Genomic DNA, 60,948 nt, shown 5'->3' on the forward strand with positions numbered 1-60,948 from the left:
GAGCACGTATTAAAGAGTACGTGTTTTGTATGAAATCGTCACGTATTTACGTAGTCGCCTGTAACATCATAAAAAATTGAGAATGTCATTTATTTGTTTAATATTTTCGATTCGTTGACGTAAGTAATATTTAAAAAATACTTTTCGTATCGACCGAGTCGGTGGTGCAGAGGTTAGAGCACGTGGACTGTTGCGCCGATGGTCGCGGGTTCGATTCTCACCTCAAGCACTACCTTTACTTATACCCTCCGTAGTTCTATCTATATCTATTTATATGAAAAGTAAAGGTAAGAATCACAATTTTTTTCATCTTCTTTATCTCCACCTTATCTCTCTAGATGGGGTCGGGACAGCAATTTTTTCTCTTTCATTCTCTTCTATCAGCCGTCATTTCAACACTCCTCTCTCTCTCTCTCTCTCTCTCATATCGTCATTCGTGTGAATGAAGAAGATGGATGGAGTGTGTACCCATGTCTTCTTCGGTCGACCTCTTCCCCCTCTACCTTGCACTACGATTTCCACACATCTTCTAGTCACATGCATCTTCTCTCGAAATAAGGAGCACCATCTCAATATATTAAAAAGTGTAGGCTGAAAGGAAGCCAATTATGATGGCGCCACAGTAGCGAAAGGAAAGATTTTAAAAACAATTTCATAAAGGGCCACACTTCACTTCATCCCGGCTCACTTCATTTTGTTTAAAACTGCTATATTCATATCAATTCCACTTCCTACACTAGCGCTATGTCGGTGAGTCTTTCAACAACAACTTGCTATTTACAGGTGGACACTTTTTCAACTTGTCCCCTATACAAGACGGTGCTCTTTACCTCTAATCGTAATTACTATTTACGATTCTTTTAATTTTGTAAGAAAAAATATTTGTACAGGTTTCATTTTCTTTCCAGCTTATTTCGGCTACGGAACCTTCGTCAAGGGCATAAATGTTTCACCTAAACTAGGCCCTTAGCGGAATTCACGACGAAACAATGAATAATGAAGCGAGCTTTTAAATCAATAATTGAACTAATTTTAGTTAATTGTTGTATAATATCCGGTATAGATGACAAATAGGATTCTCACTTCAGTCTTCTTTTTTTCCCTACCTATGCTGATAGCCTTGAGGAGGCTATTTCAGCTTCACCCTAACGTGTAGGTGAGCTCACGGGGCTCAAACCGGAGTATTGCTAACACTGACCCTAGCAAGAGCCGTGCTTCGCAGAATCTACCATCGGATCGGAAACGCGACCCACTGAGAAGATCACAGGCAGCGCAGGGTCGTCGTAGCGAGTAGACCTCTGTGGGCTGATAGATATAGAATGTGTGTTATTTTGAATTTCGTGTAACGCCTGTACTAATGGTTTGTCCAGAACATGATAATCCGAAACAACTCAATGGCTTTTTCGTTGTGGGAGCATCCGGTCGTCGAGCCAGTGATGAAGGTATACCTTTTTTTTATTGCCCTTGCAGGCAGACTTCATACGGCCCACCTAATGGTGAGTGGTTACCGTCGCCCCTGGACGTCAGCAATGCCAGGGGCAGAGCCAAGCCGCTGCCTACCTCTTCAACTATGGGTTAATTGGACGAGGACGGTGACCGGTGATTGTGGTACCTAAAAGCACCGCTAATGGATCGGGAGAATCCGAACAGACGTGTTTTGGGCGACGTCGACTGTTTACCATTCGGTTCAGTCTTGGCGGGTCATAGACATAACAAAACTACTTTTACGATTCAATTTTGTGTTTATTATCATTATTTATTGCTTAATAGTTAGCTGGCCCGGCAGACTTCGTAGTGCCTTAATCGATAAATAAAAAACCTAAGCTTTTATAAAATAAACTTAAAAGAAACAAAAAGAAACCGTCCGGAAAATTGTTATTTGTATTTAATTCCGAACATTTTCATATTTATATACCTTTTAAACCTTCTCTGGACTTCCACAAATAATTCAAGACCAAAATTAGCCAAATCGGTCCAGCCGTTCTCGAGTTTTAGCGAGACTAACGAACAGCAGTTAATTTTTATAAATAGAGATATGGGTGTACTAGCTTGCGGCCCAGCTGATGCTAAGACCGGAGCCTGTTCAACAACGCAAACGCGGCTTAACTGGAAGCATGAGTTCTAAGGTCTCAGTTCTTACAGTACAATGACGGCCGTCCCTTCAAACCGCAACGCATTACTGCTTCACGGTAGAAGTAGTCAGGATGGATAGAATGTCGTATAGAACAATTGTTTTAAAATCGTTGGACTATAAAATTTTATAGATATTTTGTTTGTTTGTGGCTTCAGCTACTGCAGTTACCAACAATGACAATAAATTCGTGGTTTACAATGAGTTTACGGTTATTGAATTTTGATTAGGTAGTTTCATCTGAAATTTGATGTCCTATATTTGATGTCCTAGAAGATTTATTTATTTATTTATCGTATGGCATTCGTTTACACTGCGTGGTTATAATTTAAATTTACAGTTTGTGAAATAATCTATAGTTTCTTCTGTTACATTTTTGAGATCTTCCACTTGGCCTGCGAATCTCGTTAGTGGGCATTCCATGACAATGTGGCGCATAATTTGCTCTGGGCATCCGCATTCACAGCTTTCGTTTTCCGTCCAGCCCCATCTCTTCCGCAGTTGGTTACAGTTACCAACTCCCGTTCTCAGGTGGTTAAGCATGCACCAGATTGGTCGTTTTTCTTTGAAACCAGGTGGGCGGGAGTGTGGATTCAGCTCGAACAGTTCAGGTGGGATACATCTGGCTGAATGATAATGAAGATAGATTCATATTCACTTATTATCAAAGACTCCACATTTTTACTATTCTTTTATTGCTTAAATGGATGAATGAGCTAACAGCCCACCTGGTGTTAAGTGGTCACCGGAGCCCATTGACATCTACAACGTAAATGTCGCAACCTACCTCGAGATATTAGTTCTAAGGTCTCCGTTTTTACAACGGCTGTCACAACCTTCAAACCGAAACGCATTACTGATTTACGACAGGGTGGTGCTACCTACCCGTGCGGACTCATAGACCTAACACCAGTAAATTTACTAAAAGATAATTCTATCAGCCCACAGATGTCCACTGCTGGACATATAAATTTATTTATTTATTTTTATTGCCTAGATATGTGGACGAGCTCACAGCCCACCTGGTGTTAAGTGGTTACTGGAACCCATAGACATCTACAACGGAAATGCGCCACCCACCTTGAGATGTAAGTTCTAAGGTCTCAGTATAGTTACAAAGGCTGCCTCACACTTCAAACCGAAACTCATTACTGCTTCACGGCAGAAACAGACAGAGTGGTGATACCTACCCGTGCGGACTCACAAAAGGTCCTACCACCAGTATAGGACATAATTTACTATTGTTTGACTAGCCGATGGCTATGCGCGCATTGCTGTTAGCGTGGACCTATATTATGTTACTTATGACGACTCTTGTAGCTAAAAGTAAGTATTGTACTTTTTGACGAAGCCTGTTGCTGATAACTCTATTTCTGTAATCTGACGAAGCGTGTTGCGGATAATGACATGTACTTTTAGGTTAGGAATATTATCTTTTTTTTTTTTTTATTGCTTAGATGGGTGGACGAGCTCACAGCCCACCTGGTATTAAGTGGTTACTGGAGCCCATAGACATCTACAACGTAAATGCGCCACCCACCTTGAGATATAAGTTCTAAGGTCTCAGTATAGTTACAACGGCTGCCCCACCCTTCAAACCGAAACGCATTACTGCTTCACGGCAGAAATAGGCAGGGCGGTGGTACCTACCCATGCGGACTCACAAGAGGTTCTACCACCAGTGAAAATGTTCTTTTTTTTTATAATAAACGATAGAAATTACACAAGAATGGAACCTTCCTTGTTAGGAGTTTTTCTCACACATTAGAATAAAAATTTACTATTAACAGTTTTTTATTTGGACTCCGGTATACTTTGTACTCAATTCTCTACCATACGTTTCCAATATTAATGACGTGGTCATAGCATTGTGAAGTCCAATGTTCTATTTTCAGTCGATGACGTCACACTTATTTGACATTTACGGAGTGACGTTTTTGTGCGAGCCGGACTTATCGTCACAGCTCGTGATTGTTATTATATTTTAAGTTTAAAACTAAATTTCTGGTTGTTAAGGAGAGGAGGTTCACGGAATTCTCTGACTTATTAGTTAGGTTTGTTTGGTAACCGGTAAAATCGAAGGAAAAAGGCCTAGGGGTAGAGACAGTGGTCGATTTACACTAGGGGTAGTCAGGGCAAGTGCCCAGGGCGGCAAATTTTCTTTTTAATTGATATTTGAAGAATTTTAATTCATCCATTATTTGTGAATTGGCAATTTTTGACACTTTTGGTAAAAATTAATAATCAAAATGATTTAATCAATTTATTTCCTTGGAGATTTAAAATAATAATCGATTATTCTATTTTCTGTATTTAAAGAAATTATACATATTTTTTTATGTAATATAATTATGAGTCACCCTTAGTGAAACATTTATAATTATTAGAAATATTTCTTTATGTTTTTGGAATATATGACATTATGATAAAGATTTCGCAATAAATTAATTATTTAAATTTGGAAAAATAAAATAAATTAACTTTAAGTGTATAATCTATGATATAAACTATAAAGTTTAGGTAAAATTCCAGTATTGGGGCTGATTTTTTTCCGGTGCCCAGGAGCGGCATTAAGTTTAAATCCGGCCCTGAGTAGAGGTCCCAAACGCCATCGCCACCACCAAGCTACATAACGGGATCGATGGAGACAGTTGGTTGACGGAATCAAACGGAGTCACGATCCTCAGCAATGAGGGACCGACTCAAGAGAGAGAGATAAGGAGACTAGGTTTTTATGGCCTTGGAAGGCATTGATGACGTTGAAGACTAGTCAAGTCCGTTTGAAAAAGAATGATTGATTGATTGAAAACTCTATAATACACTAAAACATTGTAGACAGACGAACTTTTTTTTTATTGCCCTTCTAGGCAGACGAGCATACGGCCCACCTGATGGTGAGTGGTTACCGTCGCCCATGGACTTCAGCAATGCCAGGGGCAGAGCGAAGCCGCTGCCTACCGATTGACTTAATGACATTCAGGCATTCTCTTCCAGTTAACCCTAGTTGATTCAAGAAGTGCGTAGCTGTAATAAAGTTAATAATAATAATTATTATTACGATAGTTTAAAGAATTTAAGTAGACATGAGTGAAAATAAAAACACTACGTTATAATTGGATTACCAAAATAAATAAATAAATACATAGATAAGAAATACATAACAAATAAAAAATAAATTATATAAACCTCAACAACATTACAAAACAATCAAGCAATCTGGGTTTTTGAAAGAGATCAGGTACTTTCTCTTTCAAAATATCAACTGAACGTGCTTCACAAAAACTCGGGGGAAAGCTATTCCAAAGAGGTGTTGCTGAGACAGTAAAGGAATTTGAGTATAATCAAGGAATAGCTTGGTGAGTAGTTTTATTTTTATTTTTTTATTATTGCTTTTATGAGTGGACGAGCTCACAGCCCATCTGATGTTAAGTGGTTACTGGAGCCCATAAACATCTACAACGTAAATGCGCCACCCGTCTTGAGATATGAGTTCTAAGGTCCCAAGTATAGTTACAACGGCTGCCCCACCCTTCAAACCGAAACGCATTACTGCTTCACGGCAGAAATAGGCGGGGTGGTGGTACCTACCCGTAACTAGATATCATTTATCTTAAAAAACAATTATTACAAAGATGTACTACTTATGTGATGCTTTTGAAAATTAAATTTATTAGATATTTGTTTGAAATGCAAATAAATATTAGTAATACAGTGTTCGGTAAATAGACCAGTGATTTCTCAAAGTTAAATTGCAACCTGATAATTTTTATTAGAGCCCCATGTATTTATTTATTCACCACAAATCTCTGATGGTATGTATATGAATACCAGTATTAACGTTAATAACCATTTAATATTATTAAATACTTTATTTATTTATTCAAAAAATGGAAACTTGGATTCGCGATTATTTTTTTTGATACAATTGTTTAATTTTGAATACATGTTTCAAAGTTCACACCAGCGAATTGGAAATAAAGCTTTCTTAAGATTTCGAGTCAGTATTGGGTTTGAAACTTCACAGAGAGGAACAGAAATTAATTTAACATTGTTGGTTAAAAAGTCTATTTCTAAATAATGGTAATCCCATCCATCAGATCGAAAATACAGTATCGCAACACCACCGATACTTTATGTACTTTTTATCGTACCTACTGCCAGTAGCCTTGAGAGGCTTTTCCGGCTTCGTTGAGTGTGTAGCCGAGCTCACAGGGTCAACCTGAGAGAATTTATTAAGACTAGCCTTGGCAAGAGCAGTTCTTCGGGGAATCCACTCACGGATCAGAATCGTGACCCACTGAGAAGATCCGACAGAAAACTCAGTGGGCTGTACATATCTGTGGGTTAAACTTATTTTTAACATCTTCTAAACACAGAAAAAAGTTTATTATCTGTATGACTTAAAAAAGAGAAAAATGTAACTACTCCACACTAGAGTGCACTGTTCAACAGCATACATTTCCAAAACTGATAGATTTTCTATAAAATTAGATTTTTTATAAACTTACATTTTTTGGTTAATATATTGTAATAACTTAATTTTATTAAAATTTCAGTATGTAGATACTTAACGTTGTTTCTTATTTTCTTATTTATGAACGACCAATTTTTCTGTGACGTTTGACAATTTGACATTTTCGGTACCTACCTACATACCTACGTTTCCGGTTTCAGTGATCTGTTCTTCTTTTCATCTTAATTAATACATATGTGAATTTAAGTGTGCTTAATAACTATGCCTGGGATATAGGGTTGTATTAAAATATACGATGTGACATGTACCTGAAACAGTAATATTAAACTCGTTAAGATATGGAAAAACTGCCACCAAAACAGAAGATTAACCGGAACGCAACAAGAGAGGAACTTTTAAAGTTGGACAAAAATGTAAAAAATATTAAAAACGTGAAATTCCTCTGCATGTAATAATCATTATTTACTAACACAAAAATTAATTACGGCAGGATCTCGTCGAGAAAATAATACAGTTGCAAGCCCATAATACACAGCTGAAAAATATCATAAATAAAACTACACCTTGCGATGGCCAAAAACAGAAAAAAGTAGACCAAAGAGAATTTATGTTTGAAAAGTAAGTTTATAAATTGAAATGCATGCATTTTTCAATAGGCTATAGTTTAGTCAGTGTCGAGTCATTGTACGTTAACCAGTTTGCAAACTGTCCTTTGTCATTATGACCCTACATAATACATAAACCCACTATATAAACACAAAGTCAATAGTAGTAAATGCATTTTTCAATAAAATATCTTACTTATAAAAAAAAAATCTTGAAAAAAATATTCGTTATAAATGTTCATTGTTTTTGTTCATGTTACGTGCATTTACATTCTCGTAATCATCATCAGCATATATCAGTCCACTGCTGGACATAGGTCACTCCAATTCCAAGGTGCTGATCACGATCCTTGGCTTCTCTCATCCAACTCTTGATCTTATCTCATCTGAATATTAATAAACTTAATGTTAGCACTCCATACAAGATTAGTTATATCATATTTTTAATAATATAAGAAAGGGAAAACTTCGAAAAGCATAGTTCAGTTTTATAAATAAGATTCAATATTAAAATTATGGAATATAATAGGCATATAGTACAATACATAAAATTGTTTTTGCCAGATGCCATTATCGTCATGTCCTCCTAAGGGTATCGTACCTTGGCTGGGAATACCAAGGTCTGGCTGTACAGGAGAATACAACACAAACAGTAGAATATCATCTTTTTGAAGCCTTGAAAAGGGCCTGTTTGATACAAAGCCGTGAAACCTCTAATTATCACCGATGTGGTCGTACGGACAAGGGAGTTAGCTCATTTGGGCAGGTAAATGTGTTGACATATGTGTTTGTCACAAAATCATCTATCATATGACAGTACCATTATTTCAAATAATTATAAAACTGGTTTCATTCAAATAATAAGACTACCTTTTTTTTTTTTTTCGGGCCGAGGGCCGTACCTCCTACTAGGTCCCCGCGCCTAGGGGGCGCGCGGGGTATGTGAGACTCAACGATCTGCAGGGCCCACCCACCAAACGACTCCCCTGCACTCTTACACCCGGCGTCCGATCTCCGTCCGGGGTCAAAATCCGGTCAGAGTAGGGGGGTTCCCGCGGTCAACACTACAACCAGTCCGCAGCCGCCGACGCGTCTTCCCGTCCTCCTGGTGCCAGCGCGCTAGAGTGACGGTAGCGTGCGGCGCAGTCTCAACCCCCTTAGGTCGCCCCGTGACCATTACCGGGAGGAGACTGCCTCCTCATAGGGGCCGGAGCTGGACAAACGCCCTCCTCCGACCCCCGGCTCGACGACGGCGGCACGGCGCCGAGAGGGAGGAAGAGTTCTCCCTCTCCCGTTCCGCCGCCTCCTTCTGCGAGATGGTGGACTCGCATCGCATCGAGCATCGCCTGCCAGGACTCATCGCAGCCACGACGGTCGGAAGCGACAAGTCCGGTCCTATTTTTGCAACGAGGACGCGGCGCTGCTCCGCGAAAGCGCGGCAGTACGCGAGCGTGTGCTCCGCCGTGTCCTCGTTGCAGCCACTGCAATGGTGGCACTTCGGCGTCGGCTCCCTCCGAGCGATGAGGTGCAGGTAGCGACCGAAACAGCCGTGTCCCGTGAGCACCTGCGTCGCTCGGAAGGTGAGACGTCCTCGGTCGCGATTCACCCAGTCCGAGAGGACCGGGCGGATCGCCTCGACGGTCCGTCGCCCGTAGGCGGGGTCCGCCAGGCGGCGAGACCACGCCTCGAGCACGGCACGCCAAGATTGAAGCTTCCGCGCTCGAACTTCTGCCGCGCCGTGACGCGGCTCCCCCCTGGAAAATAATAAGACTACCTGCGTCATTTATTCCAACTTGTATTCGAACTAGAATAAGAGACTTCAGGAGGTGAATGACAAATAGGAAGATCTTCCCACAAGTGTGTCATATTTCTGTGTAGGCAACAGTCTAAATGTTGTTGTTCGGAATTTATGTAACCAAAATCCAAGTTTAATTTGTAAATAAATTTCTTTAGTGCGATAGAGATTTTAGTTGACCATCTTCTATTCCATCACCTATTCTTCTAACCGTCTTCATTCTATTATAGCTAAGAGCACAAACATATAGTCAACTTGAAGAGTTGTTTCAACATTGTGAATCAATATTCTCAAACATTTCACAGACATATACAGGTCATTACTGGTTGCACTTGTCAGCTTTAGAATAAAGAACCATTGTGCTTGTTCTAGGTCATATCGATATGCCTAAGGAGTAAACATTCACCGGAGGAACAAAACAAACCGAGCTGCATTAGAAATGAGATTCCGTATAGTAAATTGTTGAATCGTCTGTTGCCCAAACATATAAAGGTTATTGCTTGGATGCCAATACCGCAGGACAGACCGGATTACAGTGCACGGTAAGTTAGTCTAATCATCATTGCACAAAGGGATGGTTGTAATGCAAAAATCTTTTATTTATGGCCAAAGCTGGAAGCTGTATTAATGGAGATCATTGTTTTAAGTATTTCATGAAGCGATCATGAATATCTGTATTTTTTGTCAGGTATATAGTTTTCCCTACCTTTTTATTGAACTTTGTAGCACTGACTACAAGGCGTTTTATGTTTTCAGATTCGATTGTAAAAAACGTTCCTACAAATATTATTTCCCGCACTCCGGGCTGAACCTGCCCGCCATGCTGGAAGCGTGCCGTCACATGATCGGGTCGCACGATTTCCGCCATCTCTGTAAAATGGACGTCGGTAATGGTGTATTGGAATTTATAAGAAGAATAATGAATGTTGACATCGTACCTGTCGATGTTAATGATGTTGACAAACGTGAGTTATTCTGATTGTTTTATAGTATCTTTTTAGGCATCCGTAGAGAGTAGGCAGCATCTTGGCTATGCTCCAGCATTGTTGATATCCATGAGTGACAGTAACTACTCTTACCATCAGGTGGTATAAAGGCAATAAAAAGACAATGACAGAACATTATAATTACATTATTGCAATTATAAATATCGATTTATCCAATTTTTGGGATATTTGGGTAAGCGCAATTAATAGGGTAGATATCTTGTCGCAAGAGTCCGTTGACCTTGTGGGTCATCTGTGATACATTACGTGGTTTGGAACAAAAACATTTAATTCTAGTTTTTCGATTGCTATTAGCTGGTATTATGATATTACAGCTTAAGCTAAATAGAACTGTAATGCACTGGAGTTAGCTTAACAGCACTACGACATATCTCCTCAAGCCAAACTTGTAGGTTACCCCTAATTAAATCAGTCTCTAAAGACTGCAACTACCACTCACCCATCAGGTGGGCTGACGGCAAGGAAAATATCTGCTACCAGTAACGTAAAATTTATTTCAACTCGTGTTTTTCTTTCATGCATGGCTCCGGTGATGACTGGAAAAAAATAATCTAGCAACATCAATGTACTATCTGCTGATAGAAGGAAACGCATTTCTGTGGCATCAGATACGTTGCATTATGGGCGTCTTACTGCTGATAGGAGAAGAAAAAGAAAGACCTGACGTGGTGTTAGAATTGTTGGACGTTGAGAAGAATCGGGGGTGAGTGGTTTTTGTACTGTCATACGAGAAACGCCATCTGTTGACAAATAGCAAAAACAAAACGGAAATGCGAAAATTGATCAGTACTCCTGTCCTCAAAGCTAAATAGATAGGCACATATGGCATGTTCAAGAAGTGTCATATCAGTACGAGTAACGCAACCTGAGGTGGCAAAAAAAATTTTTTTTATTGCTTAGGTGGGTGGGCGAGTTCACAGGCCACCTGCTGTTAAGTGGTCACTGGAGCCCATAGACATCTACAACGTAAATGCGCCACCCACCTTGAGATATAAGTTCTAAGGTCTCAGTATAGTTACAATATAATTTTTATATTTGACCATTATGTCTCCAGGACGCGACGACTCTAGACTAAATTAACCACTGTGCTTAGTGCGAGTTTTTTTAACGTTCTCGATAGCGTAAAAGTTAACTCAAATTTTGTATGGAGTTGGAACGTTTGCCTACGTTTGCCGCTAGGGGCGCTGTTCCAACTGCATACTTTGAGTTGACTTTTACGCTATCGAGAACGTTAAAATACTCGCACTAAGCACACTGCGAACAATAGATTCACACGTCCGGTGACAAAAAATACAAAGACATCTTTAACGTCCACAGAAAACCGCAATACAGCATGGCGTCTGACCTCCCGTTGAATTTGTTCAAATGTGCGTACGAGATAGAAGATACTAATCGATGGGTGTACGAAAGAGAAGCACTGATCACTCTCATATCTGATCTGAGAACGGAATGGACTATGCACGCCGTCAAGTGAGTTTTCATCTACTAATAATATTTATCTTTATAATAGTTAGTCTAATATATTTGTTTGTGCTGTTCTTAAAATCACAGATTCGCGTATGGAAGAACTGATCAAATCTATTTGTATGTAGAATTTTTGTTTTCTCTAAGCACCTGTTATTTTTGTGCATACTGTGACATTGGCAAAATCAATGCATAAGGCGTTTGAGCCAATTTAAAAAAAAGTGAGTTTTAGTTTGTTAGTCGCCTGAGCTGTGTAGCGCGCTTCCCACAGGTGACGTCATAAGGGGCTAAAATAAGCAACGCTCCAACCGAAGAGAATGTTGAAATTGATTTAATGTATGGAAACATAAATCGGTAATAAAAAAAAGAAATTATAATATTGCGACATTTTTACAATCTTTAAAATGGTACTTAGCCCCTTCATCCTCTCACGTATTCAATTACAATGGCAAAGTGATTGCGAAGTGTGGTCAGGTACCCTCCACCAGGGAACCTTTCTGCGTGCCTCTAATCGCCGAAAGTAAACATAGGGTAAATTTATATATGGCATGAACAGTTCCTTTCTGCGTTAGATACGCTGACTGATAACTGATTCCATGTAGATAGCATCTAGAATGTTCAATTACCCTCGTAAACAAACGAACGCGCATAACAACCGTCGCCATGGCGACCGTTGCTATGCGACCGATAGTTAGACGTGACAATAACGACTCTTTAATTCCCGGGAAGAGGCAACATGTTCCATTTTTTTAATTTGATTAAATTGGGACCTGCCAGCGGAATTTGAACCGTATAGCATAGGGAGAATACTAGCGGTTCTATTTGACAGGACAACGATGATTCAAGATTACATACGCGAGCTAGAAAAGGTCCCTCTGGCGAGCGAGATGGAAGACAGGGCCCATGACGAGTGCGAGCGAGATGAAATCGCATCGTACGCGGCGTGCTTGCTGCAAGGGGTGAAACCGAAAAATTACACTCCATTGATGAAAAGACCCACATGTTGTAAGTGACAACGGTACAGCACCCGGCGGTGGATACTGCACATCGACAATTAGAAAGAGGCAGTCGGCTAATTTCGGCTTTGTAGAGCGTTGTCTCTGTCGCACTTATGTGACGTGTGCAGTATTTATCGCCGGGTACTGTAAATGAATTAATAGCTGATGAGGAATTTTGAATCCAATTAGGGTTGATTGAACGTCGTTTTAGTCTCTTCCTGACTCAGGGTGAGTTTCGCTAAGCGTTTAAAATAAATAAAACAAATTACATAGTAATTGTACTGGTTTTACGGCTATTGGCAAGTCGAGTTTTAAGCCAATCTTTCTTGATAATAATTTTCTCGGAGAAATGGTGAGAACTGATACTGGAGCCAAATGGGCTTTTTGGAAGAACTTTAGAAGCTTTTATAAGTGAATGTAACGTTTTTTTTTTCTATATTGAACCTAGTTAGGTAGATGGATAAAGGAATAAAAGATTGTGTATTAAAAATCGAACCCTCAAAAATACTAATTGGCGCAATTACTGGTGGTAAGAGTCTTATGAGCACGCACGGAAGGTTCCACCACCCCGAGAGTTCCAATTGAAACACAGATTTGCGATCGGCGCTGTGCGTGTGAATGGTCGCCATTGCCCGTGGACATCATCAGAACCAGTTGCTTAGAAGGCGTCTTTCAAATGTTTGCAGTGTAATAAATATGATTATAATTTTCAGCAACGCTACACGAAAAGATTGCGCATTACAAGAAGAGACGGAAGATAATAACAAGCTAATAATTTCAAGAGTCATTAACTTTAGAAGAGGCATTTTTTGCATTTTTATAATAAAAAATAATTTTGGTCAGAAATGATTTGTTTTTTTTTTTGTTTTTTTCTAAAAAAGGTTGAAATCTCGACTATCATCGGATAGGAGTTCTTAAACATTTTCGGGTCGACATCGCTTATCAGGTACCGAGACGATATTCCGATAAAATAAATATAGCAATAATCACTCTATTTATAATTCTCGACAACACAATAGATAATTTCAAAAAATAATTAGGGACCACCAAGATAAAATTGAATTAAATGTGCCGTCATAAAATGCGCACACAACCATGTGTTGACATTGACATTTGTATAAAGTGACAGTTGACGTATTGAGAAGTGGCCTTGGAAGACTGGAACTCCCGAAATGGGTATCTGGATTGGGAATATTAAATAGCGGTTTGTGGTTGAGTGCTTGAAGCAAGTGTTTTGGTTATTTATATAATTCTCGGGTGTTTTATTGGGTTTCATTCCCTGTTGATTAGCTAATTATTAGTTTTGTGTTTATATAAGTGTGTTGTCTTATTTGTAAGTATTATAATATAGTAGTTTAGTGTAAATAGTGTAATTATGAACGGTGTCGACCCCCCCGATCCCGGGGGAGGTTATATCCTTGACCCATCTAACTCTTCAATCCCAATGGACACGGAGTTAGTCCATCCTTCAAGAAAAATACAAACTCCCCCAAATTCTGATTATTCTTTACCTCAAAAAAAAAAATACAGTCGCGCAAGTTATCGGATCTGTTCAGTCTGTGTACACTCTACCAGAGTATGAGGGCAACAGAAAACGGTATTTGGATCAGGATGTTGCTCCTTTTTTAATCCACGTAAGCAAAGATTGTGAGATTTCGTCTAGTGTTTCGCTTCGTCCAATTAAGTTTGGTCACTTTTTACATCACAACAATATCAAGGACGTTGCTAAAGACGGTGTTAAACGTATCGGCCGTAACCGAGTCTCAGTCCAATTTAAAACTGCTGTTGCCGCAAATTCCTTCCTAGATCACCCAGGTCTTGCAGCAGCCAAATACAATGCCGTTATACCTTCTTATAATGTGACTCGCATGGGTATTGTTAGAGGCGTTCCCGTAGAGTGGACCTTAGAAGAATTAGTTTCTTCCATTGAAGTTCCTGATGGTTTTGGACGTGTCATCAGAGCCCGACGACTCAATAAAAAATCAATTGAAAACAACACTCCTATTTGGACTCCTACTCCGACAGTTGTCCTTACATTTATTGGCCAAAAGCTTCCTGATAGGGTTTACTGCTTTTTCAATTCCCTCCCAGTTCAGACATATATTTTACCAACTATTCAATGTAATAATTGCTGCAGGTTTGGACATGTTGCTACGCAATGCCGGTCAAATGCGCGTTGTTTTATCTGTGCGAAATCTCACTCTGGCATTGAATGTAATAGTTTATCTCCGATACCTACCTGTTTGTTTTGCTCTGGTAACCATAAAGCCATAGATACATCTTGCCCTGAATATTCTAGACAGAAATCTATCAAACTGGTGATGTCACAAGAGAATATTTCATACAACGAAGCAGCAGTCAGGTTCCCACAAGTTAGAAGATCTTTTGCAGACATTTCTCGTGCGCCTCCCCCCCTGTTTCCCACTCAATCTTCCCAAACCCTAACCCAATCTTCTCCACACACCCAAGCCATATCCAATTCAGTCTCGTACCGTCGCACTTACTGTACCCAAAAATCCCCTCCAGCTCCGGCATCCAGTCCAGGTTATGATAGGCAAGCTCATCAAGCAATCGTTATTACTCCCCCTTCTAGTCTCCCTAATGGGAGTGCCTATCCTTCAGATGATGTATCTCCCAATGATAATCTCCTGGAACTCTTACTGTCTACAATTTTGAATATATTTTCCCGTTTTGGGGACTTTGAACTACCGAACAATGTCATGTCTAAACTTACTGAGCTTAATAAAATTATTAAAAATGCCCAAATTCCTACAATGGAATTGTCACAGCATTCGTCACAAGAAGAATGATATCATCACTCTTATTAACAAATACAAACCTTCTATCTTTGCTGTCCAGGAGACATGGCTTAAGCCTGGATCCAACTTTAGGATCCCGGGTTTCTCATGTCTCCGGGACGATAGATCAGATGGTTATGCTGGTTCTGCTATTTTAGTATCCAGAAATGTGATATTTAAACAAATCTCCCTTCCTTCCCACAGTAATAGCATTTTTGCTGTTGCTGTTAGAGCTAATAATATTTCTTTCCTCTCCATCTACATCCCTGAACCTAACTTAGCTATTCTCTCTGAATTAAAAACTATTATTACAAGTCTTCCTCCACCTATCCTTATCCTTGGTGATTTTAATATTCACCATACATCTTGGGGTTGTTATTACTGTGATTCTATTTCTTTTCCTTTTCTTGATCTCTGTGATGAACTAGATTTGTGTTTACTAAATGACAGGTCCCCTACTCGCAGAGTTCCTCCATCTCAGAATCCAAATACTGCTGTGGACCTTTCCTTAACTTCTCCTTCCTTGGCTTCTAGCCTCTCCTGGTCTGTCCTTTCTTCCACTCACGGTAGTGATCACTTTACTATCATTCTGTCAATTCCTGATTCCCTTCATTCTATTCCTACTGCTTCCCTTCCACCTCTCTTAAAATTTAATATTCACAGAGCTGATTGGTCTCAATTCAGATCCCATTTAGATCAAGAGATAATGAATATTCCTTTGATTAACCCTGTCAATGTCCTTTCATCTTACGTATGTTTCAGAAACGCTCTTCTTTCTTCTGCTGCTAATTCTATACCTCTCAAAAACACTGTTAGATGTAAAATCCCTTCTCCTCCGTGGTGGGATTCGGAGTGCACTCAAGCTTGCCAGAGCAGATCAGAGGCAGAGAATGCTTATTCGGTTGCGATGAGTTCGGAAAATTTCATCTCTTACCAGAGAATTGCTGCCAAGACTGTAAGGCTTTTATCAGAAAAGAAAAGATCTGGTTGGTTGCGTTTTTGCGAGGAGCTTTCTCCTATTACTCCCCCTTCTAAAGTCTGGAAGAATATGAGACGATATCGCTGCTCTGTTCCTGCTCTTGTCATCTCATCTAACGATCCTTCTGACTGGATTGAACATTTTTCTTGTATGGCACTTTCCTTCTTGACCCTTGTAACAAATCTGCTATGAGTTCCCTTGACAAACTTCAATCTAAATGTCTGAGATTAATCTGTGGAGCTATGAAATCGTCACCTATTAATGCTCTTCAGGTAGAATGCAGCGATGCTCCCTTATTCCTTAGAAGACAATACTTATCTGACCGGTTCCTTTTTAAAGTCATTCAATCTCCTTATCATCCTCTTATCTCTAAACTCCATATCCTTTCTGATTTTATCTCTTCTAATAAATATTGGTACCACAAGGATTATCCCTGCCTTTTCAATAGTTTTGTCAGCTATCTCCGCCTTCCTTGTCCTGTATTTCAATATCAAAAATTTCCTCTTTTCGACATCTCTTTTAAGGCTCTTATCTTTCAGCCTCAAGTTCTTTTAGATCTCGGCATAGAAAAAAAATGTAATTCTGCAAATTACCAGTTAAATAGATACATCGCCAAGCATTGGCCCGATTGGCTCATCATTTACACTGATGCTTCTAAGTTGTCAGATCAGGGTTGTGTTGGCTCCGCTGTCTGGATTCCCAAATACAATATGATTCTCAATTTTAAATGCCCCCCTCAAGCTTCAGTCTTCTCTGGTGAGTCCATAGCTATTCTGGAAGCATTATCATTCATTGAGTCCCATAAACTAAATAAATCTGTTATTCTTACTGATTCTAAGAGTTGTTTACAGGCTATCGTTGCTAACCAATTTAAATCAAAATCTAAATTTCCTTACATACTAAAAATTAAAAATTTACTTTTCAGCTGTCATTCTAAAAACATTGAAGTTGTCCTTGCTTGGTTGCCTGGCCACAGTGGCATTTTAGGTAATGAAACTGCAGATCTTTGTGCCAAAGACGCCACAACAACTGGCTGTATGGATCATTACAGAGTTTATTCTAATGATTTACTCCCAATAGCTAAACAACGATTGCTTTCTTCTTGGAATTCTTGTTGGCAAAAGACTAGTTTTTCTAAAGGTAAACACTACGCTGATATTCAAGGCTTTATTCCTCCCCGACCTTGGTTCTGCAACTTCAAAGATTTACATAAACGCGTTACAAGTACGATCTGTAGATTAAGGCTAGGCCATACGTGTACCCCCGTCCACCTGGCTAAACTTCATATCAGGGATAGTTCTATTTGCGAATGTGGTCTTGACGAAGGTTCTCCAAATCACATGTTTTTCAGTTGTCCTCGTCTATCTTCATCCCTCTATGATCTCCTTCCTCCTGATATTCCTCGCCCCATTGATCTCAAATCTCTTCTTTCCCTTGTCAACTCCCCTTTCGTTTATATTCTTAGTTCATTCATTAACCAAAATAACATTAAGCTGTAGTTTGTCTGTCTTTTATCGAACTAACCCCTGTATATATATTGTGTGCGTCTTATTTGTTTTAGGTAAATCAACAGAGATCCTGTAATCAAACATTCTTAGCTACTCACTTAATTCTTAGTGAATATCTGTGACCTTGCTCGTTCACGAAGCCCGCTATAGAAAGCAGAGTATTAAATACACTTGACATTGGCGAAATCTAAAAGGAAACGCCATAAACCTAAGAGATAGATAGAATGGGTATCTGCCTAATTGTCTTGTTCTTGAAGATGGAGTTTGGTGGACTACGATCAGCAAATGTAACAAGGTCACGTCAGCATTTAGGTTGATATGGGTGAGCGATCCCGGTGATATGCTTACTGGGGCTCATAAACATTACTACGTGAATGTATCCACATTGGAACGTGAAGTCTAAATCTCAATTTTATAGCGGCTGCCCCTGCAAAATGGAATACGTTACTGCGTCACGGCAGAAACGGCTTGGCCGGTGTTTCCCAACGTGGGGCCCATGCTCCACAAGAGGGCAATTTGGTACCTAATTAAGGGGGCCAATCGCAATAAATTAATATAGAAAATCTGTATTAAAATTATTTTGAATTTGATTTTCAGTTTTTTATTGTATGTTTTAACTTATCCTTTATGCTATGACGACTTCAAATACTACGACTGTGCGCGGACATGACGGGAAGCCACTTATCTATTTTAATTCGGTTTCTAAATTTTTTGCACTATAAGAGATTGCTAAAAGGTTCATAATGCACTATTATTACACATTCAAACTGAATAGAAACTAAATTATTAATGAAATAAATTATTTTACATAAATTAATTTCTATCGGTCCCGTCAAAAATATTTCAACATCGCTAATCAACAATATAGGTATATATTTTTAAATGAGTACTTAGGAATGCAAAGATTTATACTGATTTACATTTTTCAGTTCCACCACATTACATAAATATTATAGTTGATTACATATATGAATTATTTCTATTTAATGCTATAGTAAGGTAATGGTTCAGTAGGTAAACCAACTAATTTTTTTATACTAGTCGTACATACTGATTTGTATTTTCTGTATTTTAAATATACATTTAATCATTCTTCTAAAAATAAATTAATTAAAATTATAAGTTATGAGTATCAAAAGACTTCCTCTGTTCATTTACTTTTTTTTTCGAAAGTGTTTTGGTTTTTTTTCCAAATATCTACAAAAAATTTAAATGGTTGAATTACGATCACTGTGCGAATATTGTTTTTTTTCGATGAGATTTTGTTCAATAAGTACTGCTACTAAACAGTAGATGGCACTGTCCATGGAAAATATGAAGGAAATCTTTTTTAAGTCGTTAATGTAACTTGTAATGCAACACGTACTTCACGTTACTTGAGCGGTAATTATTTGAATAGGGTCATTGAGCTAAAATAGCATGGTTGACACGCAACGGCAGAGTATTTTGTGAACGTAATTGTCCCTGTAATCATTATGGTATTGTAAGCGTAAAGTACATTATCCGGTCGAGTAAATCGACCGAGGTAAGGCGAACGGACAATATTTTAAAATCCCGCTTAGCAACTTGAACAGTATTACAAGGCCGTTACAGCTGAGTAGCGGTCTGCAAAGCAAAATTTGCCGCAAAATCACACAAATCGAACGCATCCAGAGAACACCTTTTTGCGGTATACTTTTTTAATCCGTCCAAATTAAAATGTTGATATGTGCTAGCAGCGGAATGTTAACTAGGGTGTCATTGTAATGTACGGTTCATACAATTTTTGACATTTCAATGAAAATATTTACCTAGTGACGTTTGCGAAAATCGTTCGTGTTTTCACGTGTAATTCGTTGCGGAAACTTATTTCGAAATAGTGAAAAAAAATTAGAAAATTTACCAAGTTTGTTTTTAATCTGTGATATGTGTGTTCGGTAACGGGAATTTGTGATATGAAGGCTGAAAACCTGCACAATTAGTTTAGGTAAAGAACTTTCAAAACTTTTGGCCCTTTTCATTGCAGTTTCAAGAAAACTGTAAGACAGCCTATTTGTCATTCAATCTAATTTAATAGTTCGTGTTTACTTTGTAAATTTAAATAATGAAGGTGGACAAGTTGTCTAAATGTACAAATTACAATTAAAGTAGATTTTTTTTGTTATTTTTAACAGACAAAACATGCTTTAAACTTTACATAAAAACTTTTTTAGAAGCTTAGAATATCAAAAGACAAAAGATGTTAATCATATAATATTATTTTCCATCTACATTAATTACGATTAGGAAGAATATTTTGACAATCCTTTGACTGTAACTTTTTAAATCTCATTTTTAGAGGGAATTGCTTCTAATTTTTTTTTTATGATTTTCATACTATTGAAAAAATGAGTTTTTCATAATAGTGTAATAAATTACTTTGGTGCTGTTAGAATTGTTAAGTTAAAAGTTAAGTTAATTAACTTCAAGATATAATCACTACATAGTATAAAACAAAGTCGCTTTCTCTGTCCCTATATCTGTCTGTCCCTATGTATGCTTAAATCTTTAAAACCACGCAACGGATTTTGATGCGTTTTTTTTAATAGATAGAGTGATTGAAGAGGAAGGTTTATGTGTATAATAACATCCAATAATTGTGGAGAAATCAATAATAAATTACAGTTTCCGAAACGAAGCGAGGACAGGTCGCTAGTCATCTATATTTGTGAAGATCTGAACAATCTCAAACTAATATCTGTCAATACATAGTATCTGCATAAAGCACACTTATTAGTTGAATTTGTAGGCATTTGCGTACATTACATCTAGTTTGGTATAATCTGAATGCTGCAGATATTCTAAGTTTGTCCAATGACTGTATTGTGAGTCCAATATTGTTTGTTGTATCAACGCTGCATAGAAACATTGCAATAGAACTTTTCGCCAAACTTTATCTACTATATCTTATATCATTTATTTACTAGGTACATCAATTAATAAGTTTATGTTTGTTTTATTCAGTTTTTTAAATAGATAAAATTTATTTTTTGTTTCAGATGTCAACAACGAACGAATTTATATAGATACGAAAAATGTGAAGAATTATTTAAAATACATATATTTATTTAAATATAAAAACAACGACCAGTATAATGTATTAGTAATCTAAATTTACAAATACAGTTTAAAAAATTTAAAATGTTATAAAAGTTTTTTTTGTACGATAAGGCCAGTATTAGATTTAATTTATGAATAATTATGCATAAATTTACTAACAAAAACAACAAAATGCGGTTTCTGCTTGCCACACTCAGTGAGTATATTTTTACTGTATTTTTATTGTTTATTAATGCACACGAACAGAGAATATGCAGGATTACATCAAACTGCTCTGTACTGGACTTGATTATATTATATTCACGTTTGAAATTGGCAGGAAACTAGTATCACCCTATACTGGCTCCCAATATGTCCATTTTTTTTTAATAGCCATTGTAGGCAGATACACCCTACAGTCCACCTGATGGTGAGACGTTACCATGTCCCTTGGACGTCTACAATGCCAGGGGTAGAGCTAAGCTGCCTACTGAGCCAGTCAGCCAGTTCCTGGTACTAAAGATAGGCCTTAGTGGGATAGCCATTTCTTCCAGCTCCAGCTTTCCGGCTTGAAGAGTAAGGAGACAGGGTATGACAATGATAGACACTTTGTCCTATGGGCCAAGGTGGATTGCAGCACTGCTGTGGGCTATATTGGCTCTGACAAACAACTAAACACTCAGTGGGACTATGGGCATCATATGAGTCGTCTATTATCAAAGGTGGCAATCTGTGCATTTGGACAAAAAAAATTATTGATATGTCAATACAGATTGATTTGAATATAATCATCTCCTTCAAAGAATACGGTTCAAAACCTCCATTAAATAAAGGTTAATACTTAACCTGTTATTTATCTAAGATGTCGTTCCGAAGAGTTTTGTGACTGCCAATGGAATACAAAGTCAATAATTCGTTTTTCTGATTTACCAATAATTGTCCAAAAGTCAGATTGCCGGCTTTGATAATAGTCGACTCATATAATGTATTTCGATCATTGGATATCTGTAATTTGTCTTATCTATATAAATTAAATTAATAAAAAAACTGCAGTGCATTCATGAGGTTACTGATTTGACTTTTCAATTAAATGTTGGACATATATGAAAAGGGTATAGTGATGTGTGTTCATATTTTTAAACACTTTTTAATCACTTTGTAGACCTTTCCATGGCAAAGTGACCTCATCACGGTACATGAACAATCTATATCTATACTAATCTATATCTATACTAATATTATAAAGAGGAAAGATTTGTTTGTTTGTTTGTTTCGAATAGGCTCCGAAACTACTGGACCGATTTGAAAAATTCTTTTTCCATTAGAAGCCGACATTGTCCCTGATGAACATAGGCTACTTGTTTTAATTTTTTTTTATTTTATTTTTTTGGTTTCATGTGTGTTTTAATGTTTCCGAAGCGAAGCGAGGGCGGGTCGCTATGTATGAATAACCATATCTTTTGTTCAATTAATAAAAGATTTGGATAGACTGTGTGAAAGAGAATTTGTGTGGAAATGTATGATGCATGGTAGACCTGAATGGAAAAGAGGACAGCGACCCTACATAGTGAGATAAGGGCATGAAGATGAAGAGGAAGTTTACGTTGGCTTCAATGGAATTGGCAACAAATAACAAAACAATTTCAAAGGCTTTAAAGGGTGTTGATTAAATCAAAACCAAGTTTTGTAAAACAACACGAGATCCGCTCGTATTTCTGAAATATAAGTTAAATTAATTAAGTTTTTTTTTATTGCCTTTGTAGGCAGATGAGCATACGGCCCACCTGATGGTGAGTGGTTACCGTCACCCATGGACTTCAGCAATGCTAGGGGCAGAGCCACGCCGCTGCCTACCGCTTAATACTCTCCACAAGCCTCGTTTGAAGAAGGACATGTCATAGCGCTCGGGAAACACCGTGGAGGGGAGCTCATTCCATAGCCGGATGGTACGTGGCAAAAAAAAACCTCTGGAAACGCACTGTGGATGACCGCAGTGGCTCCAGGTAGTATGGATGAACTCTACTCCGGTGGCGGGCGGTGCGATGGTAAAAACGAGATGCCGGTATCATCTCGAACAATTCCTCAGAGCACTAAGTTTAATATTTGCTATTTTTTCGCCAGGTAATTCCAAAAAGCTGTTATGAAGAAAAGCCTCCGAGCGCTTTATGGTTTACATGGTAAGTGATCGTATTCCTTATTAATATTCATTTATTTATATTATATATTTATAATAATATATGTAGCAGAATGGACCGATAACTTCATTATTTTATGGAATAGTAGGCGGGTATTCGTACAAAGAGATTGCGCAGCACAAAACGATGACAGTTCCGAGACTTCTTCACTCTTCCATATCTTGAAAATAACGTTAGTTAGTTATCCAGAAAACTGTAAAATTACTTCTGTGTGCTTAGTGCGAGTTTTTTAACGTTCTCGATCGCGTAAAAGTTAACTCAGATTTGTATGGAGTTGGAACAGCGACCCTAGCGGCAAACGAAAGGAAGCTGTTCCAACTCTATACAAATTCGAGTTAACTGGTGGTAGGACCCCTTGTGAGTCCGCGCGGGTAGGTACCACCACCCCACCTATTTCTGCCGTGAAGCCGTAATGTGTTTCGGTTTGAAGGGTGGGGCAGCCGTTGTAACTATACTGAGACCTTAGAACTTATCTCAAGGTGGGTGGCGCATTTACGTTATAGATGTCTATGGGCTCCAGTAACCACTTAACACCAGGTGGGCTGTGAGCTCGTCCACCCATCTAAGCAATAAAAAAAAAAAACTTTTACGCGATCGTAAAGTTAAAAAACTCGCACTAAGTACACTGTACTATGTGAGCTACGTCCCTACGGCTAAAATATTAAGTGCAAGGCTTTATTTACGAACAAACTCAAGCTTTCATTAATTTTCTTAACAGACGTACGACCTCTCCGTTTCATCCACTTTAAAGACAGATTTTGCATTTTCTCGCGATAAAGAGTTTGCTTGTGTCACTCTCTGGTCAATGAGCTGTAAGCCGACTTTTAGATCTCTTGGTAAATATACTTGGAGGAACTGAAAATACCTGTCAGCGACGCACTCCACCAAGCTACAGAATGGGATCGATGGAGACAGCTGATTGACGGAATCGGACAGAGTCACGATCCTCAGCAATGAGGGACCGATTGAAGAGATAGAGAGAGAGAGAAAGAGGGGGGGGGGTAAATATACGAACCAGCGAACAAAGCCGGCTTTTCCTCGTTCACGTCTTCTTCTTTTTTGTTCCCTCATTACTAAAGATCGTTTCCACACGTAAGCAAGTACTTCCATGAACATCGATACGCTGTGAGGTATACCGCCTGTTGAATGCTGCCTCCAAATGATCCTCCTCCAGATTTAGATAGACATTTATCCTGATAAAGAGCATAGGATCTGTTAGTCCAAGTTCCGTACAATTTCTCTTCGAAATCTCATAGAATTCGCTTAGTTATTTTGCGTGGTCGTACAACAAATATCTAAAGATACAAACTTTCAAATTTATATCACAAATATATAGGCCGTTGAGCTTTCGGTCTACCTGGGCTTAAGTTCGTATTGCAGACCACAGAAACCACGTGTATGCACGTCAAAGACTTGTGGTAAAAATTGCTTTAATTGTCGTTGTACCCAACAAAAAAGACAGACCTAGATCCAGGTACCCGAGGGGCCACTGTGCCCCATGCCCCCCAAATAATTTGATCACTACAACGATACGTGGATCGTGTTTTCTACGCAGTACTAACTCGAACACGGTATTATGATGCGCCTTGTTACTGGGTGAAGGCCTTAAGTAACCGTGTCAGCTCTGTCGGACGTAGGGCAGTGGAAAATTTTAAAATTCCGTATCGTGTGACTGTACACACGCTATTATTTAAGGGTTTTTAGCCACGATTTTGGCATTTAGTGGGTTGTCGATGTTTGGACATGTCAAAACCGCCGTGTTCAAGGCTGGAGACTCGGAGACTGGAGTCACTGAATCAGATGCGGTGGTAGATTCAGCTTTTTTTTTCTACCTATGCTGATAGCCTTGAGAGGCTATTTCAGCTTCGTCCTAACGTGTAGGTGAGTTCACGGGGCTTAAACCGGCGTGTTGCTAACACTGGCTCTAGCAAGAGTAGTTCTTCGCAGAATCTACCACCGGATCGGAAACGCGACCTACTGAGAAGATCCGGCGAGAAACTCAGTGAGCTCTGTCACACAATTCGAAGGGTTCGACGACCGTGACCGGTGCTTATGGTACCTAAAAGCACCAAAGGTTCAGCGAAGCACTGCTGTTAGTGTCAGCAAGTCCTCTCATGTTGAGCTACATAAGCTAACCTACCAGTTCGCACGTATTCAGAATAACCACTTAGCCACCAACGTATGGCGGAATCTCGCTTACGACATTTTCAAGATAAGCTCACATATTTACAAGCTCCGAACAACAACAATCGGGCCGTCGGTCTACCGAGCAATATCACCTGCTCGGTGGAAGACCTTCCATTTTTCGTTTTTCATTTAGGAAGGTATCTCCCACAAACGAATTGGCAGGAGAACTGGATATTGGACCGGACTGAGACTAGAGGATGTTAAAGAGGATAGATGACTGCGAAAATTTTATTTTATCGGTTTGCTTCTGTATGCGCCGTTCTGAAGTTTTGTTTATCATGAACCAGTCCTCCCGAGACCGGTACAGGATCCGTTGATATCGCCTGGAATCGTTGCGCTGGTGAATCCATTTTCGAAACCTATCGGCTCTGGAATCAGCTCTCCCTCTTTCTCTCTCCACGGTATTCATGGAGCCACACGGCTTTGAGTGTTTGAGAAAAGCGGTGTTAGGCGGCATAGCTTTTCTTGATGTCCGTTAGTATTGTCGGCCACTAGCTATAAGGCGGACTTCGAAAGATACAACTAAGCTATAGAACGACACTTCTATCTATATCTATGGGTGAGTTGCGCCGTGATCACGTCTGCCCAAGTATAGTAATAAAAAAATTTGACCAATATTCGTTGTCGATGGATTCTTCAAAGAGGAACCATTGCTACAAACGTAGTTTATACCACGTTTAAAGTCTGGGCGCACGTACCTTAAATCCCGGAACAAACCAAAGCACGGAACGGGGATGACGGAAAATCAGCGCTATTCGATGCATCCAACATCACTGGTGGTAGGATCTCTTGCGAGTCCGCACGGGTAAGTACCACCACCCTGCCTATTTCTGCCGTGAAGCAGTAACGCGCTTCGGTTTGAAGGGCGGGGCAGTCGTTGTAACTATACTGAGACTTTGGAACTCATAGCTCAAGGTGGGTGGCGCATTTACGTTGTAGATGTTTATGGGCTCCAGTAACCACTTAACACCAGGTGTACTGTGAGCTCGGCCACCCATCCAAGCAACAAAAAAAAAGAACACCATCAGCTGAGCCATCTCCTTTTGCCTTTTCTTTTCTTTATCTACCTATAATAATTTAAATCTGTGTGGAAGGCAATAAATGATTTTATTATTATCATTTTATTATAAACGTATCATGTCTGCATTCTAATCTTGAATGTGAGTGTTACTCATCTTTAGACGCAAAGCATTCGCAACCTTCGTTGGATGTTGTTCGAAGGCGGCCTTGCATTGATGTAATACACACGGCCGGCAAGCGCGGGCAACTTGTACGAGTGGTAGGACCTGTAGTACTTGTACTGGTGGTAGGACATCTTGTGAGTCCGCACGGGTAGGTACCACCGCCCTGCTTATTTCTGCCGTGAAGCAGTAATGCGTTTCAGTTTGAAGGGCTGGGCAGCCGTTGTAACCATACTGAGACCTTAGAACTTATATCTCAAGGTGGGTGGCGCATTTACGTTGTAAATGTCTATGGGCTCCAGTATCCACTTAATAACAGGTGGGCTGTGAGCTCGTCCACCCATCTAATGAATAAAAAAAATATAAAAAAAATATTGCTCATACTAAGCTTAGTCTTACCAATTTCTCTCATGTAGAGCCCCTACTAAACCTTGTGTAACTAGAATAGCCCCTTAGGATTGTGTAGGAAAAAAAAAATTTGTTCCTCTAATGGTTATTGACTCGTGGATGTCTAGATGATATCGGTATTAAAGATAAGATTGCCCATTCTACTTTTATATGTATATAATGTTTTTATTGAAATTGGTTTATAAAAAACATACGTAGTCTACAAAATACATGTAACACAAAGTCTAGCCACCCGCTCTTGTTCGCTTCGGGAACTGTGAAGGGTTTTTTGTAGGACTATTGAAGATAAACTTTTCCATTTTACATTATATACGTGTAACTCCAACGGTTTTTGCGGCGCACGTCAGAATAGATGGCAAAGGGTATTTTTTTTCTCTCTTTTACTTGACGCTTATCGTAATATTTTTTGTAATTCACACTATCACTACATCGTATAAAACAAAGTTGCTTTCTCTGTCCCTATATCCCTATGCGTGCTTAAATCTTTAAAACTACGCAACGGATTTTGATGCGGTTTTTTAATAGATAGAGTGATTGGAGATGAAGGTTTATATGTATAACTAGCGACCCGCCCTCGCTTCGCTTCGGAAACATTAAAACACACATGAAACCAAAAAAAAAAAATAAAAAAAAATTAAAACAAGTAGCCTATGTTCATCAGGGACAATGTCGGCTTCTAATGGAAAAAGAATTTTTCAAATCGGTCCAGTAGTTTCGGAGCCTATTCGAAACAAACAAACAAACAAATCTTTCCTCTTTATAATATTAGTATAGATAACATCTATTAAATAGTGGAGAAATCAATAATAAATTACAGTTTCCGAAGCGAAGCTAGGGTGGGTCGATAGTATCTTTATAAATTATAGCCTATATGTTATTCTGAAGTGTAAGCTGTATTGTTGTAAAGTTTCATCAAAATCCATTCAATAGTTTTTGTCTAAAAGAATAAAAAACATACATCCATACGTTCTTACAAACTTTCGCGCTTATAATATCAAGTAGAATAGTTTGCAGAGAGCGTTCAAATCATATATCATGATTATGTAGGTATAATAATTGACAAGCAAGCGATAAACTAGGCAGCGGCTTGGCTCTGCCCCTGGCATTGCTGACGTCCATGAGCGACGGTGACCACTTACCATCAGGTGGGCCGTATGCTCGTCTGCCTACAAAGGCAATAAAAAAAAAAAAAAACTAATTTCTTTGCGTCGATAGATCCCATAAATTCACAATAAGTATCATTGTCATGCGTTTAGAAAGGTTTCCCTTAGATAATCAGTCGCGGATCATTTCCCAATTAAATATAAATTAATCTTAAGCAATCAATCCAATGTAATCAAATCTTAGTTATATAATTTTTATTATTTTTGTTGTTAATGCACTGTCGATTGCACCTATAATAGAGGTGACATTTGCCATGAATTTTTGTCAGTTTCTCAATGATTTGTATTGAAGATCACTTTGTTGGTGCAAAATTTTTTTTTATAGCTATTTGGGTGGACGAGCTCACAGCCCACCTGGTGTTAAGTGGTTACTGGAGCCCATAGACATCTACGACATAAATGCGCCACCCACCTTTAGATATAAGTTTTAAGGTCTCAAGTGTAGATACAACGGCTGCCCTTCAAACCGAAATGCATTACTGCTTCACGACAGAAATAGGCAGGGCGGTGGTACCTACCCGCGCAGACTCACAAGAGGTCCTACTACCAGTAATTACGCAAATTATAATTTTGCGGGTTTCATTTTTATTACACGATGTTATTCCTTCACCGTGGAAGTCAATCGTGAACATTTGTTGAGTACGTACATTAGAAAATTTGGTACCCGCCTGGAACTCGAACACCGGTGCATCGCTCAACACGAATGCACCGGACGTCTTATCCCTTAGGCCACGACGACTTCAAAATATATTATCTTTATCTATCTTCTATCTTCTTCTTCTATATATATATATAAATGAATTGCTGTTCGTTAGTCTCGCTAAAACTCGAGAACGGCTGGACCGACTTGGCTAATTTTCGTCTTGAATTATTTGTGGAAGTCCAGAGAAGGTTTAAAAGGTTTAGATAAATATGAAAATGCTCGGAATTAAATAAAAATCTCCCGTCGGACGGATTCCTTTTGTTTGTTTTAAGTGTATTTTATACAAAAGTTTAGGTCTTTTATTTATCGATTGAGGCAATACGAAGTCTGCCGGGTCAGCTAGTAATAAATAAATAAGATAAAATAAAATAAAGGCATTCAAATTTATGTTTAACTAACAAGCTTGACAACATGCTGTACGTTCTTAAAGTGAGTGCGTATCGTTTCGAAGGTGCAACGCGTGCGAATCACACGGCCGTAACTGTATCGTGGGAACCTAACATTTCGTGCTTTCACCGGACCATCGGCCGGCCACCATAACCGTTCACCGTCGCCCGGCTTGTCCTTAAACGTTTACGAAATACGCATTCGTTTTAGTAAATCAAAGCTGGATAAGCGCGAAAGCTATGTGTCACGGTGCTTTCGGTTTAGCGGCGGCTGCGCGATGTGAATTTTGTTATGTCATTGGGATTTTGTTGAGAGCTTTGCTACGGCGCGCCGCGGGCCTTTTTTTATTTTATTTTTTATTGCTAGATGAGTAGACGAGCTCACAGCCCACCTGGTGTTAAGTGGTTACTGGAGCCCATAGACATTTACGACGTAAATGCGCCACCCACCTTGAGATATAAGTTCTAAGGTCTCAAGTATAGTTACAACGGCTGCCCCACCCTTCAAACCGAAACGCATTACTGCTTCACGGCAGAAATAGGCAGGGTGGTGGTACCTACCCGTGCGGACTCACAAGAGGTCCTACCACCAGTGATGTTGGATGCATCGAATAGCGCTGATTTTCCGTCATCCCCGTTGCATTGCAATAGTAAAAATAGCAATCCACGCAAATAGACTTCGCATTAAAAGTGTACAATTTCTAAAAATATTCGAAATTGAGTTAGTATGCGGAATAATTTGGTATCACCAGTATTTTTCTCATAAATACTGTCTAAAGAGCGTAGTTAAGTTTTAATTTTTTTTTAATTTACCCATTTTTTTAATACAATTATCAAAATTAATACATAATTTTATCTTACTTTCAAAGACAGATAATGTAACTGGTAAATAAAATGTTGCAAAGATGATTAATATTAAAAATATCACATGTTAAACCTTTAAAACACTCTCCTGTAAAATTAGTAAGTTTTGAGATTATACAGTTTTAAGGCGAGAAGACGATATATTGGACCTGCATTTAGGTGAGGATGTTATAAAATCCCTCAAACATTGAGTTAAGATAGTTCTCGATGGTTTTGCTACAACGGTTGTAACGGCTCTTGAATCGACTCTGCTCTCGAATTACTGACGTCAATGAGCGACGGTAACCACTTACCATCAGGGCCGTACGCTGGTCTGTCTACAAGAGCAATAAAAAAATTAAACAATGGTTGGACGTAACGTCAAAGGAGGCAGTTCTTCCACCGAGTGGGTTGTTCGATGTACCAGCGCTCTGAAAGTTTATTGATATGCTTTTTTTAGCTTCAGACGTATGTATGTTTGTAACGGAATCTTTGAACATGATTTTGACTCCCTTCAAAACGTCGGATTAACTCGAAATTTGGTATACTTAGGACCGATGATAACTCAATATTAAAAAAAATATTGAAATTCAACTAAAACATGAAAAATAAATAATAGTTTAAAAAAACTAACCAAATACGCTTTTATCGAAAATTCAACTAATAAATAACGCTTTTTTACAATAAAATCATTTTTCTTACACTAGTTTTAATTCAAATTTATTAAAATTTATTTTCTTTGTCGTTTTTGTCGGATTTTCTATAAAAGCGTATTTTGTTAGTTTTTTTAAACTATTGTTTATTATCCGGAACTTGTGAATACGCAAACATAATATCTTGACAATGACTATAGCGTTATTGCGACACCTGTCGAATATCTTCTGTTCTATGACAGCTGAAAACAATAGAAAATCAACTTTGAGTCTAATAGAGAATTTTCAAAATCGGTCCAGTAATAACAGAGATATGGGCGAAGATATAAGTTCAATAAAAAATAGTTTTAAAAAAGTAACAAAATACGCTTTTATAGAACATCCAACTAAAAATTAGAAAATAAATTTTAATAAATATGAATTAAAAATAGTGTAAGAAAAAATTTATTTATTGTAATAAAGCATGGGGTGCATGGTATAAGTAGTTATAATATCATTTATTTTTCATTTTTTAGTTGAATTTCAATTTTTTCAATATTTTTTTTTCAGTTTTTGTTTTAAATATTGAATTGTCATCGGTCCTTAATAAGTATACCAAATTTCGAGTTAATCCGACGTTTTGAAGGGGGTCAAAATCATGATCAAAGATTCCGTTGCAAACATACATACATACGTCTGAAGTTAATAAAAGCGTATTAAAAAGGAAAACAATCGAACCGAATTAGGCGACGAATATCGGCCTTTTTTTAAATTTATTGCTTAGTTGGGTGGATTTTGAAGTCTTCGTGGCCTAAAGGATAAGTCGTCTGGTGCATTCGTATCTAGCAATGCAACGGTGTTAAAATCCCGCAGCCGGGATACCAATTTTGCTAATGAAATACGTGCTTAACAAATGTTCGCGATCGACTTCCACGGTGAAGGAATAACATCGGGTAGTAAAAATGAAAAACGCAAAATTATAATTTGCCGTTACCGGAGCCTATAGACATTAACAATGTAAATGCCATCACCCGCCTTAAAACGTAAGTTCTAAGGTCTTAGTTTTTACAGTGGCTGCCCCACCATTCAAACTAAAGCAAAGTGCATTACTGCTAAATGGAAGAAATAGGCCGTTGTAACTATACTTAATACCTTAGAACTTATATCTCAAGGTGGGCAGCGCATTTACGTTGTAGTTGTCTATGGGCTCCAGTAACCACTTAACACCAGGTGGGTCGTGAGCTCGTCCGTCCACTCATCTAAGCAGTAAAAAAAATAGGGTGGCATCTCCCATGCGGACTCAAAAGGCGTCCTACCTCCAGTAAAAGGACCACCTGTTTGGAGGTCGACTAAAAACGCTTAGAAATCGATGTTTCTTTTTGTTTCAGGGTGACAGAGGGGGCGTGGGGCGTCAAGCCACCGTGCCGCCTGCGACCGAGGTGAGACTTTGATATTTCGTAATGTTTATTAAATAAAATTACTTAGTTATACTTGTGTAAGTTATCCCATCGGGTGGGTTCGATGCGATACAACGTGTCCTAGTTTGTTTTAGCTTACATTTTTTCTAATTTTTTTTTCTTTGTCTATCTACTGCCAGTATACTCAAGACGTTATGCTAGCTTCACCGTGTATAGGCGAGCTCACGGGGCTCAGTCTGAGAGATTTTTTTAAGGTTTGCCCTAGCAAGAGCAGCGCTTAGGATTCATTCGCGAAGCAGCTGCTCTTGAGTTGTTGAAAAAGAAGGAGTAGTACTTCGCTGAATTTACCACCGCATAAGAATCGTATACTATAGGTCCCTTCGTATTAAGTTTTTAGTATGGCAATCGGCTTCGTGTGATGCCATTGTTGCCAGTGTCGAATTTATAAAAACCTTTAGTTTGTTGTGTAGGTATATACCTATTACGAGTATATGGGGCGGAATGTGTTGAAGTTATTTGAGAATATATATATATATATAGTTATTTTTTTATTTTTTATTTTATTTATTTTATTTGTTTTATTTGAGACTTGAATCTATTCGGATAAAATAGAAATAGTCGGAATTTACTAAGACTTCAGCCGGGTTTTTCGAAATAACTCAAAAGAACCCCAAAAAAACCCGCTAAAAACTGACTTTCTTCTCTAAGCTACTTGGTAACAGTATATATTGGACGTCAAAATCGCAACCTGTATGATTTATTTAGGAATACAAGAGACTTTTAATAAGTATTATAAATCAGGCCCAATTCAGGCAGTGTGGTGGTGGTACCAATTGTCCGGAGAGAGCGTTTAAATGCCTTCTATTTCCGTGTTATGTTATACCAATTCGTGAACGCTTGCACCACACTTTCGTGGCCCTGTTTAAGGTAATATACTCGCCATTGATATTCGCCACACTAAATCAGATAAACGACAAATCAATGGATCAATTAGGCGCGATACGCCATCTTTGCGCGGGAATCGTGTTCTGTATTCGAACGTACATCAAATTAGAGCGTTTGAGAATTCGAAATTTGAATATCGGATCTTATATTACGTCACCGGAGGAATACTGTTTTTTTTAATTAACTATTTCGCCTCAAAAGTTTAGTCGTGTTTCGATTTCCTCCCTCTTTCTCTAACCCACAAAGGGGTGCGTCAAGTGATTGTTCAACGAATCAAAAAAATATTTATCAATCAGCTTTTTTCCGCTACCTATTCGCTGGTAGCCTAAAGTGGCTATTCCGGCTAAGCCTGGACGGATAGGTGAGGTCACGGGTTCAACCTGAGAGAATTTGCTAATACTAACCCTAACAAGAGCAGTGCTTCGCAGAATCTACCGCCGGATCTGAATCGCGACCCACTGAGAAGAACGTCAGTGAGCATTTACACCTACACGGCACACTCTTAAATGAACAATATTGAAAACAAAACTATTGTTATCAATCTTGCCCTATTATTCATGCTAAATAGCCAAGGTAAAATCGACCTAATCTTCAAAATATACAGGTGGTTTTGCTTGAACGAACCACTTCAAATGCACGCAAAGGGCCCAGCGCAACTGGAACCCTCCCAATCGTTCACTCGTTATCGACCACCGTGTCAACGTTAACCGCCATTTCTAGAACGCTTTCGATATTGAAGGACCTTTTCAAGATGCAGAATATGAGAGGCTTATAAAAATCGACCCTTGAAAACTTAAGACATCGTTGCAAATACTTCAATGTTCAATGCTCTTAGCGTTCGCACGGAAACAGGGTGTGGCTTGTTGCAATGCTGTTAATTATATATCGCGCTCATCTGATGAGCCGCTAATGGGGTCAAGTGAAGGTCCCTCGGCTTGGCGTTAAGTACTTTTAAAGTATGAACGGGCTGTATTTAAGAATCGAGTTATAAGTTTTTTATTTAGACCTTGAGGGGCGCTTAAGTCATGTATTAACACCGATTCGGATTGGAGTTTCGTAGTTGAAGGCACTGGGCAGGAAACTAATGGGTTAGGCCTTTATCTTTTGCCCAGATTTGGACAGAATTGTAATACTTTGATATAGGGGGCGCTTAAGTCTTTGTGAATTAACACCGATTTGGTTTGTAATTTCGGCGTTGAAAGCATTTGGCAAGAAGCTAATGGGTTAGGTCTTTTATCTTTGTGCCAGATTTGGACAGAATTGTGATAACAACGGCATACAACATGTCCTATTCGGTGGACGTAGTCACGGCCCGCTCAGTATTAAGAAATCACCTGAGCCCTAAGACATTAATAATGTACATGTCGTTACCAATCTTGAGACGTGAGTTCTAAGTCTCAGTTTTATAATACAACCAGCTGCCACATTCGTCCAAAAGCGTAACGCTATTTTAGCATCATGACATATTTTTCAGCAAACGAGTTTTTGTAGATTTTAACAGGCATCCCTATTCCTCTTCTCTTACCGTGTCTTCTTAGTGATGATGCATTCCGAGTGCTTGAAGCGAGGCGATTTAAAATCCTCTTCCGTTAAAAGTTAGGGGGCCTAGTGCACACCCGAGCGTCACTTGGATCGTGGTGTCGTTCATCAATGTAGTCCAAAGACTCTTTCCACGGCCATCCTGTTGTATCAAACCCTAAGATTTCCTTCCAATAACTAAATACGAAGAAAAGTGCATAATCATCAACGACCTATGTCTAGACATGTCTAGTTTTCTGTATTTATCCTGCCTAATAACTTATAATTGCGTATAGTCAAAGAACGAGTTAGCCATCTTTAGTTTCGTATTTATCTAATCTAAGTTCTACTAGATCTACTGTAAATTAATTTATATGGACATGTCAATGGACATGCATGCACTGCCTAAGAAATTGTTTTTCTCAAAACTACGGTTGAATGTCTTAAGACAGCTCCCTGTATAAAATTAATAAATAAAATAAAAAAAGTAATCTTATGCCGAGGACATGTAAGTTTATCGGATATAATATGTTGATGGTCTAAAATGGATCCGGGTTTTAAAATAGAATGCAACTAAACTTTGTTGTGCTTTGGTGGTTGGTTGTATTGTGGTTACCACTGCTATTTATACGAAATATATACGAAATAAAAATAATTCCCTATTGGGCATGTTGTTATATTATTGTTTTTTTTTTATTGCTCTTGTAGGCAGACGACCATACGGCCCACCTGATGGTGAGTGGTTACCGTCTGAGCGAAGCCGCTGCCTACCAAATTCCTCAATATCCTCTATTCACCGTCACGACTAATCTATGGAGCCGCTATGGAGACCCAGGTCATACTATGTATTCCAAACATTGGTTTTAGGCAAGCTGTCCCCCAGTTCAAGTGGAGCCAGTGGACCTGTCCCTCAAGAGACAGCCCCCGACGCCGAGGAGACGACATCGAAACTTCGGTAAGCTGTTTTAGCTCTTTCCTTCTTTCCATTTCCTTTTGGTTTTGCTCTAGATTTTTAGTCATTAAGGAAGATTCATTGACTAAACAATGTGGATTTCTTTTCAACCATTCAACCCGGAAAGTACGACTGTTTCATAGCCTAAAATGGAGGACGGTGGTACTACGCTCTACCACAAGTAAAACTACACCTTTCTAATACGCCTAGGAGTCCTAGTCCAAAAACAAAGATTATTCGTTATGTTAGTGATTCTCGACAGGATCACAATCGAATATTTAAATTTAATAATATTTATGCTATCAATGTAACACGTACAAAAATCAGTTGGCCAAATCAATGGCCTACGACGTATCCATTGCTTGGGAAACAAAAATATTTCGTGTTCAAAAATCGGGATTCTTTATTGCTGCTACGGTTAAGTGAAGTCTAAATCGGTTTGAAGGTTGGAAGTGTTGGGACAGATGTCTAGAGGTGTGTAGTAGGGGCATTCCCGTCAATTATATCTATGTATTGTAGTGACCATTTAACTCATGAGCTTTTTTTTTCTACCTAATGTGATGGCCTTGAGAGGCCATTTCAGCGTAACCCTAACAAGTAGACGAGCTCGCGGAGCTCAAACCTGATGACGTTACTAACACTAACCCTAGCAAGAGCAGGGCTTCGCACAATCTACCACCGGATCGGAAGCGCGATCCACTGTGAAAATCCCGCGAGAAACTCAGTGGGCTGTGTCTGTGGGTTAATTTACTCGCCGAGCCCTTCGTCGCAAGCGACAGGTTTGACGAGAACGATGACCGGTGCTTGAGGTACCTAGAAGCACCGTTAGTGGATCGGGAGAATCCGAAATGACGTGTTTTGGGCGACGTCGACTGTTTACCATTCAGTCCGCAGGCTCGGGAATTACACATGACTGCGCACCCATCTAATTAGTACACTTTATGCCCGATAACGACATATAAGCACCGGAGGATCCTCTAAACTGAAAATCTACATGTACAGCGCTGTATGTAATATGAAGATTCGAGTGATGATTGAAAACCGGTTTTTATAAAGCAAACATCGATTTAGTAACGGGAGGCTGTGGCAAGGCCATGATCACACGGATGTATCAAACGGAACTGGTGGTGGCTACGTCACAAATGCGATCGCGAATGAATTTATAAAGTAGGAAGAAGGGTCTTTCGGTCGATATACTGCCGCTCATGTTTATATCTTCTAAACGACCGAATAGACCTGCAGAAATAAAAAACGGAGCCTTTCTCATTTAAAAGGAAATCTGTTTTTGTTTTCTTTCGAGCAGCAGTGGCAATCAAATTATATGCTAGCAAACCCTTCGATTCTCGTTTAGAATCACGGCAAAATCGTTTTGCCATCTCGCTCATGTGCTTTGAAACTTCCCGTAATATCGTTGATAGAGAAACATGTTGATCATAGCTTTTGCCTCAGAATTCAGTTGTATTCTGAGGTTTTTGCTAGCGTCATCTGCTTCGTGAACTTTTGAGCTTGAGAATCATTTAAGGGTTAATATTAATGGTCGCTACAGCAAACGGGCTTTTTAGTGAAGACGGCGGTATAGGCGAACGTAATGTAGAATGCTTCCGGGTTGGTAAAGCGATAACTTCCGAATGGTGGGCGGCAAGATATGGACAAGGAGAACTGAACACCGGGCTCGGTGGTGTAAATTAGGAGAGGCCTATGTCCAGCAGTAGATGGGTGAGCTGATGGCGATGGTGACGAAAGAAACATTATGTCACTCTTGTAGTCATGCCAGGTCGGTTTGAAGGGTGGGGTAGCCGTTGTACTTTGAAGTCGTTGTGGCCTAAAGGATAAGACGTGTGTTCGTGTTGAGCGATGCACCGGTGTTCGAATCCCAGGCGGGTACCAATTTTTCTAATGAAATACGTATTCGACAAATGTTCACGATTGACTTCCACGGTGAAGGAATAACGTCGTGTAATAAAAATCAAACCCGCAAAATTATAATTTGCGTAATTACTGGTGGTAGGACCTCTTCTGAGTCCGCTCGGATAGGTACCACCGCCCTGCCTATTTCTGTCGTGAAGCAGTAATGCGTTTCGGTTTAAGGGCGGGGCAGCCGTTGTAACTATACTGAGATCTTAGAATGTCTAAGGTCTCCGGTAACCACTTAACACCAGGTGGGCTGTAAGCTCGTTCACCCAACTAAGTAATCAAAAAAGGTCCTTGTTAAGTTTCATGATTTAAAAAAACAATTGAAAGTGTGTAAAAACTAGAACATGATTTAAATTTGAATACATGTCATGTTAAAGGATGAAAAATGTACTTACTTAACACGACCAAATAATTATTAAACATGATAATTTTTTATGCAATCTCACTTTATTTATCGATGTTAGATTGTATAACTGTTTCCTTGGTCAAATTAATGCGTATCTGTTCAATTTAAACTAAAGACGTGCCAGTGAAAGGGAAATAGAAGGTTTTGATCACAGAGCAACAGAACCGAAGGCTTTTTAGTGATTTGTGTGAAAACTGCTTCAGTTAATAATTGATTTCGGGCAAGTTAGAATAAGGATCAATGCATATTTCAACTGGCTTAATGAGTCGACGATACTCTAATTGCTACTTTTAGTGGCTATTTTATTGATGGATCTTAGAACTATGGCATCAAGCAATCATCTCGTCTCTCAGAGACAAAAATAGGCATTATTGAAAATAACGCATCTGCACATTGATATTATTCTACACTGCCCTAATAGTTGTAACTGTCTAGGCTAAAGCACACGATACACAGTTTCGGTTCGAGGTTTCTGTGTTTTGTGTTCTGCTGATTTATTTGCTGTGCATAATAATGTATGTATTGGAACATTACGATTTAATGTTATCTAAAATACGCAATGAATCTGACGATATGCACTTGGCCTACGAAATGCATTTCTGCGTTACAATCTTCTTTAGATATTCTTCCTGCTCCCCCGACCTTACTGGTGGAAACATAGATGAGTATCACTACCCTTAATCTTGATGATGAGCTGCGAAAATTTAAGACTGTTTTGAGGATGCGACAAAGGGATGATCTTACACCGGGCGGGGTGAAATTGCCCGGTAGACCGACTGTCCGGTTTTTTTTAGGATGGTAGTATCTGCTAGCCCAAAAGCCAGAACGGGCCCAGCCAGGAAGAGTAGGGTTTACTAACCGTTGCTTGAGTGCCTCCAAAAGCCTAAGAGCTCAAGGACAGATCGACCCCCTGAGATTGTCTCGCAAGAAACTTAGCTGATGTTATGGGCTAGTTTTCACGACGGTTACCGGGGTCTCTAATCTTGCTCCTAATGTTAGAGCTGCAGGCGACCCCATCATCCGTTTTCCCTCCAAGAGTCCGAGACAGAACTCTGAAAGGCAATGGAGGGTTGGTGTTGCGCTCATTTCACCACCTTGGCTGATTTTCAATGGTTCGTAATAGGGCCGCTGATCCTGTCTATTTTCAGGATTGGTGGTGGATGTCTTGTGGACATCCTACCACCTGGGTCCGCACAGGTATCTACGCACCATGCCTTTTTCTGCCGTGAAGCAGTAATGCGTTTTACAATCATCAATTATCAATCATTAATAAATATCGTGTAATAAAAATCGAACCCGCAAAATAATAATCTGCGTAATGACTGGTGGTAGGACGTGTTGTGAGTCCGCGCGGGTAGGTATCACCACCTTGCCTATTTCTGCCGTGAAGCCGTTTCTAATGCGTTTCGGTTTAAAGAGTGGGGCAGCCGTTGTATCTATACTTGAGACCTTAGAACTGATATCTCAAGGTGGGTGGCGGCTTTTACGTTGTAGATGTCTATGGGCTCCAGTAATCATTTAACACCAGTTTGGCCATGAGCTCGTCTACCCAACTAACCAAAACAAAAAGGTTTTACTTATAAATTGATCTGTCACGAATGTTATGTTAGTCTTCTGAGGCCGCAATTAGTGCAGAGGTCGCAAAGGAATTGTATTTTATCATAATATCGTCGTTTTTATGAAGAACCAGGTGGAAAGTTGCATTCGCGTTTGCCTCTAGGGCCTCGCAAGCTCCGACCGTGAGCTCATCTGCCTTCCAAGTAAATAAATTATTTCTTGTAGTAGCAGGGAACAGTCTTGAGTTGCGACATATCCGTACCATTTGCTAACATCGTTTAATAATATGTAGGCCAAAGCGATGCGACTCTCACGACCGCTAGTGATGTGCAGAGTTAGTTTATCGATAATTGACTTATCGCGAATTGTGATTCTGTTGTTTGTTTGTCGGGCAATGTCGGGATAGTTCATTACTACCAGTAACGGATTTTATATTATTCGAATAACAAAGCGGATATCGTAACAGGTGGAACGTCGCTTGAATGTTCCAGGAGTTTTCTTCAATCTCCCAGTTGTACCAAAAGTGTTCGAATGACCCCGAAAATGTTCCCGACATAGCCAAAACGAGTTTAGAAAATTTCTTGAAGGTTCTAGTTATATCAGAAAAGTTCTGGAAATAGACGACATATGGAGGACTACTATCCGAAGCGAAGCTACGAGCGGATCACTTAAAGAAAGCGAAGAAGTGAATTGTCATAGTGAAGTCTCTAGTTTTTACTGGTGGTAGGACCTCTTGTGAGACCGCGCGGGTGGGTACCACCACCCTGCCTATTTCTGCCGTGAAGCAGTAATGCGTTACGGTTTGAAAGGTGGGGCAGCCGTTGTAACTATACTTGAGACCTTAGAACTTGTATCTCAAGATAGGTGGCGCATTTACGTTGTGGATGTCTATGGGCTCCAGTAACCACTTAACACCAGGTGGGCTGTGAGCTCGTCCACCCATCTAAGCAAAAAAAAAAAAAAACAACATAATAGCTTAAATAAGTTTTAATTAATATTTCCGTAATGACTTTTCATTTATTCGATTATTTAGCTAGAGTTCGTTAAAATTTCAGTCAATTTACGAACTATTTTTGAATATCGCTTATCGATTTTTTTCATTCAATCACTAGTTGTATGCATCTGAGGTTAGCGAGGGGCGCGGCAGATGAAAAGCCGCGTTATAACAACACCGTAAACGCGTGTTTGTAACAACTACAGTTTGAAAGGTTCGCGTTGGATCCGATCCTGGACTAATTTCGTCCCGACCTGGCAGGCTGGTGCTGACTCACGGGGTAGTAGGGTAAGTCGGGCGAGAGAGGGTAAAGGGAGTCGTTTGGTGGGTAGGTCCCTAAACAAAACTTGCGCCCGCGATCCGCTATCAATATCTGTCGATATATTCTGTATCCTCAATCGTTAGTTCGTTGCTGAGGATTGAGGTTATTTTAGTAGAATAGATAGAAGTGTCTACTACGTCGGACGTTTGATTGCGAATGATAAAATTTAGGGTAGTTCGAGTTTTGCGCTGTTTTTTTTTCTTCCTACCTATTCTATTAACCTCGAGGAGTTATTCTAGATTCACCGAACTAGTAGGTGAGCTCACGGGGTTCAAACTTGCCGATATTGCTAACACGAACCCTAGCAAGAGCCGCGCTTCGTAGAATCTACCACCGAATTGGAAACGCGACCTACTGAGAAGATCCGGCGAGAAACTCAGTCAGTCCGCTGTGTCTGTAGGTTAATTTACTCTCCGAGCCCTTCATCCTAAGTGACGGGTTCGACGAGAACGATGCCCGGTGTTTGAGGTACCTAAAAGCACTGTTAGTGGATCCGGAGGATCTGAAATGACGTGTTTTGGGCGACGTCGACTTGCACTGAATATTGTCTGTTAGTCGTGATTTAGATCCTGTAGTAGATTCAGCGAAGCACTGCTCTTGCTAGGATAGATTTTAGCAAAAGCTCTTAGCCCCCCCCCCCCCTCTCAGGGAAACCCCATGAGCTCTCCCAACTGTCACGGTGAAGCCAGCATAACCCCTTGGGACTACTGGCTGATAGGAAAAATGCAGAAATAACAAGGAAATCTGTGCGCACGGAAAATTAAGATTAACATACTATAGAAACATCATTTGTTCGTTGTTTCGTATTTCAAGTACCGTAACTGACCTTTTAGTTAATTACGCGATTTAAAGTATATGGTTTGTAATAAAAATTAAAAGAAAAAAAAACAACTGATCGTTAAACGTTCCAATCTCGCTAATATGTGTGATAATACGGAGGGTATTTTTTTTATTTAACATTAAAATTAATTTGTAAAGTAATTTTTTTTTTTAATTTTACGATTTCCTGGACCTCCTTAGATCTGATTTCGATCTGATCACAATACAACTTCTCAGGAAATCTTCCGCGAAATCTGTCGAGGCGTTTCAGAAATCGTAGGGCACACACACACACACATCAACTATTCTTCATCTCAATCGTTTCACTGTTGATAGATCATTCATCTTTTTTTTTTTTTTTTTTTCTTTTTTTTTTATTGCCCTTGTAGGCAGACGAGCATACGGCCCACCTGATGGTGAGTGGTTACCGTCGCCCATGGACTTCAGCAATGCCAGGGGCAGAGCCAAGCCGCTGCCTACCGTTTAATACTCTCCACAAGCCTCGTTTGAAGAAGGACATGTCATAGCGCTCGGGAAACACCGTGGAGGGGAGCTCATTCCATAGCCGGATGGTACGTGGCAAAAAAGACCTCTGGAAACGCATTGTGGATGACCGCAGTTGCTCCAGGTAGTATGGGTGAACTCTACTTCGGTGGCGGGCGGTGCGATGGTAAAAACGTGATGCCGGTATCATCTCGAACAATTCCTCAGAGCACTCCCCATGGAACAAACGGTACAAAATACAGAGGGAACCGAAGTCCCTCCGCAGACCCAGAGGCTCCAAACGATCCGTGAGAATGGGATTATCGACAATCCGAACGGCCCTCCTCTGTATGGAGTCAAATGGAAGAAGCTGGTATTTGGGAGCCCCGGCCCAGAGATGGGAGCAGTACTCCACGCGAGGCCGGACTTGTGCTTTATAAATCAAAAGCCTTTGTCCAGGCGTGAAGTACCGCTTCGCTCTGTTGAGGACTCCCAGCATTTTGGACGCCAACTTGGCTTTGCCTTCCAAATGACTCCGAAACTGGACATCGCTCGAAATGTCGACCCCAAGTATCCCAATACTCTCGGAAGGTTGCAGGGATACTCCTTGGAATTGCGGCGCCATGACAAAGGGGTCCTTCTTCGCAGTGAACGCGCAAACTTGTGTCTTTAACGGGTTGAATTGAACCAAGTTCAATTCACCCCATTTGGAGACTCGCCCCAGAGAGTTCTCCACTTCAGACACAAGTTTTGATCGTCTCTCTTGCACCACGCTACGAGAGAGACTCTGATGGCCGATATATCGCGCATCCCCCGTGCTGTCATCCGCATAGCAATGCATGCCATCAATAGACAGCATGTCATTGATATATAGGATGAAAAGCGTGGGGGAGAGCACCGAACCTTGTGGAACGCCAGCGTTAATGGTCATGGTATCAGAACAATCACCGTCTACAACGACCGTGATGTTCCGCCCATCCAAAAAGCTAGCGATCCACTTGCAGAGACCCTCGGGGATTCCGTAAGATGGTAACTTCGACAGAAGTGCCCTATGCCAGACCCTGTCGAAGGCCTTCGCGATATCAAGGCTCACAGCAAGAGCCTCGCCCTTGCTCTCCAAGGCTTCAGCCCACCTGTGAGTAAGGTATACAAGAAGATCGCCAGCTCTTCCAGCGGTCACTGATCAGCTGGCGATCCTCCAGATACTTCAGGAGTTGTATATTAATTATTCGCTCCATCACCTTGGAAAGCAAGAAAGTTATCGCGATAGGCCTATAGCTCGATGGGTCCGACCGGTCACCCTTCTTGGGGATAGGGTGGACGTGGGCGGTCTTCCATGAAGACGGAACCCTGTTAGCGCAATAAGAGAGGCGATACAAACGCGTTAGCGCAGGCGTCAGCTCAGGGGCACACGTTTTTAGAACCACTGCAGGGATGCCGTCTGGCCCACTCGACTTATGGACGTCCAGGAGTCGGAGTTCCCGCCTGACTGCACACTGTGTAAAGCAGATCTCCGGCAGGAAACTATCACACCGGAGGATGTTCGGTGGTGTGGCACCCCCGTCATCCACAGTCGAGTTCGAGGCGAAGAGTTTGACCAGAAGGTCAGCCTTCTCTTTCGCACTATGGGCCAGACTGTCATCGGACTTGCGTAGTGGTGGGAGACTAGACCTGCAAAAGTTACCTTCTGCAGCTTTGGCGAGCGACCAAAAAGCACGGCTCCCAGAGGGATAGCTCTTCAGTCGCTCGCCAATTCTAGGCCCGCCAATATTCATCTATTTTTGGAGAGCCTCCTTAACGCGTCTCACGATGCCCTACATATCTCCTTCCCCTATACTTTTCATTTGGTCGGCCCACCGCACTGACCTGGAAAGTGTCTGGCGAAAGGAAGAGAGGTCGTCCCGAGACAACTTGGCGTCGTGGTGCAAGAGCTAGGCGTCTTGGGCATGACGTGGGAGGATCTAGAACAGACTGCCCAAGACCAATGTGAATAGAAGGATTTGATTCGAGCCCTACATCCCAGCAGAGGGTAATAGGAAATAAAGAAAAAGAAAACCGCACTGGCGACCTTCCGCCAGGTCTCGCGCGGTGATACCAAGTATTAACCGTTATATATTTGTCGGAATCAACAAATGATACGCAGCCAATACGTGATACGGGACTAAAGCACCGTCTGTCGGTGTTCGATGGGTCAACTATTCACTGGTCGAGTGAAGCACACGACCAACACTTATCGTGTGGCAGTCGGCTGGTGCGGTCGATATTAGACTGAAAGTTGTATAGCGTGTCATGTGGAATCCTTAGACATTATAATGTGACTGAGTGAACTAATTTCGTTTCTCCGACATTACCGAACGACGCCCACTGAAAGAAGACTAAGCAATACGGACCTAGCCTCTCGACGTTATATTTAACAGACATCATCATCCCAGCCCGTCCACTGTCCATTCCCAAACACAGGCCTCTACACAGCATAGAGAAACTTAATTTTTATTTCCATCACCACAAAACCGAAACCGAATTAATACAAGCTCCCTTCAAAGTAATTAACTTTGCAACAGACACCAAAGCGTGTAAGTACTCAGGTAATTACGTAAAGGCATCTGTCTAGTAATGTTTCATACGCGTATTATTTCTAATTACAATAAATTTTCACTTTGATTTGTGCGTTCGGCTTAACGAGACTAAGTTACGAATGGTACTTGGCACGAGTCATAAGAGGAAGCGTTTTAGATTAAATTTTCTCTATAATCTAGTGTATTTGAAGTTTTGTTAATAAGCGGTGCCTGTATACTTACAGCTCGCGATACTTACAAATAAATACAAATGGAATCGGATCTGAAAGATAATTAGTTCGTTTCAATTTTTATTTATTTTAAAATGCTTGAATGTATTCAAGGCAGTAATTTTAGACGAGACTTTAGCAACCTTACTCAATGAGTTTATTTTTAATATATAATAAATTAATGTATTTGGTAGTAAATATCAAGGGGCGAAAAACTATTTACTTTAAGCGACATTTTTGCAACTTTACGGGAAAGCCATTTAAAGTTTAAAATTTGGAAAAAATGTGGTAAAAAAAATCTTCTTCAGCTTCAGCTTTGATATGATATTTATTTCAAATTTTGTATTTTAATACGCTTTTATTAGGTTCAGACGTATGTATGTTTGTATGTAACGGAATCTTTGAACATGATTTTGACCCCCTTCAAAACGTCGGATTAACTCGAAATTTGGTATACGTATTAAGGACCGATGACAATTCAAAATTTAAAAATAATTGAAATTCAAATATAAAATGAAAAATAAATAATAGTATTAGAAATCAGAAGTGAAAGAGGGTTTTTTAAAAATAAGAAAATGATACTCTAAGGATGATTTATCAGAACGAAAAACAATTACGACAACTAGGAATTAATAAATCACGACACCACAATAATTAGCACTAGATTACACGTCCGTTGCATTCGAGCGCCCGCAGCCAAGTGACCGACGATCTAAACCGGCCGGCTAGCCTGGCGCGATGACGTGACTCTCGCCCCACCACCTGACGTCACTGAGTAGAGGGGCCGGGTAGTGACAAATTCTCTAACACGGCCTCTCCTGACAGCTGAACGGCCTCGTCAGCTTGGTTCCCCTCAGGCTGGTCTCCCTCGACCACCCCAACCTGGTCTTCCTGCTCCTCTTCAACACGATCACCATGGGACTCATTCTCATTGGATAAGTGCCCATCGTATTCATCATCATCTAAAACAGAAAACTCTTAGTAAGCTGCTCAATGTTTGTTCTTGCTATTATTAGTAGTCACCCACTCCAACCAGACCACAAGTGTGCACTTCAAGTGATCATATCAGAATAGGCGGCCACCAATATCCGTATACGTTAGGCACATACGGTATAGAAAAACGCTTAAAGTTAATTGTTTCGCCAATGAATGAGTCCGACTGAGTAAACAATCACTTGCGTCATTGTCAATTGCCAAATGCCAACAAACATTGAAACATAACCGTTAGCATTACCATCCAATAACCACTATCGGGGTTTTTAGAGGGCAATATCAACTACGAAGCGTTGCCACAATGTCGGGGCACTGCCACAATGTCGGGGCATTGCCACAATGTCGGGGCAAAACAACAGCCACAATGTCGGGGCAAAACAACAGCCACAATGTCGGGGCAAAACAACAGCCACAATGTCGGGGCATTGCCACAATGTCGGGGGCGACTAACGCCGGGTGCTGATCAGTAGGGGCGCCACCAGCAGGCACACCCACCAGGCAGCGGATCAGCGAGACGCCTCTGCGCGCCTCAGCCGGCACGCACCACCACTGCCTCTGGAGACCTCTTGCCACGCCAGGGCACCATGTGCAGTGCCGCAGCCTGCGTTGTCTTCCCGTAGTCCCCACTGAAATCATTGAACAGAGGCATCCCGCTCGGCCACACTGACCGGATCGTAGTAAACCGAAAAATTGAACCATAACAATCATTGACAACACAAGGTCAAAACACAATAATCAGAAACTATAACAACTCATATCGTATAAAACGTTCTTGGCCTGGCTGTCTGCGCAGCTAGTGTCATTTATGCCACTCATATTATCATTACTACAAATGATAAAACCAATACACATCACTTCACAATATAGAGTCAGCGACTCTCAGGTCATTACTAGACCAACACAACAATAGTCTCCTTTGAGACAAAGGTATCCGCTATACCACTCGATGGAGGTACTCTCACCTCACTCATCACAGTCTTCTACGTTTAACTCGTCAGTAGCATTACTTAGAGGCAACTTTTCTTTATGTAATCATGAGTGTTGTAGGTTCTACTATCAGATTCAACTACATCATCATCCAACATCATCATCATTATCATCAAATTTTACTAACTTAGCCACATTGCTTCTATCGGTGTCGAAATCATTCAAACTTCTGTGAAGTCTTGCTTTAATGTTACGGGACTGATCCAAATAAAAATAATTCGACTCACCAAATTGTTCTAATTTTCCCAAAAATTACCCGATATTACGCAGCTACCGGCACGTCGCTTGCGTGCTACTGCCGCAGGAACCATCGAGGGGCCCGAGCTGGCGGCAATGCTCGTGAGGCACCATCCTCACCATTCGGTAAGGTCCACGGATTCCCGGATATAGATTTCCTGTAGACTCGACCTAGTTCTCGAAACTTCACGGCTCCGAGACACCTCAGTCATGACATCACTAATTAGCGTCCTCACCACAGATGTGGTGGCGTCTGTTCCCACCAGAAGCTGCAGGGTAGATATCTGTTGTCTTGCGTTTTGTGATGTTCAGAATGAGCAACAATCCTGTCCGCCGTGCCAACGCTCTCATCACGCAGCGCCTGGGAAGCTTGGCCCGTTCCGTGCGTCTCCGCATCAGCCACGGACACCTCGTTGGCCCCCGAAGCCGACATCAGAGTGCGCCCTCCAGCGCTCGGATGCAGTAACGGAGTCGACGTTAATGGTGTCGTAACCAGCAACCGGCCCTCTAGTGCATTTAACCTCTCGAGTATTTGATTTAACGGATCGCACCGCACACTATCACGACGGCCAAATGAACTATCGCGGCGCCTGCGCCGAGTTTCTAAGTAAGGAGATCTACTGCGCGCATGGCGCGAATGGCTGCGTCTACTCGAACCATTATCATTACTACGCGATTCACCACGACGTTCACGTGAATTCCGTCGATTATCTTGTCGCCTGGGAGGAGTACGGCGACTCATAGATCTAAACTCGCGATCCGACATGATGATCACACCCGAAAACAAGCACTCATAGGAAAATAATTAATTTAACGGGTAGTTGCAACTTAAAATCACACGAAAACTATTTTCGATTATAAACGATGGCGAACGATAAAAAGAAAAGCGCGCGTACCGATCCCACTTCTGATATTAGAAATCAGAAGTGAAAGAGGGTTTTTTTAAAATAAGAAAATGATACCCTAAGGATGATTTATCAGAACGAAAAACAATTACGAAAACTAGGAATTAATAAATCACGACACCACAATAATTAGCACTAGATTACACGTCCGTTGCATCCGAGCGCACGCAGCCAAGTGACCGACGATCTAAACCGGCCGGCTAGCCTGGCGCGATGACGTGACTCTCGCCCCACCACCTGACGTCACTGAGTAGAGGGGCCGGGTAGTGACAAATTCTCTAACAATAGTTTAAAAAAATAACAGTTTAAAGAAACTAAAAAAATACGCTTTTATAGATAATCCCCCAAAAAAGTAGAAAATGGGTGCTTTTCAGGATATTATCAAAATAACCCTTCTACTCATATCAGTCTGTTCATAAAATATGTATAACTACTGAGACCATGCATCCCACCCGTTTTTACAATAAAATATTTTTTCTTACACAATTTTTAATTCAAATCTATTCAATTTTATTTTCTATTATTTAGCTGGATTTTCTATAAAAGCGTATTTTATTAGTTTTTTTTAAACTGTTAGTTTCAAATAGCTTTTCTGCAAAGTTGTAATAATCTCGCTTATACCAAATAGCGTTTCAACCCTCGATACGATGCCTTCGCTGTCAAGAAATAACGAAGGGATAATATTAAAGGAATCAAACGCAAATCAAGAAATTAATTGTCCACTCCGTAACGTAAACTTCGGATTTAAGCTTTAATTAAGCTATACATTCGCTAACAAGCCTATAACTTAGGTCTGACCGAGATAAGCTCGTTCAGCGACGTGAGCTTAAATGGTACAACAATGGAAACTTAGCCGCCTTTCAGATAAAGCTGTTGCGCAATTTAAAATCTGGATATGACGCGTTTTAGTCCGCGGAATGATGTTATGTCATTTTTGGTTGTTTATTTAGTAATTTGCAATCGAAGAACGCCAATTTCGAGACCATGATTTTTATAGAAAGAGAGGGAGAGTATTCTTTATTGTACCTACTCAAAAAAAAGCGAAACATTAAACACAAAAAATAAGTGCAATTGACGGTCTTATCGCTAAGAGCGATCTCTTCCAGAAAAGCATCAGATGAAAAAGAATCATTTAGAAACGAATTACACGCGGTGTACCAATCAATTGAAACACATGTCTCAAGGCGGGTTGCGGCTTTTACGTTGTAGATCTCTATGGGCTCCGGTAACCACTTAACACGAGTTTGGCCGTGAGCTCGTAAGCATTAAAAACAAATAAAGAAAAAATACCATCGACTTTTTTTTATAATTTCTTTACGATATTTTTTATTAAGTTCACGACCCGCGGAGACCGAAGAAAATACTACAAAGGTCCTAAATTAGCAGTACGCTAAAGATAAATTCGCTCGAGTCTATCTCGGAAAGGCGATGTCATCATTCCTATAGATTTTAGATAGTTTCAAATACGCCATCTAATTTATCAGATGAGAAATAATAGTGATAGCTATAAGCTATAAAGCGCGATGAAACGCTCGGATTTGTATCAGTCGAATTTATTAAGGATTGTGCCCACAAAATGCTAGGTAAAAATAAAAAAAACACGTGTGGCACTCGGGGACTGCCGCGGTAGAGCTATTGCATGGCATTTTTTATCAACTTATGCAATTATAATTAGATAATAATAATTTAAAATTAAAACAAAAAAAATAATACCACGCTATATTTATAAACATTAACAAAAGCAAAACATTAACTGTCCCCTTCACACTCATAAACTAAACCGCGCGAGATTGAGATGGGCAGACTTTTCATGATGCGCATGCAGTGCGACGTCACGCCGCGGGCTTATTCACAAACACTACAAGCGCAACGCAAAAGCGTGAATGTGTTGAACGCGAGCTACATAGTAGGCGGAGTGGGGGTGTTATGTTTTATTTTGTTACGGAATTTCTTGATTCGGTCGCCGCGTTCAAAGCCCGCGATAAAAGCTATGCAATAGCTTAATAATAATAACTAGAAACAAATGACGCATTGTCATCCTGGCCCAATTTAAGATTCCCTGATTTATACGTACCAGAGACTGGTAAACATACTGATATATGTTTAAATACATATATAGAAAATAGACGCCCAGGTAAAGAGTTTCATATGTGGATTAAAACACTTAATTAATTGATAAGCATTATTTAACATGAACACGCACTTGACCGAACACTATTAGAGACAAGAGAGAAGTTAAGTAAAGAGCGAGACAGCTATATTTTAGAATGACAGATGTCGAATGCGTTTAGGAATTGGTTTGATATCTCACAAAGAGCAAACAGTCCTTTTCATCATAGAATGTTTGCTCGATGTGAGAATCGAACCTACGACCCTCGGCGCAATAGATAATCTACTGACATAACTTTTGAAGGAACCGTGTCACAGATAATTTTTCTTTTGCTACTTAAATACCAGTAGCTTCGAAGGGCTATTCTGGTTGCAGCTTAACTGCTTAACAAACTCACGGAGCTCAGCCCGAGAGACGTTGTTAGCACTAGCTAAGCAAGGAATCCCGACTCACTGAGAAGATCCGGTGAGAAACTTAACAGGTCAGCTGATGCGATGCTCCAAGTGCCAGTGTTGATTTGACTGCGACCGTGTGACTAATCATGAAGCAGGTATAATTGATGGAGGAATAACGTACTTAATAACTGACTGACTTTTGTAACACAGGTTTTCCTAGCATAAAAGTCAGGGAATTTTGTTATTGTATACCTAATAAAAAAAGCCATGTATATTATTATACTAATGTTAAGAATTCTTATACGTGTTTGCATTTTAAGAGGCTTGAATATTATTATTATTATTATTAAAAAATAAACATTACGCTTTACAGTGCGATGAGTGGGTAGCCACAATTACAATGAACATCGAACTTAAGTGTCTCTGGGTGATTTTTTTTGCCATGAAGCAGTAATTTGTTCCGGCTGGGAGGTTGGGAGTGGGACAGCCTTTTTAATGTAAAACTGAGATCTTAGAACTCATATCTCAACGTGGGTGATGGCATTGAAGTTGTTTTTTACCTGTCTGAGACAAAATAATAATAATTCACGTATTTTGAATTGAAATTAAATAGCCAATGCGTTTAATCGCAACCTATATTATAGCTTTGAAATGTAAAATCATCTTTCTGTTTCACAAACGATAGACTCGCTTCGTAACTGGCTACCGCTGTATGTATAAATTCGCCAATATACGCGTACAGTACAACGTGAGAACCTACTGTCTTGTATGGTCCAAGTGATAAACTTAAAAAAAGTTTCTGAGATAGAACGTCACGATTGAAAACAGTCAAGGTAAAAACGCGATTTGCGCGCATAATACTGAGCTGTAATGACCATCCCCGAATCCACTTTCGGTGCTTTTAGGCTCTTCAAGAACCGGTCACCGTCCTCGTCGACTCCGAAGAGTTCGACGTGTGAACTATCCCATAGACACAACCCACTGAGTTTCTCGCCGGATCTTTTCAGTGGGTCGCGATTCCGATCCAGTGGTAGATTTAGCGAGGCACTGCTCTTGCTAGGGCTAGTGTTAGTCTATGGTTGAGCCGGTGAGCTCACCTTCCGGTTCGTGTGAAGTTGTAATAGCCTTAGGCTACCAACGATTAGGTAGGGAAAAAAATGACCCAAGTAAGTAATACTAGCATATGTAGTAAGTAGTACAAGCTATAATTTTTTTTCCTTTGGGGCGGGTCCCACCGTAATCAGGATGTGAAACTGCACTAAACTCGAGAAGTACTCGTATTAATTCCAGCTCCACAGTAGTGCTAGTCTCCTCCTTGTGTCGATAATCTTCAATGATGAGGGTCGTAGCCTCATGAGGCTTTCTTGTGAAAATACACATGTTGGGATCCTGCGTCCTTCCACGGCAGTGCTTTTGGAAGAGATTTAGTTCTTCGAGGCCGCTGAAGCCTTATTTGGGTCCGGCTAATTAACCGCCGCCCGACAAGCGGCGTTGACTGTTTTACGGTGGAAAGGTTGAACTCCAACTTAACCCTCTTTTCTGATCCGGACCGGCATTGGCAGAGTTAGCAGTGCTAGTAAATTTAATTTAAAAAAAAATTTAATCGCCCCGCCGATGATTTTGGACCATACAGGAAGTCAACTGAAACCAACCAATCAAAGCTACAAAGGAGGACTGCCAACCATATTGTCATGGAAATTGAAAGTTTTGGAATGGCCACGAAGCGTGTGATTTATTAATTTTGTGTGGCCACTAAACTAACTGTATTGAACGGGTTTGTACGAAGCCAACCAGGCTAAATATTTTTACGTTATTTGCTTGTGCAAGTGGCTTATCCGTTGTTAAGTGTTTATCGCACTAGGCCCCAATCTTTGAAATTGCAAGACGTGAATGCTTCACGATGCACATAGGCAGAGTTGTCGTAATTTTGTTTTTACGGGTGTGATTTTTATTAAACGCTGATATTCCTACATCGTTGGAGTCTTCGTAATCAAATATTTCCTTAGAAAACGTGGTGCTTGTCTGCGGAATTATAACTTTGTCCCGCTGATATACTGCAAAAAAATAATATCGAAAGACGACTCTATTAGCTGTTTTGTTCCGTAACTTATAAAGTGGAGCAATCAATGATTGTCGTTAGAAAGGATGGTTGGACAATGCTCGCGGCACACCGCCCTTCGTCCTAAGACAACTGTGCTACCGGTTCTGCAAAGGGCCGCATTAGAAGCTGCACTCCGGGAATCGTGATGCCTTAACATGTTGGACGCCACATGAAAAATCGAGTTTTTTTATTGCTTGGATGGGTGGACGAGCTCACAGCCCACCTAGTGTTAAGTGGTTACTGGAGCCCATAGACATCTATGACGTAAATGCGCCACCCACCTTCAGATATAAGATCTAAGATCTCAGTATAGTTACAACGGCTGCCCCACCCTTCAAAGCGAAACGCATTACTGCTTCACGGCTGAAATAGCCAGGGTGGTGGTACCTACCCTTGCGGACTCACAAAAGGTCCTACCACCAGTAAAAATGAATAAAAAAATATCTGCTTTGAAATGAGCCGAAAAGTCAACTAAGTTTTTTTTTTTCGGGCAGGGTTCGAACCTCCTACGAGGTATTCGCGCCTAGGGGTCACGCGGGGTATGTGAGACTTGAAGGTCTGCAGATGGTGGAAGCAGACCAAACAAAGATACATGAACAAACAGAACACAAACTAAATGCCGCTCTGTGTCTCCGGTCGTTGTAGGCTCTGCAGTTCACGATACAACATTCTCCAACATTTCAATGTATGCTAATTTAACTCGTGAGCAATCAAAGAACAATAAAACTAAGCAATTATGTTTAAGACTCGGAAAAACAAAGGTACGTACATAAAAACAGTTATGCAAATAATAACAATTAATGTTACATACCTTCGTTTTTTTTTAAATGTAAATCCGATACGGTCTTGGTGTAAATGATGGTCGTAAATAAACAGCTCGCGCTGATTTTCAGTCGAGATCCGGGACAAAGGCACAGTAAACATCTGGCGTTCAGAATTTCGGTTTTATTAGTTATGTTAAATTATACCGTCCGTTTAGTGCATTTTCATCTAACAATCGCCTTGAGTTGCATGAGAATTTTCTAGAATCGTTCGATTATTGAGTGTGCTTAGTGCGAGTTTTTTAACATTTTTTTACTACTTAAGCTGATAGCCTTTAGAGGCTATTTCAGCGTAACCTTAACTAGTAGATGGAGCTCACGGGGCTCAAACCGGAGTGATGCTAACACTGACCCTAGCAAGAGTAGTGCTTCGCAGAATCTACCACCGGATCGGAAACGCGACCCACTGAGAAGATCCGGCGAGAAACTCAGTGGGCTGTGTCTGTGGGTTAATTTACTCGTCGAGCCCTTCGTCGCAAGTGACGGGTTCGACGAGAACGATGACCGGAATGTAAATGCCACTTTGAGACATGAGTTCTAAGGTCTCAGTTTTTACAGTAATGGCTGCTTCGCCCTTCAAAACGAAACGCATTAGTGCAAATTATAATTTTGCGGGTTTGATTTTTATTACACACCGCTACTTAGATTCGATTTCATTAACATAGCGAACGGACGAATTACATTGTAATATAAAAACTTAATCGATAATAGTCGTAGTCGCTTCCGATACGTCGATATTCGGATGTTAATTCGCGAATCATATCGCGTTCCTACTAGCGAAATAATCGATTAATTGTTATGATATCGAAGGAAATAAACGTTTCGCGTTGCCCAAGCTATCAATATTTATGGGCATAAATGAGCATACAATGTATGCTTTAAAGGCTTTTTTTTTGTATAGTTAACAAACGTTAATCGGTTAGATACATTAATATTCATGAATATCAACTGTGGAGTGTATTACGTTTTAAACGTAGCGTTTTAAGCGCTTACAACGTTTTGTTTTTCTCTCTTTATTGTTTTCATTTTAAGAACCTCAAATTTGACCGGATTCGAATTCCGTGATTTTTAGAATAAGGATGTGGATTCATTAACACGCCGATATAAGGCTCAACCTGGGTTTGTTTATGCAATAGTACATTATGCACCAAGGGAGATAAGTAGGACATTTCCTCCCGCGTGTAAAATGGCAAACACGCGGGATGAGATGTCCTACTTTTTTCCCGCAGTGCACATCCTATTTTTTCTCCTACCAGGCCGAAAGTTCGACATTGTAAAAAACTTAGCACCCGTGGAGTACCGAGCCGGGGTCCAGGGGCGAAGCCCTGGCGGGGGGTTAGGGGGCGGAGCCCCCCCACTAATAAAAAAATCAATTTAACTGTTTTTTAATTTTTAAATAAACTACTACTAATTGAATAAGAACTGTCTGATGAACTAATCTTTGTTTAATACTTCACTATTAAATCTTATTGCCTTTTGTTTATTTCACTTTTACACTAAGCACAACATTGCAAATTACCCGAGCACAAGAATGGCGGAGAATTTTAGGTGCGTGAGAGCAGACGTAGATACTAACGCGCATGCGCACTTGTACCCTGGGAGGAAAAGTTACACTTTCTTCCCTGTACAGCGGGAGAAAAACCGAATTTTCGGCGTACGTAGGAGAAAAAAGTATTGTTATTCTTTTTTTTTCTTTATACCTATACTGATAGCCTTGAGAGGTTATATCAGCGTTACCCTAGCGTATAGGTGAGCTTTCGGGGCACAAACCAGGAGGTGTTGCTAACACTGGCCCTAGCAAGAGCAGTGCTTAGCAGAATTACTGGTTTTTTACTGGTGGTGGGACCTCTTGTGAGTCCGCACGTGTAGGTACCACCACCCCGTCTATTTCTGCCGTGAAGCAGTAATGCGTTTCGGTTCGAAGGGTGGGGTAGCCGTTGTAACCATACTGACACCTTAGAACTTATATCTCGAGGTGGGTCGCGCATTTACGTTATAGATGTCCATGGGATCCAGTAACCACTTAACACCAGATGGGCTGTGAGCTCGTCCACCCATCTAAGCAATAAAAAAAAAAAATCTACCACCGGATCGGAAACGCGACCCACTGAGAAGATCCGGCGAGAAACTCAGTGGGCTGGCACCCTTGTAGGCAGACGAGCATACGGCCCACCTGATGGTCAGCGGTTACCGTCGCCCATGGACGTCAGCAATTCCAGGGGCAGAGCCAAGCCGCTGTCTACCGTAGGTCTCGTGCGCATTGCATTAGTGCTGACGTGTGTAAGATGTTATTATATTTCGAAAAAATTAACATAACCCTACAGATTTTATAGCCTTAAATTAACCAATGCCTTTTGAACTGTTTCCCGATAAGTTTAGTGTATATTTTCGTATAGCATAATGATTTGAAGTCAATAAAAATAAAAATGCTTACACCTCCATCTCTGTACACCACACAGTGCGTTTCAAATAAGAATGTGCACGTCAATGACTTTGATTTGTCAAAGTTCGAAAAAAGTATGGACAGCAGCAAAAAAAGTTTGTCATCTATTTTTTAGTGATTTTTTTTGCCTAATCATGAAGACTATTAATATGTTTGTTTTAATGAACCCTACACCTATATAATTTTCTTGTTAGGTTGAGTACTGGTCGAGGTAAATTAAACATGAATTTAGAATATATAAAAAACTAGAGGCACGCTCCGGCTTCGCTCGGGTCATTAACAAAAATTTCAAAATAAAAAATTATAATACACACACATTAACTAACCCTTATATTTGCGTCAGGTTTCTAAAAATAGAAAAACATAAAGGTACTTTAAATAATAATTATTATTTTAATGAACTTTTATTTCCATTTAAATAATATTTGTTTTTATCATTTTTTTTATAATTTTTATATTATTATGTTTCTAATTTTCGTAACATTATTGGAGTTTTAGTAAGGATCCCTATTTTTTTTTAAAATAATATAGCCTATGTCACTCGGGGATAGTGTAGCTTTCAAACAATGAAAAAATTTTTTAAATTGGTTCAATAGTTTCGGAGCCTATTCAATACAAACAAACAAACAAATCTTTCCTCTTTATAATATTATTATTATTATTATTATTGTAGTATAGATAAAACACCTATTTAACAGTCAAGGCTGCAACACCGTCGAGTCCCATAATCTATGGACGGGCGACGATGATGATGATAACTCAAGTAGTGGGATGAGTGGAATCGGTAAACTCAAAGATTTGGATTAAAAAATTAATATTTAAAAAATCCTAACTTTTTTACTGACTTTACCAATTTTTTTTTAGATTTGACGCCTATGACGTCTCAATATGGCGCAGGTCCATGCACATTCTTATTTGAAACGCGTTATAGGTAAAGACGGTGACCGCGCCCAGTGTGTACAAAATATGTATTTTTAAATATATCTTATTTGTCAAAATATGTTTTTTTATTACTGGTGGTAGGACCTCTTGTGAGTCCGCGCGGATGGGTACCACCACCCTGCCTAATTCTGCCGTGAAGCAGTAACGCGTTTCGATTTGAAGGGTGGGGCAGCCGTTGTAAAGACCTTAGAACTTATATCTCAAGGTGGGTGGCGCATTTACGTTGTGGATGTCTATGGGCTCCAGTAACCACTTAACACCAGGTGGGCTGTGAGCTAGTCCACCCACCTAAGCAATAAAAAAATAAATAAAAAAAATTGGTGAATTATCGTTACGAAATAATCGTTTATCGATGTGTATCCTCAAAAATTAGTCACCAAATTTTTTGAAGTACCTTTTTAATAGTGATTTAAAAAAAACTTTTCCAATAATTCGATTTGTTTCGTTACAGCATCAACAAATCTGTCGCCGAGATTGAACAACAATGACGGATCTGCCGAACATCAAAACTTTATCGAGTAAGTACCTCTTAACCTTTTTTTATTTTTCCCTAGAGAGGTACCATAGAGGTTATTCCACTTACGCCCTGACAAGTAGGTAAACTCACAGAATCAACTTTTGAAAAGAGATGCTAACACTAGCCCCAGCAAGAGCAGTGCTTCGCAAAATCTACCACCGGATCGGAAACGCGACCCACTAAGAAGATCCGGTGAGAAACTCAGCCGTTATAACTATACTGAGACCTTAGAACTTAGATCTCAAGGTGGGTGGCGGCATTAACGTTGTAGATGTCTATGGGCTCCGGTAACCACTTAACATCAGGTGGGCCGTGAGCTTATATTTGGACCGTTGGTCTACCGAGCAATTTCATCAGCTCGGTGCCACAAAAATAGTCGATATAAGGATGTGCGAACGAAGCATCGTCACAGCTGCGCACTAATAAGTTAAATTCAAAACTTTTACGTTAACTTTTTGTAGGTCAAGCCATCATATACCGAAACACAGAATGGGGCCGGACCTCAGGAACGCAAGAAGACCAAAACAGAATTACAACAGGTATATACCTAACCCTAATGAACCTCTGTCGTTTTACATCCCCCTGTATTCTAGGCACGGCACTGTGGATCCCGTTTGATCGCGAATAAAGTGAATTCGCCGGAACGATTTCAAAATGTAATCTATATTCGGGGTGTGTTCAGATAGTCTCTGAAGCCATTGCGGAGTTTATACTACCCGCGTCAATGAATGTCGCCAGCAACTCTAAAGTCGCAGTCTTGATTGCATTACTACCTCTAAAATGTTCATTAATTTTTGAGGAAAAATACTTCTTCGATGACGAGCAGGAGAAAGTTGCAATAACCTCATTTGTCCTTGCCTTTATATATTTATAGATTGTATATCCTGAGTTGGTCATTCTAGAATCAGCAATGGTACTTTTATGTCCTACGTATTTCCCCTAGGGCAGTTTTTTTATTGCTTAGATAGGTGGACGAGCTCGCAGCCCACCTGGTGTTAAGTGGTTACTGGAGCCTATAGACATCCCCTATAGACATCTACAACGTGAATGCGCTACCCACCCTGAGATAAAGTTCTGAGGTCTCAGTATAGTTAAAACGGCTGCCCCGCCCTTCAAACGGAAACGCATTACTGCTTCACGGCAGAAATAAGCAGGGTGATGATATCTACCCGTGCGGACTCACAAGACGTCCTACCACCAGTAACTACGCAAATTATAATTTTGAGGGTTTGATTTTTATTACACGATGTTATTCCTTCACTGTGGGAGTCAATCGTGAACATTTGTTAAGTACGTATTTCATTAGAAAAATTGGTACCCGCCTGAGGGATTCGAACACCGGTGCATCGCTACACACGAATGCACCGGACGTCTTATCCTTTAGGCCACGACGACCGAAGTCCCTTTCAAATTTAAACTAAACAATTTCAGATTAAAACAACAAGATCAAACATCGCATCAGTCGCTTCCATCAAACGATATCTCCAAACTAGCAATGGATTTCCGAAAGCAATTCCTACCGCCGATCGTGCCATTCGCGCTTCCTAACCGCGAATCCAACGTCGAACTTAAAAACTTCCTAATAAACACGGCACTGCAAAACGTCATAGCCGGCTCGGTAAACGCGTTCCCGGACGCGTTCACGAAAACCGCTACAGACGACGCTAAAGACGTATTCAATAATAACGAAGACGTGTCGAGTCGTAGGAGGCTTCATAAATGCGACGTTGTCGGCTGTCATAAAGTTTACACGAAGAGCTCGCACCTGAAGGCGCACAAGCGCACGCATACAGGTAATTTTTTATAACAGCGCCATCTGTTGACCAGGTGGGGTTTTTTTTTCAATAGTTTTACGAGCGAATAAGTGAATAGAATAGTTCATATTATAGTTGATTATCGTCGCTCGTGAGTGTTGGTAATGCTAAGGGCAGTTAGTCAAGTTAGCTGAATACTGTTATGAAATTTTGAAATCATATCGTAGGTGAAAACGAGAACGAGAATAAAATTGACTTTTAAATCAGGGTCCCTTAATACTTATATGGGGCAAACCTTTTTTTTTTTTCGGGCCGGAGGCCGAACCTCCTATGAGGTCCCCGCGCCTAGGGGGCGCGCGGGATATGTGAGACTCAACGATCTGCAGGTGTTGAGGGCAGATCGCGGGCCCAAGGATTTCAGGGCCCACCCACTAAACGACTCCCCTGCACTCTTACACCCGACGTCCGATCTCCGTAACCCTACTCCAGGGCTATCATACAAATTTCAAACAAAATTTTATATGCAAACTTCTTTCATTAGTTTTAATCTGCTAAATTTATTTGATATCAATTGGATTAAATAATAATTTTAATACAAAAGCAAAATGCGTTATTAGTAACACGCATTTATTAACTTGGTATTAGTGTATCTTTTAAGATCATATTCGCCGAAGAAGAATCGATGACCATACAACAACTTTATAACTTCGCTCTAGTATTCTGATTAGTTAAGTTTGATATTTAATAGTTATTTTGGTTTCATTTCCAGGTGAGAAACCGTATTCCTGCGCTTGGGCGGGCTGCGAATGGCGCTTCGCCCGCTCTGACGAACTAACCCGGCACACTCGTAAGCACACAGGGCTCCGCCCCTTCACCTGCCCCGTCTGCGCTCGCTCGTTCGCGCGCTCCGATCACCTCGGCCTGCACATGAGGCGGCATTGAAGAATCGACCTAAAGATCACTAAGTAAGGCGTATATTACTATCTCAACATTATGAATCTGCGTGCGTGCTTCCTCCTTGGCTTATACATGAATCACTAAAAACTTCACACGAGTAAATAAAACGTGAAATGAATCTTCAGTTTTAGATTACCCGCAAAAATAAATAATTACCAAGTGATTTAGATTAAGTAACAGATTATAATAATGGCGGTCAGACTTTGTGGCTTATGTATGGTATTCAGAGTTCAGCTCTTTTTTTCCCTACCTCTGCTGATAGCCTTGAGAAGCTATTTCAGTTTCTCCTTGACGTATAGGTGTGTTACTAACACTGGTCCTAGCAGTGCTTAGCAGAATCTACTACCGAACGAAAACGCGACTCACTAAAAAAACTCAGTGGGCTGTGTCTGTGGGTTAATTTACTCGTCGAGCCTTTCGTTGCAAGCGACGGGTTCGGCGAGGACGATGACCGGTGCATGAGGTATCTAAAAGCATCGTTAGTGGATCCGAAATGACGTGGTTAGGGCGACGTCGACCACGTTCAGCATTAACTCAAGTAACCGCTAGATAACGGCAATTTGAAGGTATGATCCTGAAGGACCGAAATAGGAAAATACGAAGGATATAGTGAATTGACTTCAAAATGTCTTCTTTCTTTGATGTGTTTAATATTTATAGAGAATGCTGACTTTTATTATTGATAAATTAATTGAATTGAACTCTGAATGTGTTTGTAGGTTTCTTGAAGCAATTTTAACCGACTCAGATGTTCGGCTTTTGGTTTGCAGACGGCGGCACAAAAATTCCAGCCTTGATATATAGATGACGCCACACGATTAAGTTCAGAAAATTACTATCCTTTTATTTTTTCCTTTATGAAATCTGTGGTTCATTTGTGACTTGTTTTTTCTTTCTTCAACATTATAAAGTATTGTGAGACCTTATTTGGTAGCGTCATTGAATCTTCTCAGTATCTCTGACCTCTATTGTTTTAATGTCGTGTGAAGTTTCCGATTAAAATTCATTTATTTTAGACATTTATTGTCTGTTTTGTATGTTCCTTCGAACTTCACCCAAGATTACCGTTCTTAATTGACCTCCCGTGTGCTTTTAAGTCTATGTTAAGACTTCTTATTCGTAATGTACGTTATTGCGTGTTGAAGGTACCATAGCAAAA

At 40.1% G+C, this 60,948-nt stretch overlaps 2 protein-coding genes across 4 annotated transcripts; both read left to right on the forward strand.

Moving 5' to 3' along the window:
• The first annotated feature begins 6,761 nt into the window (after nucleotides 1-6,761).
• LOC114249775 (tRNA pseudouridine(38/39) synthase) lies at nucleotides 6,762-13,320 on the forward strand. Its single transcript, XM_089737706.1, has 9 exons — nucleotides 6,762-7,018; nucleotides 7,096-7,223; nucleotides 7,775-7,976; nucleotides 9,378-9,547; nucleotides 9,762-9,970; nucleotides 10,568-10,715; nucleotides 11,330-11,482; nucleotides 12,306-12,481; nucleotides 13,188-13,320. Exons 1-9 carry the CDS (start codon nucleotides 6,944-6,946, stop codon nucleotides 13,244-13,246), a joined length of 1,320 nt encoding a protein of 439 aa, XP_089593832.1. The 5' UTR covers nucleotides 6,762-6,943; the 3' UTR covers nucleotides 13,247-13,320.
• A 5,864-nt stretch (nucleotides 13,321-19,184) lies between these two features.
• Nucleotides 19,185-59,907, forward strand: LOC114249788 (uncharacterized). Of its 3 annotated transcripts, none has more exons than XM_089737776.1 (9): nucleotides 19,185-19,428; nucleotides 20,777-21,033; nucleotides 22,938-22,993; nucleotides 31,903-31,953; nucleotides 35,263-35,350; nucleotides 57,013-57,079; nucleotides 57,540-57,617; nucleotides 58,510-58,871; nucleotides 59,602-59,907. In XM_089737776.1, the coding sequence occupies exons 3-9, from the start codon at nucleotides 22,982-22,984 to the stop codon at nucleotides 59,772-59,774; spliced, it is 831 nt and encodes a 276-aa protein (XP_089593902.1). In that variant the 5' UTR covers nucleotides 19,185-19,428; nucleotides 20,777-21,033; nucleotides 22,938-22,981; the 3' UTR covers nucleotides 59,775-59,907. The 3 variants fall into 3 exon arrangements, with proteins under 3 accessions (XP_089593902.1, XP_028039291.2, XP_089593903.1); XM_028183490.2 differs by lacking the exon at nucleotides 19,185-19,428 and adding an exon at nucleotides 19,575-19,725; XM_089737777.1 differs by lacking the exons at nucleotides 19,185-19,428; nucleotides 57,540-57,617 and having other exon boundaries at nucleotides 20,895-21,033.
• Nucleotides 59,908-60,948: the final 1,041 nt, after the last annotated feature.

Source organism: Bombyx mandarina, chromosome 23 (genome assembly GCF_030267445.1).
Source record: "Bombyx mandarina strain Sakado chromosome 23, ASM3026744v2".
NCBI lineage: Eukaryota > Metazoa > Arthropoda > Insecta > Lepidoptera > Bombycidae > Bombyx > Bombyx mandarina.

Coding starts and splice junctions, on each gene's coding strand:
- LOC114249775 (XM_089737706.1), top strand. CDS start 6,944: ATGGAAAAACTGCCACCAAAACAGAAGATTAACCGGAACGCAACAAGA. Junction 9,548..9,761: donor AGACCGGATTACAGTGCACG/GTAAGTTAGTCT, acceptor TTATGTTTTCAG/ATTCGATTGTAAAAAACGTT. Junction 11,483..12,305: donor TGGACTATGCACGCCGTCAA/GTGAGTTTTCAT, acceptor TCTATTTGACAG/GACAACGATGATTCAAGATT.
- LOC114249788 (XM_089737776.1), top strand. Junction 35,351..57,012: donor GAGACGACATCGAAACTTCG/GTAAGCTGTTTT, acceptor GTTTCGTTACAG/CATCAACAAATCTGTCGCCG. Junction 58,872..59,601: donor GCACAAGCGCACGCATACAG/GTAATTTTTTAT, acceptor TTTCATTTCCAG/GTGAGAAACCGTATTCCTGC.